Below are 72,089 nucleotides of genomic sequence, written 5' to 3' on the forward strand. Positions count from 1 at the left end.
TGAAACAGTGTAAGGGATGGTAGGACACTTGAGGATCGGTGCTGAGCATTTTATGCTGTTTAAAACTAACTAGAAAGAGCCTAGCAATGTCTAAAGGCAGAATTTAAAATTGTTTGGCAATGGGACATCCAGTATACTGCCAACACTTGGCTCCTATCTTTATTTGAAGGTGGGGCATCAGCTGTGTTTTTGAGAGTGAACCTTCAACTGGAGTGGAATTTGGGAACATTGGCCTAGATTTACTATGATTTTGCATCAAGGATGTGTCACTTCTATGGCACAGCCCAAAATCAAAATAATTTGTGGCATTTACTAAGCCACACAAAGACACTTTGCCTGGCTTTGTATGCTTTAGTAAATACAAAGTAACACAATGCAGCGCAAAGATCTGCCTTGTGTTACTTTACATCGGTAGACATTACAAGGAAGGACCATGGGTATTCTAATGCATCGATGCATGCATTTTGATGCAAGCCCAGATTTTCAAAGACTTGTAAATCTGGGATTGCCCTAAAAAGACACACCTAGCTGACTGAGCCATAACAAGAAGAAAGACCTTTATTTGTCCTTGTTACTTCTGCAGCGCACATTCAGCACACAGAGAAAGAAGAATATGCCTCTAAGAGGTTCTAAGGATTTTTTTTGTGCAGGAATATATATATATATATATATATATATATATATATATCCTCCTTCTTGAAGGAAGACAGGCACTCCTCAAGCAAATGCGTAGATAATATTTTTATTTAACCAAATACAACAGGAACGCGTTTCGGCATTGCTGCCTTTGTCAACCTGTTCAGTGCCATGTTTGTTTGCTTTACATATCGTCACATGATCACATCGACAAATGTTCACAAATCAAAAAAACTTCTATTCTTGTTAATAAACAATGACATTACATTATATATCTGGCTCTAAATATATGTTGCATGAGTACCTATTATCATTCACAATTTTTCTTTATTTTAGAAATTCTTGTTCGTAAAAACATCCAAAGACATAATGACAAGGATAGTTGTACAATTAAGCCTATTATGAATTCATACATTCTCCGGCTAATCTATGCGAATCAATTTATTTCTTCACTACGCAAGTGCTTATGGCAATCCATGGCCAAATCTATGCTTATTATGCCGTAATGGCCTCACTCTTTTTCCATTAAAGTCGCTAATTGATTGCACTCACCAGACTAAATAAAAAAGGTTAAAATATAATCATTATCTCTTACATCTCCTACATAATAATGGTCTTGTTACTATAGATATATTCTTATCATTTAAGATGTATATACATTTCTCACTGCTATTAAGCCCATTAAGTCCATTAATGTCAAGGGCTACTATATACCTCGACTCTAAAATCCTCAACTTCTTCTCTCTATCTCCTCCTCTGATATCCTTTGATATTCCATCAATCACTCTATATTTTGGATCATTGGCATTCCCACCATGTATCTCATGGATATGCCGTGCAACTACATTTCAAGATATATATATATTTCATATTTACTTTTGCAGGTATATAGTCCCCTGATCTTATGAACTGTTTTACCTCCTATCACCACTGTTTTGATGTTTTCATCATTTTTATGTGCTTTGCATTTCAAACATTTACAAAAAACATTTCTCTGATTTAACCAGGTGTTACTCTTTTCTCTCTGTCTCATGCCACTTCTCACCATTTCTCACCAATACATCTCTCATAGCATTCCCTCTATGATAAGTGTTTTGCGGGGTTTTCCTGATATCTCCTCATATAATAGGATCTCTCTACAACATATGTCAATGTTTCTGCAGTATCACTCTCACTTGTGTGTGTGTAGTGTTATAAGTGGTTATATACCTTTGATTTTGCTGTCTCCCATTGGCATACTATTCACTGCTCTTGAATGACACTAACAGAGGAGTTGGAGTGCTACATGCAATGCTTGTGGACAGGTTGTATACAAACAGTATAAAGCGTATCTGCACCAGTTCAGGCCTGGAGTTCACATGTCCAACAATGATACCAATGCAGGTCAGATGTCTGATAAGTCCTGCACTAACATCACGAAGACACACATTTCAGAGCCCAAAGCGTCACCTGTACCCCAGCATAGTGTCATGTACGAAAGGCCAAGGCACCGCCAGCCTACCATATTTTCCCTGGATTGTGTCAACAAAGTGGCGCAATGCATGCATATCACAACTTTGTCAACATTTCATGTACATGACCCCTGCCCAAGCCATTATGTTAGCAAAGGAGGTTTACCCGCCTTTAGGGGGCAATGAATATGGGGCATTTGATACCATTTGACAACTTTGCCACATCAGTCATGAATGAATCCATGCATGATCATTGCAGAGTTTAAATTCAGCCACATTTCTATCACAAGCTTGAGTACCTGAGTCATAAGTCTTGCAAAGCACCAGGGTATTGTCATGTTTTTATTACACAACTCCCCCTCATACCATGTTGTGCTGTTTTGTATAGATGGCCCACACATGGTGTTGTCAGGGGTGTGCTAAGGGTCACAGAACATGTGGGGCAGCACCAGGGGCCGAAATTATGAGAGGGTAGTGCCCCCCGTGCATCATTGTTTGACCCATTAGCAGCACAAAATTAACCTCAAGCACATTATTTGTAAATTAGCGTTGCATATGCTATGGAAAATGATGCAAAGGCAGCTCTCACTTTTCATTACTCAAGTCCCAGGTGCTGCACCACTGTTGTTCTATTGCCCCCTTTGTGTCATTGGGCAAGACCATATAAGGGAGATTGAATATGAATTGGGAAGAGACTACTGGCAGTTCCATATTCCAGTTCATGATCTGTCACAGACCGCCTCTACTGCCCCCATACCACACTCATGTGCAGAGTCTGTTCCACTGGCCTGGACAGTATGAGGTTCCAGTGTATCAGCTCCATCTCTGCCACATTACTCACTAACCTGCAACTTAAGGTGCATCCTCTGACCAGAGAGCAAGTGTGTCTGTGTTGAAAGCTATGTCTATGCTCATGTACTTCTCCCTCACTGGATTGACAATACTGTACAATGACAACAATGGCAGGTCAACCACTATTTGCAATATATACATGTCACAATGCAGTCAATGTGCAGGTAGACAAATCAACTGCACATTAGTCCACAGCCATGGCAATTCCTTAAGTGTGTCTGTCTTGTGATGGCACACACATCTAACTCTTTTCATTGCAGGATGTGTAATGCAAATTCCCAACTTCCTGCAATACCCACAACATCCCAGGATAGTAGAGTGTCTGGGAGCTATGATGATGACATAGTTGTTACCTTCATCTGTTGCAGGCAGAAATGCCATGGGTGTGACAATAGTCCTGTCATTTCTACAACCATAGCATAGCCCTCAGATGGAAAATACATGATCAAACAGTTCCATTTGGCAATGGAGGCGGCGTGCCCACAGACAGCTGCATGACAATGCCACATATGCATGTTGCAGGGTGTACCACTATAGGAGTCTCTGGCTCAGTATTGGTGTTCAAATGTGTGTCTCTAACTCACCTGAGTGTCTGTGTCATTGTATGACTGCAGTGCTGTGTCTGTTGCACTGATTTCAACTAGGATGACTAAGGGCCAGATGTATCAAAGGGTTTTACCCATTCTATGTCTATGGGAAAATGTGGTGGTACATATGGCCCTAAGTCACTCCTCTCAACAAGTTCACATTGAAATTTGTTGTCCACTCGCAGTGACTATGATTTGACACTAAGCATGGTTTACCATTCATGTCTTACAGGTGGACCAGGCCCCTAAACGATTGGTGAAGAGGCACATTTTGAAGACACAGATGTATCCAGTAAGTGTGATAATGTGTGCCCTGTGAAGTAGCCCAGGGTTTGGTGTGAGACAGTCATTTGTGTTGAATTCAATGCCAGATATGATGAGCTGTCCAATAATCAGACATCAAAGTAGGCTGGATGGTGACATTATGGCCCATTTTAAGGATCCCCAAGCACCAACAGAGGGTCATGTGAGGCTTGTGGTGCACAATGGCCAGCATTGTGTACACAAGGTGATGACAAGCCACATGTAGGGCAATATATGACTAAGAATGACAGAGTGCAAAGTTGTGAGTAAATTGGCATTGACACACTCTATCATTCTCACAACACAAAGATGCACCATATTGAACCTAATTTGGTGCAACCCTGTAATGTCATGAAGATTGAGGACTGGGCTGGCAATTGTCCCCCAGCATGGCGCTCCATCTTTTGCACTCCATGTATGTTTCACTGATGTGTAATGTAATTGGCTTGCAGGCAGGTCAAGGCCAAACGTGTGCTGCCATGGAAGTGGATGTGAAAGGAATAGTAGTGGCAGAACCAGTATTGATGGGTCTCTTCACCTGTACACATGAACGTAGATGTGGTAGACCTATGGATACCAGCTTCCTAGTTGGCAGCCCTCCTAACATATGGTCCACTCCTTGACTCCATGTATGAGTGGGCAGACCTTGATGGATGACCAGGACAGTTGAGATGATGGATCGCATGGCCATCCCCCCTTCGGCTCAGGGGGAAAGGAATGCCAAATTTGTAGGTAGATGTAATATTCACAGTGTAGGGGACAGTCATATTGATCAGACGTGCATGTGTATCTATCAGTTCTGACCCCTTATGGTTACCAACAGCATCCCATCCCCCAATGACATGTCCAAATTACTGGTGATATATGGTTGGAAATGGGCACAGATGATGAGGAAGTTTGGGCCTGATCTATGTAAAGTTAACGCCATCTTTGCATTATTAGTTTTACGCAAAAGCGGTACACACTTCCAAAATTTTGGTTAATTTTGTAGGTTTACGTTGCTTTAGCATCAGCAATATGATGCAAAGGCAGTGTTGGCATTACATTTATTAGTGTCATTGTCTTTTCTGGAATGTGAGTTGGAGTGCATGTGTCATTAGATGTTGCAGTGTAAGCTACTTATCTGTACAGACTCTACACAATGCTGACACTGATAGTTGTTTGTCTCCATTTTACAGCTGGCAACATGACCAATGATGAGCGGCGTGCTTTTCAGAAGAGGGCAGTGAGGTACCGCCACATTCTGGAAGTGGAGTCTGGGTTCATACACATGGCTTACTGCTTCTGTGCAGTGAAGGCAACAGGGGAATGGCAGGCATTCCTACAAGGGGTCCCCACATTGCCTAAAAAGGCTAAGCAGACTTCTAGCTCATCAGCAGTGCAGGGGGGCACAGCTGGCACCACACCCACAACATCGGCTGCAACTGTAACCACATCAGCGCAACAGCCCACACCACCTGCTGCCGTTGCCACACAGTTGCTGCAGGATCTTTAGAGGGATGTATCCCTCGTACTAAAACATTTGGACAGCTTGAAGGAAGATGTAGCCGCCAATACTAAGATGTTGAAATACAATTAAAAAAATACTAAAGAAGGCCTAACTTTGACTCAGATGTGATCTACCACCTCCAAGTTCTGTACTCTCCATTCTGATTTTCTAATATATTTTATTGTGGGCTTTAGGGGGTTAGTGTTAGGTTAGTGTAGGTATGTAGATTAGATAGGATAAGTGTATTTGAGTGGGGTGGGTCTTTTACTTATTATGTGTTAATTTGTGGGTGTGCGGTCATGTCAGGGTATCTATGTTTTTTATATATATATATATATATATATATATATATATATATATATATATATATATATATATATATATATATACATGTATATACATATATATATATACATACATATATATATATATATATATATATATATATATATATATATATATATATTTATTAGTTAGTATATGTGTAGCGTTAGTATATGTTGTCCTGCATTTGTCTTGTAACTTAAGAAGGGTGGGGGGGCAATGTTTAGAGTGTGGTGTTAAATGTGTAAGTTAAGTTTAGCATAAGGTAGATAGCTTTAGGTGTTGGATAAGTATAGTTAGGATAGGTTACTTTATGATAGGGTAGTTTTTTTGTAATTTGTTTTAGGTTAGTTGAAGTTTTAATAAACACTTTTGCATATGCTTGTGTCTCAGGGACTTCCCATGAGTGCACTGTGCTGATTGTGTTGGCCTAGGGATTCCGTCTTGCCTCCGAATACATCTCTTGACATGTGCATCACCCATTGACAACTGAGCAGTCACCTAGGCAGCAACAGCACATCTACTTGTCCAGGCATCTGCCATTGAGTGTATCCACCTCTCAAGGTGACTAAGTTTACTTTGTATTGGACAGGTAGGTGTGGTAGGTGTGGTATTTCAGTTGTCAGTGTTGGGGTCCTGTGTAGGAATGTTGGGAACTGTGGCACATCTGACAACAGCCTAAATGGGAACTCTATCCTGCAAAACTGACCAGTGGCAATCACTAATGAGGTTAGGTACCTTTGACTCACACTAATGTGTTCCCAGCTGACATTATTGACCTAGAAGTGTTGTACAGCCATTCCTGCCGTATATAGTGAGTGAAGCATACATGTGTTCTTCATTTGTGACATACTCAGTGAATTGCTTGTAGGGGATGAGACAAGAATAAACATTTGTCATGTTAGGGACCTTGTGTGTAGCTCTGTGCCCCCACAATCCTGCACTCTTGTACTGATATTCTGTGACCAATGACATGGATACACACATCACAATTACTAAGCTTAGTAGATGGATCACAATACACAAAGACATGCTGATTGTGTAGGAGGTGTTTATTTACAAGTCTTGTAGTGTGATATTTACAATATCCAGGTCAGTGACCTCATTTGTGAAATCCATACAATCGTGACACAAAACAAGTCCAGGCTTGAGGGACGTCATGGGACATGCTTGGGTGAAGTGTTGTTAATGGTGAGGAACAAAAATTGCCAATTTGGTAAGTGAGAGACAATGACAGTCCTTAGCAGACAGGTCAACAGTGTGTGGGTGAAGAGTGCGCATATCCAACTGTGCTAACACTGGCATGATCTCAAGCACAGGACAAAGGGGAACACTGCCTATGTGGCATGGGCTGTTGCTACCAGGAACTCTTACAAGTAAAGCTGATCTGTTCCACATCGTCATCCTCCGATGTGTGTTGTGTCTTCTCTGCCCTTGGTGGTGATGGTGGGGGTGTAGAGGGGGCCACACGCATTTTAGTGGTTGAAGATGTGGAATTCCAATTCCCAGCAGCTGCCATTTGTGGAACAACATATGGCATCACTGCAGCAAGAAGGAGCTGCTGATTTTTCAGGATAGCAGCAACATCCCGATGGTAGGCAGCCATGTCTGCCCTGAGGGAGGCCACTTTCCGGTGCATGGAGTCCAGCTTGTTCTCAATCATGCTGCTGCCAGTCTGGGAGAGCAGTTGTTGTGGCCTCTCCCTCACGGCAGCAGCTATGTCCTTCAGACACTGCTTGACTCCATGCAGTGGGAAGTGTGTGCCTTGTTTGGCTGCAGTATGTTAATTGGCCGTAACGAGGCACATGCATATTCCCTCTAGGCTGGCTGCCACAGTCTCCATCCCCACCCGGAACTGCCAAGACATTATACTGTTCTTTCCTTTGATTGCTCCTCATGTTGATGTATGTGTATGTGTGCTACATTGCACAGCACACATGGACCTAGCAGATTTCCATTTCAGTTTCTTTCTGTGATGGAAGGTGCTCCTTCCTAAACAACTATGATCTCCCCCTCAATGCAGCCATCCTTGCACTATCATGCAAGAGATGCAACATTGTGGCAGTGCTGCTAAATTGACACAGGCACAGGGGTGGACCCAGGGACGGCCAGTATGGCTATTATTTGTTGCTGTGCACATCATTTTCTACATGACAGTGCCTGATGGCAAAATAATTAATGGACATAGTCAGTTAACTAAAGTTGAACTTAGGTCAGGGCCTTGAGCTAATTTGATGGTGATTTTGCAGGTAGTCATACTGGTGCATACATGGACCCTCATTACAAGTCCGACAGTCCTATTACCACCTGACTGCCATTGTCTATATGACCACCCCAAACAGTACAGGTGGTAGTGGCACAGTGCCCCATGGACCAATGGCCTGGCACTGGCAGGTTGCCAGCAGCTAACAGACTGGCAATGCCACCTACCTTGTGACACCAGACCATTATTAGGATCAGCGCTACCCTCCAGGTATGTTTCCGCTTTTCCACCAACCTTTGCATGGCAGTGGAACCCCCATGCAAAAGTTGGTGGTGATGTGGTGTGGTGTTTTCATGGGTGCCCTGCACAGCCCATGCACCTGGCATGGACAGTGCAGGGGGCCCCATGCCCAGCCCCTTTGCTCTTTCTACTGCCTGATTTGCATGGCTAAGAGCAGCATGTCCTGTCACACCCAATGCACCCCACGATTGGCACTGACTCTATTTGATCCATCAACAATGTTGTGGTAACTGCCCCACAGAGCTATCATGAGCAGACAGATTTCTACCCGCCATTCCGTGTACTGCCAACCACAAAAGGTACACTACACTGGTAGTCTTACCAGCACCAGACTTGCCTATGCACCATCCCCATCCGTCAATGTGAAATTGTACACCATTATGTTCACAGTCATACACCATGTGTTGTATTTGTGTGGTTATTTTCCTATTCCTAAGTGTCTCACATGGTTCTGTCAGAGTAGTTGTGGACTCAGCCTGTATTTGTTGTGACCTACAGTTTGCAATGTGTAGTACATATGTTCTCTAGTGGCACAGTTATGATCAGCGTCAAAATGTGTGGCTCCACACTACACCAGTTTAGTTAGACTGGGTAGTGGCATGTTTCCTGTGATACAGGACCACCCTGCTAGTTCCCCAGAGCCTGCCCAGATAACTTTTCCCTGCACCGTGAGGGGCATCCTTTCTGCATGATGGAGTTATGGCTGCCTTATGTGGATGTGTTGTTAATGTGTGGGGTGGTGGTGCCATCGGCACATGTCTGGGTACTGTTGGGAAAGGCTGCAATGAATTGTGTGCTGTAAGATGCAGCACACGTGTTTTGGCAATGAGGCAAGGCAGTTGCAAGGTGTTACTGCAAGGGACACCACCATGACGTAACCCCAGGAATGGTATTGACTGACTTCCTAGTCTCTGATGTCTGGGTCGTGTTGGTAAGGTTTGTTTGACTATATGCAAGGGATGTTGTGATGACACAACCAGAGGCACAGTCATTAGACATGCCTTCCATCCTATGTGCTGCATATGCACATGTAGGTATGTAGCCCTGGTGATTGACATATGTCCAGGTTGTATATGTGTTGTGGTGCATGGCACTATCGGCTTGGTATGTACATGTGTTACTTACGTTTGAATGGTGCAACTTGATTCATGTGCAATGTGTCTCTCTGTGCTTCTTTGACATGCATTGAGTGTGTCCTATGTGCCTCCCCCTTCTTGCACTTTTGCATTAATTTCCCCCATGCAAGTTACCCTGCATTTTTGGTGTTCATGGTAGTCCTGGCTGTCCTGTTCTACGAGTCCAGTGACCAGCTCCTCCGGGATGACTGCTGCAACGATTTCCTCCATCTCATCCAGGTCCTCTTGTGTTGCTGGACTTCCACCTCCAGTTTACAGTGCTGCCTTTCTGTTCATTGCCATTTTCTCCTTTGCCCTTCACTTGCAATCATGGCAGCATTTTTTGCACTCAGTTACGATTCTCCTCACCTCTGACACACTGTTGACCTTGTCAACTATCTGCTGCCAGATTGCCTCTCTCCTGCCAATTGACAATTTGGAGGTGTTGAAGAATTGATGTGGGTGCTCCATCACCTCTCTCACAAGTATTTCATGCTCCTCCACACTAAAACTACACTTTCTCTTTTTCTTCTCTCTCCCATGGGACTTGTGTGTCCTCCTGGCTGGTTCCTGGTTGAATGGGGTCACCCTAGGGTCTCTCCTGTCTTTCTGGGTCCATTTTGCCTCTCCTTTGCACTGTTTGCTCCATTAGCATCTGAAGTTGACGCTAATGCAGTTAAAATGGTGCATATCCATTTTGCGACAAAGTTATGTGCCGTAAAACAGGTTAGAGTCGTTTTTTGCGGTGTTACCGTCATTTTGCCTTACGACAAGGGGCAATGGTTAACATCTAAATTTTTTACTCTAACCAGATTTTACCACTGTCTTGCATCAGCATATAACTTTGACGCCCAGACGACGCTAAATAATGGCACTAGCAAGCACTAAAAAGTATAAATCTGGGCCTTAGTTTTCATCTCAAAAGGATCACCTCTGTTGAGGTTTGCTGAGGGTCAGGATTGCACTTTTCAGCATTGTTTTAAGCATTAGGGTCACAGGTGTTCCTTCTAATAATAAATCTCCCAATGCCTCCTTAACTACCCCCATTAGTGTCTCACATTTGTTTAAGGGAACTCCAGAGTAGATCTCTCCCATATACTCTTTTGTGGCTGGTTTGCCTTGATTTACAGGGTCCCCCATGGGGCTATGAGCAATGTCTGGTGTCTGCTCTGAGATTCATCTCCCCTTCATTACCTTTATGCTTTCCCTCAAACTCCCTAAGCCATTATTCTTCTGCTCCACAATTCTGAAGAAAGAATTTAGAGAGGATGTAGGTCTTATGTGGACCACAGCCATAGTCGAGAGATAGCAAGAATTCTTATTCAATGTTTCTTTTCAGATATCTAGGAGGTAAGTTACCATAATTCCATGTTTCTTTTGACTGTGGACTAACTTATCATACAATTTGCTGGTTGTCTTGTTGCTGTCCTATTTTCATGCCTATGCCCCGCTGATTCAAATGCATATGTATGACTTTCTGTGGAAACTTAAGTGGCGGGTTTAGAATTACCTTTAAAGTCTCTTCTCTCTTGGCTGATTTTATTTATTCTGTTGCTTAATTATGTTGTGTATTAGCCCTTTGTTCATCTATTTTGTGATAAGGAGTCAGTGGTCAACCACTTCTCTGGCCCACCTTTTACCATTAGAGTAAAAGGTTATTCTGACTGCAGTGCCATTGCTTGTACCTGCCCCTCAGTCATTCAGTATGTTTTGTCTTAACTGACAAGGTAATACATTGTTCCAAGACCCCAGTCGAAACACTCTCTTGACAGCCTACCACCCATGCTGGCTCTGGCAACACCACCTTGGAGGGAATCCTGGCAAATGCTTGTCTCAGCCTGCCTGGCTCCCACTGCAGCTCTATATTAGCGACATCTGTATCTCAATCACGATCACAGTTGGAGTGAAAGTATAGCAAGCAGCGTAAGTCGAGGGAGTCTCTGCATACTTTTACCTTTGCCTTTCATGCATGTTTCAGATATCAGAAATATGGAATAACTGCATGGTAATAGGGGAATATGGGCATCTACTTAGGACCTCAAGGCTCGCACAACCTGCTAATGACCAGCCACCATGTTCCCTCTGAGAGCATTGGTGGCATGTGTGCAAACTGCTATCCACTCCCAGAGAGAGTGTTGTGATGAAATTATCAAAAAGCCAGAATGTAATGCTCAGAGTGACAATACAGCATAGATGAGTGGACTGACTTTAATTAAACAGAAGGTGGCCTTGAGCAGCACTTTAGGACTGAAGGGGAAAAAACCAAACTAGTTAGTCAGGGTTAATATTTCATATTTTTCCTCATTAATTATTGTAATTCTTACAGCATGAATATCAGATTGTAAGTGCCTTGCAAGGACCGGTATTCACTGCAACTCTGTTACACAGTAAAGAACAAAATATCTGCTTCACTGTTGTGATTTCCCAAGCAGATGTGCTCACTCACCCAGATTTCTTCTGCCTCTTGCAGGTCTCCAAGGACCTGAGCATAATACTGGAATCACTAATAATGAGTCAGCCTCAGGTTTCTGCAGACATGAGAGAGGTAGGAGACTAATGAGAATGGGGAAAATGGGAATTTTGAGAATTTCTTCAAAATTGTTCAAATTAGTACAAGCACAGGTGACAATGTGTTTTGGGGACCTGTAAAATAGGATACCTGATTGCATAGAGGAATTGATGCAGGGAGGATCCGATTCATACCAATCAAACTGATCTCTACAGCTCTAGTTTTGTGGTCCCCACTTCCATAAAAAAAACAACACTGCAATAACTACATGCATCAGGTGTAGGATGGACACCTGCAAATTATTTTAACACTCTACCCTAAATGGGGGTAGTTACATAGGCGGTCATTCTGACCCTGGCGGTCAAAGACCGCCAGGGCAGAGGACCGCGGGAGCACCGCCGACAGGCCGGCGGTGCTCCAATGGGGATTCCGACCGCGGCGGTAAATCCGCGGTCGGACCGGCACCACTGGCGGTCTCCCGCCAGTGTCCCGCCGCCCCATTGAATCCTCCAAGGCGGCGCAGCTTGCTGCGCCGCCGAGGGGATTCCGACCCCCCCTACCGCCATCCAGATCCCGGCGGTCCGACCGCCGGGAACCGGATGGCGGTAGGGGGGGTCGCGGGGCCCCTGGGGGCCCCTGCAGTGCCCATGCCACTGGCATGGGCACTGCAGGGGCCCCCGTAAGAGGGCCCCTACAAGTATTTCACTGTCTGCTGCGCAGACAGTGAAATACGCGACGGGTGCAACTGCACCCGTCGCACAGCTTTCACTCCGCCGGCTCGATTCCGAGCCGGCTTCATCGTGGAAGCCTCTTTCCCGCTGGGCTGGCGGGCGGCCTGAAGGCGGCCGCCCGCCAGCCCAGCGGGAATGTCAGAATTACCGCCGCGGTCTTTCGACCGCGGAACGGTAACCTGACGGCGGGACTTTGGCGGGCGGCCTCCGCCGCCCGCCAAGGTCAGAATGAGGGCCATAGTGTACATCAATAGATCAACAAAATAAAAAACAGAAACACCATTAACAGCTACTTCAAGCAAATGGGTATAACATATAAAACGTACATATAAAACTAGCATATAAAACAGTTTTTTGTGCGAGGTATCTTCATCTTGTCCAAGGACGCCCCATGCCTGAAACTTCTCAGGGCTTCCTTCCAATAGTTTTGATCTCTGATATCTGATATCTTTTAAGGACTGTGTAGATGTCAAGATGTTTGGTGGGATCACTCTGTAACATGACCCAAGCTATGTGCAGTCTCAAGAATGCTGTGAAATGCACATGATGTGCTATGCTTTGTGTTGTTAATTGGAGCATGTGACATCAGGCTGGACAACTGCATGTTTGAAAAGTACTAAATCATTGGATTACTGAAAAGCACAAGATTTTCAATGTTGTTGAGTTTTTTTGGTGTGCATCTTCCATGACCTTTATATTATTGCATTCTTGTATTTTACTTCCAGACACAGATGTACTGTATAGCTGCAGCAGGATGCAGTCAGACTGAAGCAAGGAAATGCTTAATTTTGTCAGGTTCAGGAGCTGTCTCAGGAGCTGTATCAGCTTCCAGAATGGTGTGCAAACAGGCAGGAGAGGACATGATATGAAATATGCCAGTGGGAGAAACCAAGGCAAAGAGACAACCTGACATTGGTTGTGGTTTAATTAAGGTAGGATGAGCAAATCAAAAATAGCTAGAAAGGTCTTATGACTCTGTATTCACATTTGATCAGATCCAGAGCATGCCACTGCAGTCATTGGAGGAGCAAGGTGAACTAGGAGCAACTGATGTGCCAGATGGAGATATGGCCTTAGAAAGAGTGAAGCAGTCTAGAAGATCATTAGGACTGCATACAAATGAGGTGTCTCATGTTGAGAACAGATATCTATGGGCACAAGGTTTAAATTCTCCTCCAAGGGGTGGGGGGGGGATTTCAGACAAAAGGCCAAGAGTCGTCTGGATCTTGTAAACAGGAGGATAATCTAACATGTTTCTCTTCGTTCTGCTCTCGCACTTTATTTTAGTACCATAAACATAAAAATAGGACGTGGTATGAGAGTCGCTTGACTATGTAGAGGACGCAGGGACTCCTACACAAACTCACCCTTATTGTAATACCAACATGAAAATGAAAGAAGGACTAGACCATACCTCCTCTTTAAACATTAATACGCTCACACGCGGCCTTTGCCGCATCCAATATGGCACCTAATCAGCACGCCGCCATTCCGACTTTTTGTTCACTATGAGGATCCAGGACTTTAGAATTCGGGTAAGGGGCAAGAGACCCACATATAATTCCAAATAAATATCTGGACAACTTTGTGTATGTTTTTAGACCTCCCAATAAATTATATTTGTTTGTTTCTGCTGTTCAATGCTAGTGGATATTTATGAAACACTGTGATTCTAGCAACAGTGTTTATATTAACAATATGATCTCTACAGTTCATGTAGTGTCAATTGACACAACTGTTTAGAATATTTAACATAGCTCCCTTTATTTTTCATGACTTATGGAAATCAAACTACATGCAATATATTCATATATATTCCTTGTACTTGTATCAGAAATGTTCTATAATATGTACTGCTAACTTAACTACCATTAAGTTGTGCTTTGTCCAGTTTATTATGTTAATATATAGTCAATTATGTCATCAGTAAATGCATTTTCACTATATTTGTGTACTCAATTTATCCGCATTTAAAATACGAATATATCCTGATGAATAACGTAATGGTATGATTTTCTTGTTGATTATGTTAATCAAGATCTGCATGATTGACAAACCAATGATGATCACCTGGATATATTAACATGACCTTGTTAACTTCCATCATGTAGTGCCAGCACCGCCCTCATCTTTTCACTGGCTTCATGGACTTACTCCATCTCATTATTGACACAGACCTTTTATCCACTCTACTAATTTGATCAACATGGAAAGCGGCCTTGATAAATTTTGCACTAATTTTCTTTCTACTACACAACCTGTTAGACTATATCATGGAATTACTTTTTTCCTGGGATCATTACTCCTTATTTCCTCTCTTCTCTTCCTTCTTTTCTCATCAATTTATTTACAACTCAGCACGTATGGGTGACATCTCTGCATGATCTTCACCTTTAACTTGTTCTAAATAATCGTGAGTGTTCACCATGTCTGATTAGTTCCTTCTTCATCACTTGCAGCCTTGAGAAAGCCCTGGGCGAACACTACACAAGGGGCGAAACATGTGTTGGCGGTCTCCTCTTGCAACTTTCAAGAATCCTTCCGAAATCGGGATCTAATAAAGGCACTTGAACTAAAAAACGTGGATCTGATCTATTATTGTCTGCTTGCTGCCTGTAATTATACAATAACTTTTACAATGATTTAAGTGGGTTCTCAACTTTAGTATTTACTGATAATAATCTGCATGGCACTTCGTGACGTCTTCCACTGCACAGATGCTCCATCTTGTTGAGTTCAATGTTTTGTGATTTTGAATTTCCTAAGCAGAACAGTTATAATGTATGAGGTTGGGGGAGGTCCAGGAATGTTTGTAGGTCATTGTAAGATTTGTAGGATAGAAATGAGGAAGAAGGACATGTACAACTCCTGAAATAGTGCATTTTTATATGGGTGGGCATTGTTCCAGTCAGTGACTCTTTTCTTCATTCATTTCAGAATGCACAAAGCCTCAAGCTCATGTTAAGGTTCATCCTGGTGCTGTTGGTTGGCCTGCATGCTGATGGTAACACATGTTTATTGTTTATTGAATTTAGAAATATTAGTTATGTTTTTGTTTTGAACAACCTGCCTGTACTGCTGAAGTTGCAAACTACATGATTTGCAGCATGGTATATGTTTTTGCAAAACTTTTCTAAATTCAAACAGTTGTGGATCCAGTGAAGTAAAAAAGGCACCTCTGAGAGCAATGCTTGGCAACCACAGCTCCCCATGGAGTTTCACCTCGATGATCAGTGTACTTCCTCATTGCTATGTTGCCAGAAGATAATCCAAAAGCAGGTGAAGCAAGGGGCAACAAGTATGCTACTTATCACCCACAGGTTTGACAAAGGTATTTCCCTGTTTAAGGCACTTATGGCCAGATTTACAATGAGCTGGTGCAGCGCTGCATAAACATTGGCAGCACCACGCTGCATCAATTCTGACATGCAGGGATGCATCGTATTTACAAGAATATGACGCACCCCTCTGTTTCCCCTAGTGCTGGTGCTAAATTTAGCTGCTAGGGCCAATGTGGGCATCCTTGCTCCAAAGTGCAAGGGTGTCTGAGTTGAAGGGAATGATTGTATATGTGCAGGAAGGTGTCCCTTCCTGCACATAAACAATCTACAATGGTGATTTGGCACTACTATGTGTGCTGCAGAATGCAGCACACATAGAAGTAGCAAATCGTCATTATTGACTGACTGTTGATGTGCAGGAAGAGACACCGTCATGCACATAAACAATCAATCATGGTGCTTTGCTCTTTTCATGTGTGCTGCAGAATGCAGCGTACATAGAAAAATCCAAAACAAGGAGAAATCAAAGTATTTCTCCTCGTTGCGCTATGCTAACGCCACCTCCGGGGTGGTGTTCGCTTTTGGAACTGCCTGTCAGAGTCACCAGATCCTCGGGGTCTCTGCACGTTCCCAACACGTCCACCACTGAACAGCTCCAAGTCTCTGATAGATAAATCACAGAGACTGAGAGAGTTCAAGAGGGGAAGAGGGGATTAGGAAGGGAACAGCTGGGAAGGAGACCTGTAGTAAGAAAAAGGTTAGAACACATGATATGAAAAATTATATCTCCTGAAATCAATACTAGACTATGATTCTAAGCCTGGTCACTCTGAAAACATGAACAATCTAAGAGTTGAGTTTAAAATGATTAAGTTTCAAGATGGCCGAATACCTGTAGGGGAATCCAAATGAATTAAATGAAAACTTTCTTATTCAAGTACTTTCCTTTACATGAGAATCAGAAAAACATTCTGACTAAATTTTAAACCAGTCATATAAATCCTGTTTTGAGAATGTATAGTAGGACCATACAATATTGCATCTAGAAACTCTGGCCTTCTGTGTACTCTTAAAATGTTTCAACACAAATTGCGCATATTGCAGATATATATATATATATAATAAACACCATAAAAGGATTATGCACCATGAATAACACAATATGGATTCAGGAAACAAATCACATAACTTGTCAACTCGAATATTACATAATAAATATCTTAGAATAGTGCCATACAATAAACAACATGAAATAAACTCGAGGAGAGAATCGTGCATCTTGCCGATTCAAGTGTCACCATGTAAAATACCAAGAAATGGTAACACGCAATGAATATCAAGGTCAAATCATCATAAATCGAATTGTGCGTCTTGCTGATTCGTAAAACACAATGTAAATGTCAAGAAATAACAGCTCACAATAAATAACAAGATCAAAGTACAATGAAACGAATCGCGCTTCTTTTGCCGATTCTTAAGCCACCATGTAAATGTCAAGAAATGATAGCGTGCAATGAACAACAAAGTTAAATTCTCATGAAACGAGTTGCGCGTCTTGTCAATTCGAACATCATGTAAATGTCAAGAAATAGTAGCGCGCAATGGACAACAATGTTTAAGCACCATAAGACGAATCGCTCGTCTTGCCGATTCTTAAGCCACCATGCCAATGTCAAGAAAGGGTAGCATGCAATGAATAACAAAGTCAAACCATTATGAAACCAATCGCGCGTCTTGCCTATTTGTAAACTACCATATAAATGTCAAGAAATGGTAGCGTGCAAGTAATCTGTTATTCATTTAAGAATTAAACTAAGAATATAAAAATTCTCAATAACGGTGTCGGGACAGTCCAACCACCGTCTTACCGTCTGGAACAATGATCACCAATGAAGGATGAAGGGCAGAAGACTGGAAAATCCAAATAGGCAGCCGGAACAGGAGCTCAGGAAGAAGCTGCTGCTCTGCACCGGGACCTCTGAATAGTGAGCACTGGGAGTTGGGATGGCTCTCTTTTATAGAGTCTTGGCCCAGCCCAGAACCACGCCCAGGCATGTTGCAGGGAAAGTCTCTGGAAGGCCCTGGAAAGGGGCCACACCCTAACACACTCTGAAAACCTGAAGCAATACATTGCAAAGGAACAATATTTGTAAGCATATTAAAAATAGGTTTTCAGGATTGAACTCTGCAATGCAAAAGGTTAAACCACAACATATCAGCACAATGCATAAATTACTTTGTTTTGAGAGTGCTGGGTTTTTGCATTTTTGTCGCCAATAGAGCGCGTACTGCTCTGGTGTTGACACTGCCTCAGATTTACGATTCCCTGTAAATCTGGGCAGCATTAAAAGCAGTGGGTGTTGTGGTGGAACACCACAGTGACACCCATTGCATGTCCCTCTGCCACCTTGCAAATATGACACAGTGCACAGCGCCACCGGAGCGTCACAAAAGTTATGCTCCAGTGGTTTTAGGGGCTTGTAAATATGCCCCTTTTGGTGCTTGTGCAAGGAACATTGGGTCTGAGTTAAGAAAAGTGGTGCTGCACCCAGTGCAGTGCCACTTTTCTTGCACCCCTCAGCACCTCCCTAATGTCGCCATTCATGCGCCGTATCTAAGATAGTAGTTACGAGAACTAGCGTCAACATTTTTGAAGCAAGTTCGGAGTTTTGCAGGATTAGCGGTAAAAATGTTGATGCTAATACTGCAAAGCCCCTTGAGGCCCATTGTAAACAATGGTGTGCCTCCTTTTAACACCTGCTCTGAGCAAGCATTAAAAGTGCTAAAAAAAAAATTGCCACCCCAAATGGGGCAATGCATGCATTGTTCCACTTCATATATTTGGTGCGGAGATTTTGGCCTCCTTGAGCAACATGAGCGTAAACAAATGACGCTAATGTGGTGCAAGAAGGTGCTAGGGGCTCTTAAATCTGCCTCATTGAGTGGTAGCTGCAAAAACATCTAAGTGCAGTCCAACAAGACCCCTCAGCAGACCCTTGTCTGAAAGGTCGCAAATTGTCTCAGGCATTGAGGTAGGATAACTTTGATCATCAATTTCAAGGGTAGGTTTCACAACTTTTGTTGATTATCAGTGTCAAGGGTAGGTTTCACAACTTTTGTTGATATCCTTAGTGTGGTAGTGAAAATGTTTGAAGGTAGTTAGGAGGAATACTATTTGTAGAGGGAGGACAAGTCATAGGATAAGGAGTAGAAGATGAAGGACAAGCAAAGGCTACTGAGCAGATTTATTTGTTTCTTAGGCGCATATTTATTAAAGATTTGCACCGTTCTTGCACCACACAATGTAACATGAGGGCGACGCAAAACCTAGATGAGATTTACCAAGCTATGCTAGGCTACCTTGTGTGGCCATGCTTGACTTGGTAAATTTGGAGAAACACAATGCACTGCAAGTCCCTTCCTTGAGTTAATCTGTTTCCATGCATCCACAAATGGATTCCGAGCATTCCCAGATTTACCAATACTGGTAGACCCAGGAATGCATCAGAATACTATGCATCCCCAGGGAAGATGTAACAAAGGGAAGTATCTTCTGCAGCACATGTTGCAAGTGGGAAAAGCCTCAGAGGATTGTTTGTGTACAGTTGGGTACCGTTACTGCACAAAAACAATCCTACTTGTAACACAGGCACCCCTGCACCATGGTGTTATGGTGCTTGCATTGGTGCTAGGTAGCTGTTTCTATGGCAGTGCAGGCAGTGTGGTACTGAAAATTCTGGACCCGTGTTATAAACATCGTCGTATCACAACGATTTTGGTATCAGCAGACCGAGAATGATTAGAATAGTATGCACAAGCATTGTATTCATATTCGGGTAACGAAATCACCCGAATATCAGAGTTTCCGTCCTGAACAATCGTGTTCCATTTAAACGACAGCCATTTTCTGATTGCCCTCACATAGGCCAATGTCTAATGCTGAAAACGAGTCTGAAGGACACGTACACCTTTGCTGACTCCTCTGTGACCTGGGCAAGCTGACTCCACTGCCTGAAGCCAAACCTGTTCGGCCAGTTTCTTTCCCAGTGGCCGAATGAGATTAGTATCAAGGCACAACACATCATAAACCTTTCATCACACACAAACCATGCCTAATCTTACACACACCTGTCCCTGTTTCTTTCTTTATGACTTGCTTTACAAGGAGGAGGTGCCTGTTTATGTTGGGGGTCCGTCGATATCTGATGAAAGTACTGAGCCTTGCCGGGTAATTGATGGAGGGCTGGACAAACTGAAATATGGGCTTGTCATCATAACCCTGCTATTTCTTTGTAGTGAAAATATGTGAATGGTCAACTGTAAAATAAGGAATGTTTGCCCAAAGCATAACATTTTGTATAAAAGAGAAGGTTAGCTTTGCAAGAGGAGCAGTCTCCTGAGAATATAAACTGTGTTGTACTTCTAGGATACCTGTTACTGGCTGTAGCCAATAAACAAGATCTTTGACTTCACCAAGAAGACTCTGTGTTTCTGTAGTCTGAAACAGGAAGGACTCGAAGTCTTAGGGTGTGTTCCCTGGCACCACTGGGTTCTGAAAAACCCAGTACTTCAGCAGGGAGCAGAAATGTGTCATGTCTTGATAGAGATGGCACATGTCTGTCCTCTCCCTTTCACACAGCACAGCAAATCTTTCCAAAATACATATGGGAAAAGGTGACAGATCTATCAGTCCAAATGGAGAATTATTCCTTTATTTTATTTTTGCACAAGTGCAAGTATGGCTGGTGCTTTGCAGCAACAGTCTTCCATGGGACCATAGAGTCTACCATATGTAGAATGTCACTTAAATGGATAGTAATGACATCTACCACTACCAAATCTAAAAACATGAGACCACACATTATTTATGCTTTTGTTTTCCACTTATTGCTGTTATTTTGTGGTTATTCATTACTTATCATCATTTATGTATAAATACAATCAGATACGTGCAATTTTTGAAAACCAAACAAATTATGTTGGTCAAATATGACTTTTTTAAGCTCACTAAGTGTGTGTTTCACACATTCTTTTAAAACATTTTCTTCAAAGTTCTTCTTACATGTGTTTGAACTAGGAATATCAAACTCTGGGTAAAGTATCCCTTCTTTCAAAATTCCACACATTGATGATATAGTTATTACCTCCCAGCATTATCTATTTCAAAATTCAAAGTCCAAAATTGATTTTGATAGTTGGTTGACATTCTTACAAGTTGACATGTTTATTAGATCTGACATCAATCTAATCCATATAAACATATACACTGTAGTGAATCCTAGTTTGTTTTAATGGGATAACAGGAGTTAGCTTAGCCTTCGGCTTGCAGACTTGTGCCCCGTCACCTAGTGACTTTTAACCTACTTAGCTGGCTCTGTCTTAGCCCATTTAATTATTTAATTCTTCTAAGATGACTGCCTTGTTTATAGTTAGGCCACTTGTTATGCTTTGCATTATCAGTGCCACCGCGCTAAGGCATCAAGATCAAGTGACAAAGACAAACAGTAGGTGTTCACACTTAGGGACTTTCCCTCTCTATACTTTCGAGGGAATTGTTTATAGTAATTGCCGCCCGAAGCATGTCTGTTATTTATTGTTTGGGAACACACCTACATCAGGGGTCCAAGTAGATCTGTATAAATACATCACACTTTAGACAGATAATGAGAGGGAATCCGACCAGAGGGCATCGCCACCATCGCTGATATCGATGATGCACGTCATCTTGACCCTGACCTAGTCTTCGTGTCCCTGTGGAGTCTGAGATAGAGACCTCATTCCAAGGTAACGAGGGATGGGCGTTCCACTCATGGACATGGCATTGGCAGATTAGGTTTAACAATCCCAGCTCCCCTTTAGGTAAGAGGTTAGGCCTATCATATTAGGGTATCAGGACATATTTCAAACCTTATGTCATTTCATGCTATTGCAAGATAATGGGGGTCTTTGTAATAATGACCCTTGTCTTTACAATTCTGTTTCTTGCACTGTTCATTATCCTAATTATTGCAGCCCATGCAACTTATCGCAGATTGCAGTTGTGTTAAATAAAAAACATTGAAACTTTACTGTATCTTTGTTATTGCCTGTGTTTGGATGAGACATGATGTATCTGTAAGAAAGGGTTAATCTCTGTTTAACCTCGACACTCCCTGAGATGCCTTACTTTTGAGTCCATGCGTAAAGGCTACCACAAATCACCTTTTACTATTTGGGTTTTCGGTGAGGTGCTGCTAGTGAGCCAGAAGGGTTGGGAAGACAGCTGCAACTTGTTGTAGGATAGGCATAGTCGCCTACAAACATAAGTACTGTCATCCTTAAACTAGCAGTCTTGTCTAGAGCAAGAGTCCAAACTACGACAACAACACAATAGGCAATGAGGAATGGTTATGGGCAGTTTAAGAACATTAGCAACTGCCAAGATTTTGCAATATATGGCACATGTCACTTTAATATTGGGCAATTTTGAGGTGCCACAGAGAGACCTGTTTGTTATACAGTATTTTATGTGACATTTCTGTGGGTGGATATACAGAGTATTTATAAGAAATGTAGTTCTGTTTATTGTGAAACTTGTGACTTTAGCAATGCAACACTTTACTTTATCTATGTCAGACTTTATGCATTTAAATTTCTATCAGTGTAGTTTGCACAGCACTAGTCACTTTACGTATCTTTTCCAGGTATGGGGTCATCTAAAGAAAGCGGCACATTGAGTGACCATTGCATGGACAGTATAGATGTGAATTTGTAATCCTGACTGGTGTTTTGCAGTCTGTAACAGCATATGTCATGTTTGCAATTGGAGACATATCGTTTTTTGTATTGAGATGCACACACAAAGTATAACATCATTCTGGATATTTGTTCTGGATATGGCAGATGAACAGTTTATACAGAATCACAATTATGTATTTCATATGTTATGAGTTCTCTGCCAGGTGAATATTAGAACTGGGTCCCAAATATTAGCTATAGGCTACACATATTCAATGCTATTAATTTAGTATGGTAATGTGTTTGATATAAGGTACTATTCCCTCTGTGTCCAGCCTGCTGCAGGGGAGGAAGGACCCCCTGTCTGTCTGTGCAGTTATCTTCATCTTCAGACCCTCACAGACCCCCTCAGACTCCAAATCTGCAACTGCCCCCCCCGAGCCCCAGGAGGAGGGGAGAGCCTGGAAATGTCTGCACAGGTTTCTGCTCAGGAACACCTTGAATGCACAAAATGATTATGAATAATGAAGGTAATACTTGAAATCTGCAAAACAGCTGTAAGAAACAATTTGTTGGACTCTTCTTGTTGCTGTGTGGGCCCGGACGCTCCCTCTGATTGGCCCTCATACCGCCTCCCATTTGCACATAAAGGCGTGCCCCTCGCGGGACGCGGAGAGACTGTTCTGGCTGCTGGGGGGACCCGGACGCTCCCTCTGATTGGCCCACATACCGCCTCCCATTTGCACATAATGGTGCGCCCCTCGCGGGACACGGAGAGACTCTTCTGGTTGCTGGGGGGACTAGGACGCTCCCTCTGATTGGCCCGAATACCTCCTCCCATTTTCACATAAAGGCGCGCCCTTCGCAGGACGTGGAGAGACTCTTCTGGTTGCTGGGGGGACCCAGCCGCTCCCTCTGATTGGCCTGCATACCGTCTCCCATTTGCACATAAAGGCGCACCCCTCGCGGGTCGCGCGCGGGCAGGCGCCCGGGCCAAGACGGGCCCATCTATGCCCGTCTTTGGACGATTGAGGCTGGGCTGGGCCTACTTTCTTTCCCCTTGCTGCCTTATTCACTACGTAAGATTTATAATATTCTAATTCGTTGGTATTGTGTAGCTGTTACTTCCCCGATTCCATGGGGAAGAGGAAAGCTGTTGATCCTTTGGATCCTTTGACTGACTGTAAGAAGCAGAAAAAGCGCTCCCTCCAACTGGCCACCAAGCCTAAAGGAAGCACCCATAAACGTTTTGAGGAGATTGATCAGTTATTTGAAGAGTTGGAGGCGATTTTAAATTGTACAGCTGGTTATAATGGAGCCCCGCCTCCAAAAAATGCTTTAGTCCACTCTGGGAGGATCCAAGTTTTATTTTTTTTTTAAAGACGAAGGATCAAGGTTTGGATCCAGCCTTGACCAATAGGGGAGTAGCTCCACTAACAACCCACTTATCTTCCTCCCCCTCTAATGGTTTATCAAATATGATTGGCGATTCATTGCACAGATGTGGGTCTCCTCAAGCGGAAACACAGGGAAGTATTCCTACTGCAGCTATTCCACTGAGCCCTGTGATCAAACTGATTCCAAATATACTCTGTAGGAATCGGTTTGAGGTCCTAGCTGAGGAGGACGAAATACTTGGGGCCCTTGACCCCCCTGCAGCCGATTTCAATAAAGAGGATGCTCCTCGCACCTTCGTTCCAATCCCTACTCCTCCCTTAGAGTACTTTCCCACTGAACCTAATATCTCCCTTATTCTCCAGAAAGTGGAAGAAGTTAGGTCCTTGGTGTTACAATTGGCAAAAACTCTGCAGGAAAGATCTGAATGTGGATGCAAATGCTATCTAAGAGAGGATGGGGCGAAGGGAGGTCATACAGTGCCTGACCCAACTTCACCCACCTGGCCTGTACAGGGGGGTTAAGCCATCGATTTCCAAAAGAATAAGACATATAGGGCTGGCACAGAAGTGAACACAATATGTCCTGTAGATAATCTTACACAGGAGCATCTAGCTAGCAAAAAGGTATCCATTGAGGGAGCCACCATGAACACCCACTCTGCCCTTAATAGCCATCCCCCAGATTTGTCAAATTACCTGTTAACCAAGAGGTCCAAAGAGATGGACAACCCCTCATTCAAGAAGGTCTGTGCCCCTTTTAGCGTCAGCATGCTATCCACTCCCAGTTCTACTCGTGTTACTCCCTCTCAGAGAATTCCTTGTGGCCCAGTTACATTGCCAAATGTTCAATGCCCCAAGCTCGGGGAAAACATTCTTTTTCTAAAACAAGTCCCGAAACTGCTACCGAGGCTTATCGAGGACCATGATTCTAGGGTCAATAAGGTTACTCACTGGCTACGTCACCAACGGAACTGCTTATCAGTCATACATTCAGATATTTGCAATGTCAAACGGTGGAGTCCCCTAGGGTCGAACCACGATGTAATTTCAATCAAGTTCTATGATAGAACTTTGGTTGAGAGTCTTATCGCGTTCAATGACCGTACCCGCCACCTTATGGAACGTAGGAAGGGATGTATCACTCTAGAGACAGTATTGGAGGAAGGAGGCCAGGCTCAAGTTCTCAGCCACTCATGCTGTAATGCTACAAGTAATCAACTTGGGTGTGGTGATCCCATCCATACTAACCCTGTATGACTGGCCACAGCCCAGGAAGCAACCCTAGGGGTTGATCCAGAGGAATCCATTTTGATGGTCTTCGATGGATCTACCACTAAAGAGTTGATTCCTGAGAAGATCAACTCTCAGGCACCATGTTCTGTCTCTGAGAGGAAAGGCTTATCAATCATGACATGGAATTTAGCCGGCCTAAGGGAAAAATTAGATGATACTGACTGGTGTTCATACATAAATACCCAAGACATATGCCTCTTCCAAGAAACATGGGCTGAGGAGAAGATCACTATAGATGGGTTCCTTTCCTTTAATTTGGTTGCCCAACCTTCTGCAAAACTGACAGGTCGAGCAAAAGGGGGTCTCTTGATGTTATTAAACAAAAATGTGCAATGTGTATACAAGATTTTAAAATTTGACTGCCCAGATTTGATGGGGTTACAAATCACGTTTCAACAGTTTTAACATAATCCTTATTAATGTTTACACACGATCCGTACCTCGAGGGGCTGAGTCTCAGATTTTAAAACAGTTACTGGATTTTTTAGACACCCTACAACCAACCTCCTATTTGATAATAGCTGGGGATGTAAACTGTACCTTTGAGCCCTCTGTGCTATTAACTGGTCTTACAGAGGAAGAAGACCAAATATGGGGGATTGCACAGCTGACTAGCGATCGTTTTTGCTCTAACTCTTGTGTAGCCACTCAACTGGCATCTCTCTGTTTGAAGCACAGTCTCAGGGCCTGCAATGGCTGCATGCCCTCTGACCTGGATATTGCACCCACTTTCAAACGAGGCTCATCCACAAGCGTAATTGACTATTTATTTGTGGATGTCAGATTGTGGCCCTTGCTGAGAGATATGAAGGTGGATGTTAGATGTGAGAGCGATCATTATCCCCTGCTACTTTCTATATCAGGGGACGTCTTTGGTAGAACTTCGAATAACCAAGTTACTATGGTCCCTACTCCCACTCTGAACAACTTGTACACGAAGGTCAGGTGGCAAAAGGTGCAGTCGAATCCTTATTTGTTACGTGAGATTTATCTGGCCTTTTTAGATAATTTGGCCCCATATCACGATTGTGATTTTAATGATATCCCACTTTTATCTATACATGAAAATATGGTAATTAGACTGCAACGTATTTTCTATAAGAAGGTTGGAGCAAGACAGCAAGGAGGCACTTCTAGTAACTCATGGTTTGATGACTCCTGCTATAGGGCTAAGACAGGATTAAAAAACGCTATCACGAAAGGGATCTTCGGGGAAATACAACTTGCCAGACGCATCTACAAGGAATCCATTACCCAAGCTAAAAAAAACCTGTGAAGAAACAATTTGGCAGGAGTTGCTGGATGCTGAACAATTCAACAACAACAAACAGTTTTGGGAATTGCTATCCTAACGAGAGAAAGAGGGTAGAACTAGTATAAGCAATCACATACAGCCAGAAAGATGGGTCAAACATTTTTCAAGTCTATATGATAATACTGACATTCCCATGACTTCCGCTATTTGGGAAGCAGGTCAAGACCCTCCCTCCACTCCGGATGTGCCTCTTGGCTAGCTCCCCTAGAAGGGGGCCTACATACTTTTAAGGGCCACATCTGTTTTTCTATTAAAGAAACTGCTGAGACCATTCGCTCGCTAAAACTTGGAAAAGCCCTGGGCCCAGATAAAATTCCGGGGGATCTCTATTCTTCTGAGCCAGCAATTTGGACTTGGTACATTAATGAACTTTCTAACAAAATCACTGAAGGGGGGCAGATCCCCATGACATGGAAGGGTGCTGAAATCATTCCCATTCATAAAAAGGGCAATGTAAACCTCCCGACAAACTATAGGCCGATTAGTTTGATCGACAATCTTCCCAAAAATGTCGCCAAGCAACTTCTAGGCAGATTAACTAATTGGGCCACAGACCATCAGATCCTCTCCCCCCTTCAAGCTGGGCTTCGTTCCAGGATCAGCACAGTGGACCAGGTCTTTAGACTGGCCGTGCTGTATTGGAAATACATAGCTCTCGCCAACACCCCTTATATAATGCTTTTGTCGATTTGAGATCAGCCTTTGACCTAGTCCTAAGGGGAAAGTTGTGGGAGGTGCTACATAAAATAGGGACTCCAGTTAACTTAATTCAACTCCTGAAGCGACTGCATGAAGATACATATGCGCAAGTGAGATGGGGTAACCTAGGCGAACTAACGGACAAACAAAATCCCCATAAATAGGGGTGTTCGCCAGGGTTGTGTGCTGGCACCATTTTTATTTTCTATTTTTATCAACGAGGTGGTACAGGTTTTAATGGCATGCCAGAACGATGCTCCCACCTTGTGCGCCCAAAAAATCCCAATTCTCCTTTTTGCAGATGACTCCCTTCATATCTCCAAATCTTCTATGGGCCTACAAACTCCTATTATTAGATTCAATTATTTTTGTTGAGACTATGGCCTTGAGTTGAACTACAATAAAACCAAGTTAATGGCACTCCGTTCTAGAGTGCGGAAGAAATGTACCATTCACTTAGAAGGAAATCTCCTGGACAAGGTCTGTTCCATCGACTATTTGGGTGTAAGGCTCACTGATAATTTGCACTGGGCAGAACAGGTCAATAAAAGCGCTGGCCGTTTGCAGCACAATGCAGCTTCTATCCTGCGTTTTTATAGGGGCACGACAGCAAAAACTGTCTCCCCGACAATTAAGATCTACATTGCAAGAGCACATGGTGCTGCTGCTTACGGTGCGGAGGTCTGGGGCTTTTCTGACTGCAATAGGTTAACCATCGGGGAGAATGGCTTTGCGAGGTCTTTATGTGCTTGTCCTCCAAGCACTCCGCTGATACCGTTGTTTTTAGATCTGGGCCTGAGATGTATAGCTGACCTAATCATTTTAAGACCGCTTTTATATTGGATAAGGCTATGGACCGTACCAGAACTGGATGTTTATAAGAACTCACTTCTAGATCTGCTAAAGTGCTCCAATTCAACCTCTATTGCCTGGGTCAAACATGTATCTAGATGGTTTAACAACCTGGGACTCGGAGATTTGTGGGAAAAACCCCATAAACTGGAGAAAGAACATTCCAAAGTGTTGAAGCGTGCGTACTGGGCCTACATATTTAACGATTATATCACTCACAGAGCTCACGGTTGTCTAACAAATCTCTTTACAGATTTTAAATGGTACCCGCAATTTGAACCATATTTAGACATTATTCCCGACATTTTAGGCAAAAGCTTATATGCCAGATTTCGCTTCGGGTCACTGCCGTTGAAGTCGTTGGTGTGTAGATGGGGTACAAAAACAGTTACTGATTTTATTATTATTTATTTATTGTAGATTCGCTTTGATGATCGAGCGATCGAATAAAGCATGTGTTAAATCAAATCAAATCAAGGTACTACAAACCTTGGGTTTGTGATTGATGCAACCTGTAGTTATATAGGATATTACTTATTGAACATTGTCAAATATTTGTATAGCTATAGGATTGGATGACATGTAAATAAAACATAGATATCTTATAATTACATTTAGGAAGGTCATGTCAAGCCTATTATTTTGTATTGCACAATCATGTTCTTAAAAGATGGAGGATTTAATTTAATGTTAAGAAAGTCAAAATTTGATCTTGAATATTCAAGCTATTTCTTATGCATTATATTTCAAAAGATTGAGTATGATTGCAGAAGATGTATTTTCAAAGTGGAGCTCATGATACCTTTGAGAGCAAAAGGATGGCAATTGGAGAAAGGAGGGTGTGTGAGAAGAGACAATGGCCAACTAGCGTATATTGGGCAGCTGTTTGTTTGTGGGGGGATTGTCCTTTGGAAGGCGTTTAGCCGAAATGCATTGACGTTCTGTATGGGGAAGCACTTTTGCAAAATGAATGAAATGGATTGATTGTGTGCTGCTTTGTTATCTTTTAAACAAATATTGTGGTGTTGCAAATGGTTGCTGTGGTGTGGCTGTCAGTAAAGGAAGGAAGCTCACCGGAACTATGAGGTTAATTGTGTTGTCACCTATGCAATACAGCTAGCAAATCGAGACTAAAGCGTGCATTTTGAATCGAGAGCTTTTACAAGTGGTGAATTAACGCACAGCACTTCACCAAGTCAAAATGGAGGCACAAATCACCTGGTGAGCCACGATCAATCGGTAAGTGATTTTACTCTGGGGGGACAGAGGTAGCCCATTGTGAGTGGACGCTTGCAATCGAGTGTCTGAGGGTTATGCAAATAAAATTACAAATCTCAGTCATATTGTGCTCAGCCTGGTTAACCTCACAACAATGAATGGTTAGAAGGTGAGAATAAGCAAGCACTTGATTTCTACAAGCTAAACCTTTCATATTTGTGGAATTTGACTTAACCCCTTGGGTACCCTAGACGTAACAGTTATGTCCTGAGCAGCACTACTCGGGTGCCCAGGACGTGACCGTTATGTCCAGATAGGGGCCCAAGTTTTTTAAAAATAAAATTAAAGGGTATTTTGTACGGCCATACCCTAACTCCAAATAAATGGGGCCAAAGTTGTTCTGCCCACCGGTGGGCAGATGGGGCAATTACTCCTGGTCCACTCCCTAGGGGGGGGCAGAAAGCATACTAGATACCAGGAAATTAAAAAATATATATACAATAGTGGGGTGGTCGCTATCAACCAGTATGGACCTGGCTATGCCCCCACCCCAACTGAAGGGGGTAACAGTCTTTCAGATCTCCCCCAGCACACTAAAACATCTTATCCCACGGCAAGCAAGAGGACATTTGATTATTTTGGGTTTTAGTTTTACATTTGGGCCATGAGAGCTTGGCTAACTCTCAAAATCGTCCCACTTAGAATGGTGAGGGCTGTACTTTTTGGACTTTGGGACGCTGCCATGTAGAAAACTCCACAAGACCTAGACACATCTGAAAACTAAACATCTCGGTGAGTCCAGGGTGGTGTGCTTTACATGCACCCACCATTTTCTTATCCACAATGCCCTGCAAACCTCCAACCCTGCTGGAAATCACACATTTTTCCTATATTTTTGTGATGTTACTTTCCGGAATCTGCAGGAATCCACAAAATTCCTACCACCCAGGGTTGTTTCATGTATAACGATAAAAACTCTGCTGCACTTGTCAGCCTAAAAATGTTTTTTTTTCAAACTGCCCTTTTGGACCTGCTTTGGTTCCCCCTCAATTTCAACATGTTTTTGGCTCTTCTCCTACACAAGTGAGGTATCTTACCTGGAGACTGAGGGGAACTTTGGGTGGTAGGAAATTTGTCCCGGTGCGGTGATCCCATACAGAAATGTGGGAAAATGTGATTTTTAGCTACATTTGAGGTTTGCTGAGGATTCTGGGTAGGAAAACATTGGGGGATCCACGCACGTCACATCTCACTGGACTCCCTCAGGTGTCTAGTTATCAGAAATTACTGGGTTTGGTAGGTTTTACTAGATGGCTGCTGAGCCCAGGACCAAAAACACAGGTGCCCCCGCAAAAACAAGTAGTTTTGAATTTGATAATTTTGATGTGTCCAGATAGTGTTTTCGGGCATTTCCTTTTGCGAGCACTAGGCCTACCCACAAAAGTGAGGTACCATTTTTATCGGGAGACTTGGGGGAACGCTGGGTGGAAGGACATTTGTGGTTGCTGTCAGATTCCAGAACATTCTGTCACCGAAATGTGAAGAAAAAGTGTTTTTTTTTTGCCCAAATGTTGAGGTTTGCAAAGGATTCCGGGTAACAGAACCTGGTGAGAGCCCCACAAGTGACCACATCTTGGATTCCCCTAGGTGTCTAGTTTTAAAAAATACACAGGTTTGCTAGGTTTCCTAGATGCTGGCTGAGCTAGAGGCCAAAATCCACAGCTAGGAACTTTGCAAAACACAGGTCTGTTTTCGTTGGGAGAATGTGATGTGTCCACGTTGTGTTTTGGGCATTTACTGTCAGGCGCTAGGCCTACCCACACAAGTGAGGTACCATTTTTATCGGGAGACGTGGGGGAACGCTGGGTGAAAGGAAAATTGTGGCTCCTCTCAGATTCCAGAGCTTTGTGTCACCGAAATATGAGGAAAAAGTGTTTTTTTGGCCAAATTGTGAGGTTTGCAAAGGATTCTGGGTACTGCTTTGTCCTGCCTTCTTGGGACTGAGCTGCTCGGACCCCGGGAGGGCAGAACCCACTCTGTGAGGTGGCAGCAGCTGTAGCTCCAGTGCAAGCCTGAAAGAGCTGGTTTGGCAGTACTGGGGGTCCATGACGGAGCCCCCCAGGGTGCATGGGATTGGCCCCCCAATACCAGATTTGGAATGGGGGGACAATTCCAGGATCTTAGACACCTCACATGGCCATATTCAGAGTTACCATTGTGAAGCTGCATACAGGTATTGACCTATATGTAATGCATGCGTGTAATGGTGTTCCCGTACTCACAAAGTCAGGGGACTTGGCCCTGGACAGTGTGGGGCCACCTTTGCTAATGCAAGGGTGCCCTCACACTTAGTAACTTTGCACCTAGTCTCCAGTAAATGAGGCGGGGGAGACCGTGGAGGCGGTGGATGATGTGTGAGTCTTCAGTAAATGAGGAGGGGGAGACAGTGTAGGCGGTGGATGATGTGTGTGCACCTGGGTGTTGGCTGTGTGAGTGCTTGTGGACTGAAGTGTGCTGCCTGTGTTTGTCTGTGCAAGTCTTGTGTGTTGTTTTGGGTGCATGCATTGGTTGGGGTTAAGGAGACTGGGACTGGGTACTAGTAGTAGGAGGGGGATAGACCAAACAGGGACACTTGCTGCCATTAGTAAAGAGGCCAGAGCTTGAAATGATCTCTGTGGGGCCGCCCGCCCACTGTGGATGCCCTCCAGGAAGGCTTTGCATTGCTGCATCTGGGATGCCAGCCCCTGGATGGCTTTCACAATGGTTGAATGCCCCATACATATCGATCTCAGGAGGCCAATAGCCTCCTCACTGAGGGCAGTAGGGCTGACTGTGGAAGAGCCTGAGGTGCCTGGGGCAAAGGAGATGACCACCCTCCTGGGTGAGTGGGCACGGGCAACTCAGTGGGGGGCAACTGGGAGGGCGGTGCTGGTACGGGGGTGGCGGTAAAACCTGTAGCTGGGGTGGTCCCAGAGGGGTCTGCCACCACCAGGGAGCTCCCTTCGGAGAATGAGTCAGAGTCAGTGGTGTCACCTCCTGTCCCCGCTGTGGTGCTCCCTTCACCCTCCGTCCCACTGGTCCCCTCGGTGTTGATGGCATCCTGGGTCCTGTGGGCTGCAGCTCTCTCACTCACCTGTGCCCCTTCACCAGATGATACTAATGCACACGTGGACAGGATGACAGAAGGAGAGAGGGGGAGAGAGCAAGGGAGCACACGGTCAATCTCAGCACCAACAGCACAGATGGCAGACAGATCACTGTCACACACTGAGACTGAGAATAGGCAGTATGGACCACATTGGCATACCATTGGCTTAGTACCACTGCAGGTAGGAGCCAAACACTGCCAGCCACACACCAACCGGTGACCGGTAAGCCCTGCCTGACATGGGACATCACCTACCTAGCTATCTAATACATGCTTTCAATCCTATTATCCTGAGATGGACCACGCTGCAATATCTGAACTGGCATAGTGGGGCATCCACTGACTAATACCCTGCACCCAAATCCCATGCCAGGCAACAGAGTTGGTTGACATACACACTGTACTTACCCTCTTGTGGCTGCTGTGATGCCCTTAAGCGCCCATCCAGCTTTGGGTAGGTCACTGCTAGTGTGTGGGCCATCAGGGGGTCAGGTTCCGACGGGCACCCCTCCCTTGTTGGAAGGCCATCCCCAGATGGACCTCCGCGGACTTCCGGGCCCAACGTCTCGGTCCTCCCCCTGTTTCCTGCAGTGGGTGCACCGCCTGCTATAAACCCCCAGGGTCAGCACGTCCTTGGCGATGGCATGCCACAATCCCTTCTTCTGATGGGCGCTGACCAGCAGAGGAAACACAGAAGGCAGGACACCAGGAACCTGATAATCCAGCCTGTCACACACATGACCCACACCACTGAACTGACGCTGCCACCATCCATTCACCCCCACCTGACACACTGCCAGCACACACACACATTTCCATGCAGTCTTGTTGCATGCAATGTACCCATGGTGGACTCACCTGTTGGTCTGGAGGCCCATACAACTGGCCATACTGGGGTAAGACCCAGTCCACAAGGCACTCCAACTCCTCTGACATGAAGGTTGGGGCACTTTCCCCTGTAGCACGAGCCATGGCAGGTTCCAGACACAGGTCACAGCAGCCCATGCAGTGGAGATGTTGTTCTGTGGAAAGTCATGAATCAAGACAAGTGGTACAAAGGAAATGGTTGTCACATCCGCGGCGGTGAACACCGTCAGCACCTGGCTAATTATAATTGGCTAAGTCAACCTACCTATAATTTCTTAGTATATTGTAGGGCATGTAGGTTTAGGGACCCCAGTTTAGGTAGTGCACCCATAGGTGCACTGCTGAGGTGCCAGGTGTCATTTTAAAGGCAGGCCTGCCTTGCTGGCTGTTTTTAAATTAAAGTTATATGCAAATCCGACTTTGGAATTAAAAGTAGTTCCAAAGTCTTAAACTACCTTATTTGTACATATAAGTCACTCTTAAGGTGTGCCCTATGTGCCCCCAAGGCTGGTCCCTATAAGCAGGGACCTTCTAAAAGTAGTTTTTATAAGCCCTGGTGAGGTAAAAACAGCCAAATTCGTTTTCCCCTCATTGTAGTGAATGGCCTTCATAGGCTACAATGGGGAGACTTTATTTTAATTTTTAAAGTCCCCTTAAGTAATGGATACCAAGAGTTTGGTATCAAAGTAATTGTTATAATAAATCCCACAACTTCCAGTTACAACATAACTTGTTCAGGTAAAGAGTTTTAAACTTTACGTGAAAAGTTGCCAACTCCAGCCCTGCATTGTTTTTGCTGCTGTGCTCTGATTGGCCAGCCTCTGGCAGCCTGGCCAGGCTGCCTTGATGAGGTGTGAAGTGGCCTGGCTTCACACAAAGAGATGTGCCTGTGGGAGGGAATTTCCCCTCAGCAGATGGTGAGGCAGGAAGGGGGAGGGCTGCCAAACTGGTCTTCAAAGGCAGAGAAGGACATTTGGAACACCCCAGCAACACCCCCACATCCTGCAACCCCAGACAACTAGGTGCCCCCTTGATTAGATTAGGAGAGGGCAGGAGAGGGGTGTGTGTATGATTTTTAGCCACACCAGTGGGTGGGCTCAGCCAGATGTAACCTCCAAAAATCAGATTCAGCCATGATAGATTTTTGAAGAATGTTGCCTCCTGGGATTGATTTTTGCCACACTTCCCAGGAAGTGGTCATCAGAGGGGGAAGTACCCTGCATCTGATTGGAGAATCAGGACCCCCCTGTTTTTCACCCAGGAGGAAGGATAAAACTGGCAGACCTTCACCCACACCTCAATTCCCTACCACATCCAACAAGGAAGAAATACAGAAGAAGAAGGCCCTGCTGGACCCCTGGCCTGCACCTGGAACCTGCACTCAGAAGGACTGCACCAGCTGCACACTTGGGCTTCACCACAAGAAGGACTTTGCCTGTCTTCAACTGGTTCAAGGGGGGACTCTCTGGCCCGTATTTATACTTTTTGACGCTAAACTGCGCTAACGCAGTTTAGCGTCAAAATAATTAGCGCCGTCTAACGCCATTCTGAAGCGCCATGCGGGCGCCGTATTTATAGAATGGCGTTAGCCGACTGGCGCTGCCTGGTGTGCGTGAAAAAAAAACACGTACACCAGGCAGCGCCGGCGTAGGGGAAAATGGCGTATGGGCGTCTCAAAATGGGGCAAGTCAGGTTGAGTCAAAAAAATCGCCTTAACCCGATTTGCGCAATTTTTTTTCGACGCCCATCCCCCATTAACATGACTCCTGTCTTAGCAAAGACAGGAGTCATGCCCCCTTGCCCAATGGCCATGCCCAGGGGACTTCTGTCCCCTGGGCATGGTCATTGGGCATAGTGGCATGTAGGGGGGCACAAATCAGGCCCCCCTATGCCACAAAAAAAAAAAATAAATAATACTTACCGGAACTTACCTTAATGTCCCTGGGGTGGGTCCCTCCATCCTTGGGTGTCCTCCTGGGGTGGGCAAGGGTGGCAGGGGGTGTCCCTGGGGGCAGGGGAGGGCACCTCTGGGCTCATTCTGAGCCCACAGGTCCCTTAACACCTGCCCTGACCCAGGCGTTAAATTCAGGCACAAATGCGGGGTTTTTTGCCCCGCCCACTCCCAGGCGTCATTTTTGCCCGGGAGTATAAATACAACGCACATGCCTGGGAGTCATTTTTTTAGACGGGAACGCCTACCTTGCATCTCATTAACGCAAGGAAGGTGTTCACGCCAAAAAATGACGCTAACTCCATGAACTTTGGCGCTAGACGCGTCTAACGCCAAAGTATAAATATGGAGTTAGTTTTGCGTCGAATTTGCGTTGAAAAAAACGACGCAAATTCGGTGCAAACGGACTATAAATATGCCCCTCTGTTTGCTACAGGTGAAAAATTGCTAACCAGAGTCCCCTGCATCAACTCCTGAAGACATCAACCAGCTGACCATTGCCCAGTGGCCAAAAAGGAGTTTGAGCCAGGTGCATTCTGGGAGTTGTAGTCCACACCCCCAAGGATCATCCCAGAGCTTCTGGACCCTTGGGGTAAGCTGTGGACCCCAAAAGAACCTTAAAGAAACATCTGGGAGAAGATCCAGAAGTTTGGAGAAGTTTGGAGAACTTTTGAAAAAAAGCTCCATAGAGGGACCGACCCGCCGCAGCAACTCTAGCCGGCTTGCCTCAACCGTGACCTGGCCTGATTTGCGGGTTTGTCCCGGTGAAGAAAATCTCCAAAAAAGAGACTAAGGGCCAGATGTAGTAAGCAGTTTGCATGGTGCAAACTGTGAAAATCGCAGTTTCCGCCATGCAAACAACCTTCTGCGATGCACATTCACAATTTGCGAGTCCGTACCGACTCGCAAATTGTGAATGCGACTTGCAAATAGGAAGGGGTGTTCCCTTCCTATTTGCGACTCGCATCGCAATTCGCAGTTACTACCAGTGTGACACTGGTGGTAACTCATTCGAAAAAGGGAAGGGGTCCCCATGGGACCCCTTCCCCTTTGTGAATGTTGCCCAAAAGTTTTTTTCAGAGCAGGCATTGGTCCAATGGACCACTGCCTACTCTGAAAAAACAAAACCAAATGGTTTCGTTATTTTTTTTATTTTGCAACTCGTTTTCCTTTCAGGAAAACGGGCTGCAAAATCAAATTTAAAAAAACTGCTTCATTTAAAAAGCAGTCACAGTCATGGAGGTCGGCTGACTTCAGCTGGCCACCATCCCTGTAAGTGCAAGGACTCGCTATGGGGTCGCAAAATGCGACCCACCTCATTAATATATATGAGGTGGGTCTTTTTTACCCCATAGCGAGTCGCAGATGGTGTCTGAGACACCGTTCTGCATCCACATTTGCGATTCGGAAATTGCGAGTCGCACAGACTCGCAATTTCCGAATCGCAAATGTGGAAGTTGCTACATCTGGCCCTAAGTCCAAAGGTAAAAAGTTGACCGGGACCTCCCAGCCAGCGTATCCGAGGAGGGCTCCAGGGACGTTAGATCAAGATCCAGGTTTGCCCCGGGCGAAGGATTTTCACCTCGAAAAAATGACTAAGTCCGAAGGTAAAAATCTTCACTGAGGGCTCCCGCGACGCGTATCAGGAGAAGAGTTCCAGGAGGTCGGATTGGACTGGCATGTTTGTCCCTCTGAAGAAAATCTTCAGAAAAGAGACTAAGTCCGAAGGTAAACTTTTGACCAAGGCCTCCCGCGAGCTTAGCCGAGCAGGTCTCCATTGCGGTCGGCCTTAAACTTTGACTTTGCCCCGGTCGAGGTGTGACCAGATGACCAGATATGCGCTTTTTGTTTCTAGGCGCTAGAAAACAATAATTATTTAAAAATTCATATCTCCGGTTCCCCTTATCCGATTTTATTTGTTTTTGTGTCATTTTAAAGATTAAAATATTATCTATTTTTCTAAATTGGTTTTGGATGTTTAAACTGTTTCCTGTGTTTTATTTAATTACTGTTTTGTGATATTTGAATGCTTCACACTCTGTCTCCTAAGTTAAGCCTTGTCGCTCGTTGCCAAGCTGCCAAGGGATGAGCTGGGTTTAATTTACTGAGACCTAACTGGACCTAAGTGGAGGTTAGTGGCCTATTGCTAAGTGTAGTTACTTACGTGCCCTTACCAATAACCCATTTTCCAACACCTTGGGTATTCACAAACACCTTCCCAGGGGTTGCAAAGTGTGGTCTGTGGTGTGCCCGAGGGCCACATTGAAGCCAGCATGGTGGTAGTGGGGCTTAATGGGGGGAGGGGCTTAGGTTGGCATAAGGGAAACAAATCATATATGTGGTTCAGTCAGTGAGCCATGGAGTTATTTTGAGGATTTAATTTCAGACTGCCCTCTAGTCTAAATTAAACCCATGTAAGAGTCATAGTTTTGACAATACTGTGTTAGGCAGTATTTGATTTATTATACCACTATCGCACCTTGGTGTCAGCATGCTATTGCTACCTTGGGAGATTCAAGTGTAAAACTCAAGTAACTTGATTATTCATTTGAAATTAAATAGAATTGCACAATGTGAAACCAGGAAACCTGGGATCAGTCCAAGCTTCCCCACTTGAACAAATTGTGTGATTCTACACAATTGTCTAATTTCACTTGGACTCCTTTTTCTTCATTGTGACATGCAAGAGCACCCTGAAATACATGTGTTCAGGATGTATGCCATACAAAAACGTGTGTTTGATTTAAGAAATGTAAATGTTGTCCATGTATAATAACATCCCAGACCACGAGGAAGGTCTATCTGAATACTGACTTGCCTCTTAGTACACTGTTGGTATTGCTGTCAGGGTTGAAGAAGATCTGAATGTTTTTACATTCATTTTTATAATCTATCAGTTTTAAAAACATAGTATAATCTGATGTACTAAGGTGAAATACCTCTGCATGTGCATTAAATACACTTTTGGGAATTTTGAAGAGGTGGTGGTGGTCATTACAACCTTGGTGGACGGTGTTAAAGCTGCGGTAATACCGCAAACAGGCCGGCGGACAAAAAATGGGAATTATGACCATGGCGGAAACCGCCAACATAGACAGCCACTTTAACACTCCGACCGCCACGGCGGTACAAACAAACAGCGCAGCGGTCACCGCCAACAGACACGCAGAAGACAATGTACCGCCCACAGTATCACAACCCGCCAATCCGCCACCTTTTCCGGGGCGGATTCACCGTGGATAAAAACACGGCGGAAACAGCTTTTGCAATGGGAAAACGCTCACCTGAACACACTCCACGAGGAAAGAGGCTACCGTGGAGCCCGAACTACAAATACTCCCTGCGCTTGTCTTCCTGCTCATCTACGATCACCAGCAACGTAGGCGCCGAAGACAACGGTGAGTACTGCACCTACGACATAGGGAAGGGGGGAGGCAAATGTCAGGGGGACACACACGCAACAACCCCACCCCCAACTCGACCCTCGCATACTACAACACACACACCAATGCAGTTCCAAACAGCACAGTAACAACCCCCAACCCCCCCGGAAGAATGCAAAGACAAAACAAAATCAGTTCAAACAATGTAATGTATCAAAATACAGTAACCTACTATATACAGATAGATATACACTTTCCAAATATATACATCACGATTAGTAGTGCAGGTATGCACATTTCAATGTCCGTGGACCACTGGGCCCAAAATGCATGGGCGAGGCCCACACTAGATACCTGTCCACAAACGGAGAGAACACTGCAGGGGCATCAGATAGAAATACAACAGGCACCTCAGGGGGAAGGGAAGGGGGGGCACCTCAGCCGGATTACAGCACCACACCAGATCCACGATGGGGCTCCATGCCCATTGATGTATCCTGGGGAGTGCAAAGCCACAGTCTCTCAAGTCTCTACAGTGGGTGGGTTGCCCACTGTACCATCCTGGGGAAAGCACAGCCACAGTCTCTCAAGTCTCTACAGTGGGTGGGTTGCCCACTGTACCATCCTGGGGAGTGCAAAGCCACAGTCTCTCAAGTCTCTACAGTGGGTGGGTTGCCCACTGTACCATCCAGGGGAGTGTAAAGCCACAGTCTCTGAAGTCTCTACAGTGGGTGGGTTGCCCACTGTACCAACCTGGGGAGTGCAAAGCCACAGTCTCTCAAGTCTCTACAGTGGGTGGGTTGCCGACTGTACCATCCTGGGGAGTGCAAAGCCACAGTCTCTCAAGTCTCTACAGTGGGTGGCTTGCCCACTGTACCACCCTGGGGAGTGCAAAGTCACAGTCTCTCAAGTGGATAACAGTCTCAACTGGTTCTGGAGGGGGATTGGTGCCCAGAGTGCTTCATCCTGTGAAGGACAGACAGAGTGGATGCAGGTCTCCACTGGTTCTGGAGGGGGACTGGTGCCCGGAGTGCATCACGCTCCCCATGACGGTCCCTGTCCCAGCTGCACATGGGCTAACGATGCTTGATTTGCCGGTGCTTTGCCCTGTTCAGCGGTCTTCACCATGGCGGTCTTTGCCCTGTTCAGCGGTCTTCACCATTGCGGTCTTTGCCCTGTTCAGCGTTCTTCACCATGTCGGTCTTTGGCCTGTTCAGCGGTGCTTTGCCATGGCGGTGCTTTGCCCTGTTCAGCGGTCTTCACCATGGCGGTCTTTGCCCTGCTCAGTGATGCTTTGCCTTGGCGGTGCTTTGCCCTGTTCAGCGGTCTTCACCATGGCGGTCTTTGCCCTGTTCAGCGGTCTTCACCATGGCGGTCTTTGCCCTGTTCAGCGGTGCTTGCCTTTGCTGTCTCTGACCTGTGCAGCGGTGTGTGGCATTACAGTCCGTCAGTGCCCAGCGGGGCTGTGGCTGCCGGGGCCCTCCAGGTCACTGACGCTGGTGGTGGTCTCCTGACCTGTGACGATACTGGTGCCCTCCAGGGCACTGACTCTGGTGGTGGTCTCCTGACCTGTGACGATACTGGTGCCCTCCAGGGTGGTCTCCTGACCTGTGACGATACTGGTACCCTCCAGGGCACTGACTCCGGCGGTGGTCTCCTGACCTGTGACGATACTGGTGCCCTCCAGGGCACTGACTCTGGCAGTGGTCTCCTGACCTGTGACGATACTGGTGCCCTCCAGGGCACTGACTCTGGCGGTGGTCTCCGGACCTGTGACGATACTGCTGGCGGTGGCGTCCCGGCCGGCGGGGAGGATGGCGGCCTTCTCCGCCGTGCTGCTCTTCCCAGACTTTGGAGACTTCTCCTGTCCCTTCAACACCTTGGGAGGAGTCACAGCAGACTCAGCACTCCCCCCGGGACCCTTGTGAGCTGTTTTTCCACCAGGAGTCTTCACCCTCTCCCGTCGGCCACTTTCCAACTTAAGGTGCTTTACAGGGGGTGGACTGGCAGTGCTTTGGCTCTGTGTCACACTGGCTGCCCTGGTGGCCGGTGCACTCCACACACCTTTAACACGCACCACTGGCACCGGACTTTTTTTGGTTGAGGTGCTACTACGGGACCTTTGAATTGGAGGGGTGGGGGTGGTGGGAAAGAGGTCAACGTCGCTGAGGAAGAGTTTCTGATGAACACTGGGATGGGTAGGTGGAGGGGGTCTGGGAGTGGAGGAAGAGGAGGTGGTTGTAGGAGGTGTCACTTTAGGTGATTTGGGTGCAGGTGCAGGTACTGGAGGCTGTCGTGAGGTGGATGGATGTTGGGTGTGTGGGTGCCCGTGTTTGTGTACTTTGGGAGGGGGCATCACAGACACACTGGGAGTGGACACAGGGGACGTGCAAATGGTAGTGGGGGTGGTGAGTGCAGGTGAGCGGGGTGTGGTGCTGGGTGTTCTGGTGCGAGTCCTAGTGCCTGTAGATGTAGTGCATGCAGGTGAGATTGTAGACGTCACTGGGAGGGAGGAGGGAGACGACGAGGAGGGGGACACAGTGGAGGCAGTGGATGTTGCTGTGTCTGTATGTGGGTGATGCTTGCGTGAGTGCCTGTGGGATGTGTGGTGCTTATGTTTGCCTGAGCTACTTTTGTGTGTTGGGGTGTGTGCATGCTTGTCTGATGGTGTGCTTGGAATAGGCTGGGGTACAGGGGATTGGGTCTGGGTGGAGGAAGTTGGAGGGGGGAGGCTAGACACAGGGACAATGGCTGCCATCAGTGCTGAGGCCAGAGATTGCAGGGTTCGATGAAGGGCAGCCTGACCAGAATGAATGCCCTCCAGGAATGCATTACCATGTTGCAACTCCCTTTTTACACCCTGGATGGCATTCACAATGGTAGACTGCCCAACAGTGAGTGACCTGAGAGGTCAATGGCCTCCTCACTGAGGGCAGCAGGGGTGACTGGGGCAGGTGCTGAGGTGCCTGGGGCGAAGGTGATGCCCACCCTCCTGGGTGATCGGGCACGGAGCGAAGGCTGAGGGGCTGCTGGGAGGGCGGTGCTGGTAGGGGGGGTGGCGGCTGTACCTGTTGAAGTGGGGGGCACAGATGGTGCCGCCACCACAATGGAGCACCCATCGGCGGACGAGTTCGTGTCGCTGTTTGGTGATCCGGTGACCGACATGAAGCTCCCCTCGCCCTCCGTCCCACTGGTGTATTCAGAGTCTGTGGTGTGGCCCTCCATGGCCATGTGGGATGCAGCTCCCTCATGCTCCGGTGCCACTGTACCTCCGCCTGATGATGCTGATGCACAAAAGAACAGGGAGAGCACAAAAAGGGGGGGGGGAACGACAGAAGAAAGACAGGTTGAGTGCATGGCTTACCGCTACCGTTGGCGGACAATACAGACACAGCAGCCCCCTGCACTACACCGTGCTCTTGGCCTCTACAGATGCAATTCCCGGGATCTGGCCTACATGGCTATGGTGGACATCTGCACACATAGATGACACAGGGGCATGTATACCTGTACTTGGCACTCTACAGAGGCGGGGTGGAGTGCCCCATGGCATGCATACGGAGGGGCCTAGCCTACCTAACTCGCCCTGGCCTAGGGGAACCCACAGCCCTCCTACCCCACCCAGACCCCTCCACTGTGCGCAAAGTCCGCAGAATGATGTTGTACTCACCCCCTTGTGTCTGCTGTGATGCCCTCAAGCGCCCATCCAGCTCAGGGTAGGCCATCGCCAGGATCCGGAACATCAGGGGGGTCATGGTGTGACGGGCACCCCTCCCATGTTGGGAGGACATCCCCAGCTGAGCCTCCGCCGTCTTCTTGCTCCAGCGGCGAATGTCCTCCCATGTTTTACGGCAGTGGGTGCCCCATCTCTGGTGGACCCCCAGGGTCCGGACGTCCTTGGCGATGGCATGCCAAATGTCCTCCTTCTGGTGGTCGCTGACCTACATGACATGTACAGGGGAAAAAGAGAAGTCATTAACAAGTGCACCGTCGAAGTGAGTGGCCCCCATCCCTATCCTTGCCATGTGGCACATGCATTCACAGTCCTTCATGGTCGCTTAACTCTGCCCCCTTGCTACTGACATCCAGCCCTCTCCACCCAGCATAGCCCATACAACGTGCTCCCTGTGTACTTACCTGTTGGTCTGGAGGACCATAGAGTAGCGTGTACTGGGGAGGACCCCGTCGACTAGCTTCTCCAACTCCTGAGCAGTGAAGGCAGGGGCCCTTTCCCCAGACGCAGCAGCCGTTGTCTCTTCCAGACCGAAGTCACAGCAGCACTTGCAGTATAGGTCCTCTCCTGTCGAAGATCAGGTATTGAGTGTTTGAACAGATAGAAAATGGCGGTCACGTCCGCGGCGGTGACGTCCGCGGCGGTGCGTATCATCACCGCCGGCGCACTTCCTCATTGGCTCCTGGGACCCATAGGGTCCAATGTTAACCAATGCAGCATTGCGCCGTGGTCTACGACCGCCTACCGCGACGGTGTGCAACGCCAGCGCAGATACCTCACAACCCATTGTCCCACTTTAGAGGTCAGGCAGCCGCCATTTCAGGGGCCCACATGGCTTCATTTACTACTGTGTCACACATACCTAGGCCTACACTCAACACACATACAGGATGAGTTTTTTATTTGGTGTCGTGTTCTGTGTAGCTGTGGGTACATACCTGGGATTTTGTTGACTCTGTGGTCGCTGTTGTCCTTCTTAGGCACCGTCAGCTGGGACTTTTGAGGAGATGGCGGAATCCTCCGGTGTACCGACCGCTGGTGGACCTGTTAACGATGGAGGAGCGACATTTGATCATCACCTACAGGTTTGAATGTGCCACAATCCAGGAACTGTGTACCCAGGCGGAGACAGACCTGATCTCTCCAATCCGCCATCCCACAGGAATACCCCCTGACGTGCAGGTGCTATCAGTGCTCCATTTCCTTGCAAGTGGATCATTTCAAACAACAGTGGCCATGGCATCAGGGATGTCCCAGCCTATGTTTTCCAACGTGCTGTCCAGAGTGTTGTCTGCCCTGCTGAAACACGTAAGGAGCTACATCGTTTTCCCCCAGGTGGAGGATTTGGCTACAGTGAAGGGTGACTTCTATGCCCTGGGACATATCCCCAACATCATAGGTGCTATTGATGGCACCCATGTAGCTCTGGTCCCCCCACGCAGGAGTGAACAGGTGTACAGGAACCGGAAGAGTTATCATTCCATGAATGTACAGATGGTATGGTTGGCAGACCAGTACATCTCCAGGTGAATGCTATGTTCCCTGGCTCAGTGCATGACGCCTAAATCCTACGGAATAGCAGCATCCCGTATGTGATGGGTAAACTCCAGAGGCACCGTGTGTGGCTATTAGGGGATTCTGGTTACCCCAACCTGTCCTGGCTATTGACCCCAGTGAGGAATCCCAGGACCAGGGCAGAGGAACTCTACAATGATGCCCATGGGTGGACTAGGAGGGTGATCAAATGCACCTTCGGCTTCCTGAAGGCCAGGTTCAGGTGCCTCCATATGACAGGTGGTTCCCTATTCTACTCACCAAGGAAGGTGTGCCAGATCATCATCGCCTGCTCCATGCTTCACAATCTTGCTTTGCGACGCCAGGTGCCTTTTCTGCAGGAGGATGGTCCAGATGACGGTGTTGTGGCAGCTGTGGAGCCTGTGGACAGTGATGAGGATGAAGCTGAGGAAGAAGACGTAGACAACAGGGAGTCAGTCATACAGCAATATTCCCAGTGACACACAGGTGAGAATTTTTTTTTTACTATCACATTCACTTTCACACTTCTACCCCTATCCTGTCTGTCAATTAGTAGCAGTTTTTTGTAACTGAGTTGTACATTTCCATTATGGTTTCACAGGTGTGGTTACCAACGTGTGTCATCTACTTGCATCCTTCATGGACTTGTGATGTGTGACATAGGTATGTTGACATTACATTTTCGAATGGATTTTGCCATTGTCATAGTTAATACACATTTTCAAAATCACAGACTGACTCCAGATTGTTTTGTGATTCAAGGGTGTTTATTGAAGTGCTAATTATTAGAGGGGGCGGCAAAATGGTGATGGGTGATGGTGGAGGAGTGTCCATGGCAGAGTCCAGTCTATTAGTCACACAGGTGCATTGCCCATATGGCATAGGAAGTGGAGCTGGGGCAGTTCCAATCTGGACAGGGTAACAAAGTGGGACAGTGGGAGGACAATCAGGGTGGTCTCATTTCCTGGCCGGGGTTTTGCCATCTTGCTCTGTCCTGTTCCTGGATCTCAGGGACCGCTTGCGGGGTGGCTCTCCGTCTGCAGGGGGTGGGGTGCTGGTGTGGTGGTCCTGTGGCGGGGCGTCCTGTCCACTAGCGCCGGCGGAGGTGGTGGGCAGTTCATCGTCCATGCTAGTGTCAGGGGCCCCTTGGAGTGCCACGGTGTCCCTCATGGTGTTTTGTATGTCCTTCAGCACCCCTACGATGGTGCCCAGGGCGGAGCTGATGGTTCTAAGCTCCTCCCTGAACCCCAAATACTGTTCGTCCTGCAGGCGCTGGGTCTCCTGAAACTTGGCCAGGACCGTCGCCATCATCTCCTGAGAGTGGTGGTATGCTCCCATGATGGAGGAGAGGGCCTCGTGGAGAGTGGGTTCCCTTGGCCTGTCCGCCCCCTGTCGCACAGCAGCCCTCCCAGTTCCCCTGTGTTCCTGTACCTCCGTCCCCTGGACCGTGTGCTCACTACCACTGCCCCCAGGTCCCTGTTGTTGTTGGGGTGGTGGGTTAGCCTGGGTTCCCTGTAGTGGTGGACACACCGCTGATTGACGTGTCCTGGGTACGGAGGTATGGGCCCGCTGGGTGGGTGCTGTGCTGGTGTTACCAGAGGGTGGAAGGTCAGTGTTGGGCTGTGCCTGTGCAAGGGGAACCAACTGTCCCGTGGCCCACGATGGTCCGGGCTGGTCATCTGGATCCAGTTGGCCAGAGCTGCTGTCATCACTGTGGGCCTCTTCTGTGGGTGGGGTAGAGATGTCTGGACCCTTCTGTCTGGTGACGTTGGGTAGTGGTCCTGCAGGGGTATAAAAGCATGATTATTGCATGTGTGTGTGTCATGGTGTGCAATGGGTGGGTGAGCGTGTACCCCAGTGCTAGCATTCCAGTGTGGGGGCTTGTGTGATGATGGTTGGGGGGGGTGTTAAGGGTATGTGCTTTGGGCATGCTTTAGTGAGGGGTGACCATGCTTTGTTTTGTCATGCAGGGCTTGGTGTTGGGACGTGTGGTTTGTGTTATGAGTACATTAGTGAGGATTTGGCGTGATAGGGGAGGGGGTGAGATAGGGGGTGTGTTATAGCATGCAGGTAGGGTGGGGGATATGATAGTTAAGATTTGACTTTCTAGTGTCCATTCCTCCACCGACTCCTCCGAGGCCCTCAGGATGCATGATGGTCAAGACCTGCTCCTCCCATGTTGTTAGTTGTGGGGGAGGAGGTGGGGGTCCGCCGCCAGTCCGCTGAATCGCGATGTTGTGCCTGGATATCACGGAACGCACCTTCCCCCGTAGGTCGTTCCACCTCTTCCGGATGTCCTCCCGATTTCTTGGATGCTGTCCCACAGCATTGACCCTGTCGACGATTCTTCGCCATAGCTCCATCTTCCTGGCTATGGAGGTGTGCTGCACCTGTGCTCCAAATAGCTGTGGCTCTACCCGTAGGATTTCCTCCACCATAACCCTGAGCTCCTCCTCGGAAAACCTGGGGTGTCTTTGGCGTGACATGGGGTGGTGTAGGTGATGTGTGGGGTGGTGTATGTGTTGATGAGTGTGGTGATGTGTGGTGGTGTGGGGCGTTTTGAGCGTGGATGTTGTATGGGTGATGGTGTTGTGTGCCTCTGTGTGGTGGGGTTGTCTATTGCTGTTGTCTCTCTCTGGCCTTCTTTCAGATTAATTGGTCGTAGGGGTTTGTGGGTGATGTGGGTGTGTGTTTTATATTGAATTGGGTGTGTGGGAGTGGTGTTTGTATGTGTATCAGGTGTGTGTATTTCGAATTGTCCAATGTGGCGGTGTTTTGGAGAAGTGTGTGTATTTTGAGTGCGGCGGTGTGTACCGCCAATGGAATACCACGGTTGAAAGACAGCCACATGGATTCGTGGGTCGTAGTAGCATGGGCGTGTTTCTGTTGGCGTGACAGTGGAGGTTTTGTTTTTGCCAGTTTATCACTGACCTTTGGAGTGGCGGAGTTGTGTGGGTGTCTGAATTTCGGCGGATTCCGAGATGTGTGTCATAATAGCTGTGGCGGAATTCCGCGGCCGCGGCGGTGTGTTGGCGCTCTTCTGCACGGCGGTAAGTGGCTTTTACTGCCAATGTTGTAATGACCCCCTTTATCATATTTTTACATGTCTGATGCAAAAAATGTTTACATTATTAGCGTGTTCTTAAAGTTAAGTGTTACAGGACACCTTATTTGCTTCTTCTCTATTGCTTCAGAATGATTCTTTTCCTTTTCTTCAAAATGATTCCTTTACTTCTGAATGTTACTGCTCACTCAAGTAAACAGCAGCCGAGTGCAGTCGCAGCCCGGCCACGTTCCACGTATCAGGTGTTGGAGTAATGTATTTTAATGTGGTGGTCAGCATCACTGCATTAAATTGTACTATCATGCATTTTCAGTACCTGTTGTCCACCTGCACATGATCCTGGTGAGCTAAGGGAGTAGTGACCGCAACCGCCGTGTACAGCAACGTGGCACCCGAGAGACTGTGCTCATTGTCGGGGCAGGGTTGAGGCAGAGCCATGGACCGGTTGCACAGGGAGCCGGCTCCAAGTCCTACGCAGCCGTGCGACAGGGCCGCTCTGATTTGAACAGGACTGAGCATGATGCGTGCTGTGCAGTGAGCTGATTCTGCAGCCCAGGAGCTCAGTCTCGGCCTTTAAATTGTTCTGAGTGATGATCTTGTGGATGGCTCTTCCAACCATAAGTATGCTGAGTTCCATCGCACTGCACGCTCCACCCACACCTGCCACGCTGACTGCAGTACAGCTTCACCCTGCCACTGACTGTGTACAGCATTTTTACTGTCAGTCACCGCTAGTGCTGTGCTCTGCTTGGTTGTATTTTCTGTTGAACTTACATGTGCAGACCAACATCTTAAAATTAATAATTCTATCAGCTGAGCTCAGTTGCAGCCTGACTCACCACTGCCTGCCAAAAAAACAATTCTGATAACTGTCAGCGTTTGTTTGAAAGTGGTGCTGAACAAATAATTTGTGCTTGTGGTGGAGTGCAGCAGTGCTGGTGCAGCACAGGATGATTTTTGGTGTGTGTGGCCCTTTCTCTTGGACCCCAGAACCCTCTCACCAGAGACATCTCACATTTTTCAGCCCAACGGTATTAATAAATCAGGTTGTTGACACTGGGATGGGTCAACAACTTTCAAGCAAACCTGTCTTCACCTCTGAGAATGTACAGTGGGTCTGGGCTGGTACAGTGGCACACTTAAAAGTGCAAGGCGGCACACATCTGCCAATAGGACTGAAATCTTTCCAAGAGAATATACTGGCCATTTGTTGATGTTTTAGTACTCTGCAATGGCCCAACTGTGATACTAAACAGGAGTGTAAACAAAATCACATGTATTCCTCTGTAACATGACTTTTCATTCTTTGTTTACTTTAATCATTAGTTATGGATCATTACACAGTTCCATAACACATATGAAAGTGCTTTCTATTTACAGTTGCCATTTGAAGTATGTACAGCTAAAGGCTCAAAATACCGACTTTGGGTGATTTTGTCAATTTTTGCACTAGCCAGGATATTAAAATACTGGTGGTGCCGGGTCAAAACTGACTGGTGGCACCCGTATTTGCCAGTGACTGCATTACACGGATGGACAGTGTTAATAAGCAGCTGCCACCAGAGAGTCCAAGTGCAGCGATAGAGCTCAGCTGCAGTGAGTGTGCAGCAACCGGGCAAGAAAGTGTGAAGACAGGCCTTAGTCAGCACCAGCCCACTGTAAAACAGCAGGTAGCTTCCCTACAGCAGCACCGCCACAGTGAGCTCACTTGCCCCCTGACAGAACGCAGGCCAAAGACACTCTCTAGCTCATCCTGGCACTGCAGAGAAGAAGATTTTCTTTAACTCTTTCATCTTCAGTTAACTTCATAAAACAATCTAAAATATTACCTGAAAGATGCATTTTTGTGTTCTTTGTAGAGCTGCTTGCTGCTCAAATAAGTTTAATTTCTGATACTGATGTCTGTCCTTGTACTCCATTGTTGGTTTTTATTTGTGTAAATGTGTCACTCGAAGTGTCACACATTTAGTCATTGAATGTCACTCATAAGTACACTGACACCATTGAAATGTCATCCATAAGCTGCCTGAAAACTTGACAGCTGTGCAGCCATTCTGCCGGGGGCCACATGTGAAGGACAGGATGCTGCAAGTGGTCCCCGGGCTATACTTTGAGTATCACTACTGTGGACACTTTTAGTAGCAGTTAATCCTGTACTCCTTGTATTATGTGCTTGTAATGACAATCCAATATGCAGATAGTGGTGAGACCTACACACAAAAACTTCTATTTGTTTATCTTTGAAGATCTTCTTATCATGCAGACAGTTTCCTTGGTTTGTGTTGAACCTGACAACCTTAGGGTGGTCTTCCCCAAATTGTTGCCTGACTCCCTCCACTTTCTAATCTTGTTTTTGCTTGTTAAGGACTCTGTGCACTTCACCACAGCAAACTTGTGATTAAGTGTTTGGGCTCTCTCCCCTAAATCATGATAACATTGGCCTAACCCCAATTGGCATATGTAATCTACTTATATGTCCCTAGTAAAATGCACTACCTGTGCCAAAGGGCCTATAAATTAAATGATACCTGTGGGCCTGCAGCACTGATTGTGCCACCAATTTAAGAAACCCTCAAAACACATCTCAGGCCTGCCTTTGCAGAGCCTGCATGTACAATTTTGAAATGACATGTTGACCTGGCAAGATAACCCTCTTGCCAGGCCTAAAACTTCAGTTTTAGTGCATTTAAATCACCAGCAAGTTATGCCCTATTAGGCCCCCTGGGGAGGGTGCATTGTGTGCAATGCATTTAAAAGGCAGGACATGTGTTTTTAAGTTTTACAGGTCTTGGTAGTGAAGAACTCCAAAAGTAATTTTTCACTACAACAGGGCCTATCTCTCCCACAGGATAACAATGGGATTACCTTATTACATCTTATAAGTGTAATTCTCAATTTGGAAGAGATAGGTTGGTCAAGTTTTGTGTCTCTGAACTCACAATTTAAAATCACAACTTATGGCGAAGTTGGATTTTAAATTGCAGATCTAAAAATGGCACTTTTAGAAAGTTGGCATTTTCCTAATTTAGCTATTTGGTGTCTACTGTCAGAAGGTCTAACCCTTTATGTCAGCTAGCAGCACCTCACCAAAACTGAAAAGTAAAGGTGATCTGTGGCAAACTGATGCATGACACTCTGTGACCTCTCAGGTCGTGGTCACACACATCTTACCCCTTCCTCTCAGTTACACAAGTTTGATACAAGCAAACAAAAAAAGAAGCAGGATTTGGTCTAGTACACTTATTGAAGCGACTGCATTGTATGTAAAGAGGAATGAAATGTGATTATTAGGAAAATAAAACATAACACTATTATCATTGTGACCAGGTAAGTGAAACTGATAAAAAAAAGTCCCAACATTCTGTCACACTAGTGAATTTAAAATCCCCACCAGCACCACTAAAAATCTACATGAGAGTAATAACAATGTCAGCCCTAATTTGCCCGTACTAGTCTCTAGGAAGAAGTCTCACCATCATACCTGAATAATCAGCAGGGGGTGCCTCTTGGTCCACTGGCAGTACTTCAAAGTAGATGTAGCAATTAAGCCAAGTTCAGCAGAGCTGCAATGACATGATATATCATGAGATGGCCAGCTGGAATGTCCCCTCTAACTTAGTTTGTGGCAGCATGTTGTCTTATAACAAAATGTGCTGTTGTTTTGAGAATTGCCCTGAAGTGATAATGCGCCTTTTCTGTGTAGGGTGGACTTCATACTCTTGGACAGGCAATACTCGGTAAATAAGCATATGCAGCCTTGTACAGCCTTGCGCTGAGCACAAGATGAAATGATGTGAGAAATAAATAATCCATTTTGCATAGAACAGCAACTGAGAAAAATAATAAAAACAATTCCACTAAAATGAAGCCATAATAAAATATTAAAAAAGAATACATGAAATACACTAAGTAAAAGGGCACAGGCCGCAGACCCAGAGCTAAACTGAGTGTGTTCAAGCAAAGTGCTTGAAAAACATAACACCCTCTCCATTGTCGGTGCAAGAGTGCAGAGATCTATTCTAAGCACTCTATGTTAAAATCATTAATCTTACAATAACTCTAAAATATACACAAAAGAGATAAAATGAGCATGTTGACAAGCAGGACAAACCAAAGTCAGGCCATTTATAATGGTCCATTTAGAATTTGAACAAAATATAAATGCACATTAAGACCAAATGTTATAGATCAGAAGTAGTCTTGATCCAGTAAAAAATACCCAAAATCACCAATAGTGATGGAATATAGGAATGATCCCACTCCAGCAGGTGACAAATTACCAAGCTTGTTAAATGAGAAAAGTAAGAAATGTAAGGGAGCACACATGTTACGGTGCCTCAGCCATAGGTCCAACTGAGGGGACAGCATCCTGTGCAGTGGCAGGTTTCATAGCACTGGGAGCCACTAGATTCATGAAAGACAGTTCATAGGAAGCATCCTGTAGCAATCACAATCTCAATAGGCACATCTGGCAATGAACCCTCAGCGAGAACACAATTATGCTTGCATCCAGAAAAGGTACGCACTGCATAGCAAGTCACACTTCCGGTGCATGTTTGGGCACCACAAGCATCGAAAGATGGGCTGCACACAACTGAGGACAACTGAGGACCCATCTGAATGGCAGTGACCTGTTCGACCCCAGTTCCTCCAGGAGTGGTGCTCCAAATTACTGAATCATGTGGTCACAACACAGTTGGGTTGGTGGAAGCGCTATCATTCCTCTTTGTTGTGATCGAACAGCCATTGTAAATGAAAATCAAAAACAGCTAAATACTGCCAAATAATGCCAAAGTGATTGGGAATCCCCCCAAGCACTCAAGAGTAATGAGGGTGTGGCTGAATGTATAACTACAAAGACAGTTTGAAAGGTGCTAACAAACTCAGAACCAACAGACTTAAAAAGTGTACAAACTCAGCAGTGTTAGATGCATAAAAAATTAGACAGATCAATTCACTGAAATGTTTTGGTATTTAAAAAGGACTGCATATCTGCGGAAGACTTCACTACTTGGAGATCATAGGTTTCACGGGAAGATGCAAGCACCACGTGTTTTTTAAACAAAAGAGCCTTCAGTCGGCTCAGCCTGTCAAAATGTGCACTAGAAGTAGCAATATGAGGCCATATCTGCTACTTTTATCTCTTGCCTGGGGGAAAAAATCACATTTCTGCAACTGGTTTCAATTTTGGAGGCCGAAACCATGTAGGCGATTCCAGCCTGCATAACACAAGACCCTTCTTTGTTCAGCATCTCATAACTCCCATTTGACAGCACCTGCAATGCTGGGTGAATCAAAGAGACAGGAACACCCTTCAGATAACAAGCTAAATTCGCTACTGAAGCATTACAAGCTCCATGCAAGGACAGCTCTTTGCATATCATCGAATGGCTCACAGAAGTCTCACATTCGCTGGCACTAAGAAATACCTATTTAATGCCATTGAAACATTTGTATGTAAACGGTAGCTTCCACACCTTATGAATGTAACTATCTCCTAGCCGCTCAAATCTGCCTACTGGAAAATGTTTCAAGCATGATGTAAACTGAATGTGGAAATGGGCAGATTAATTACTCCATGTATGAACCAGACTGCTGGTGGAATTTCTGCCACAGTAAAAGGCAACTTTTCTAACTTTTTTGAAGTTGCGCATAACATATCACCTCTTTCTTAGGCCTTATCTGTTGTCTACGTGTCAAATTAAATGCGGCAAATAACTCCTTGGAGTTAGCGTGTTGCCATGGCACGCAGACACTTTTAAGAACTTGTAACTTCCAACCCAAATGCATAATGGACCTAAGTTGACTCTGTCCATTATGTAAAAATGACATCTCGTTTGGAATAATGTCAATTGCAGATGATACAAGGTCATTTAGTGTGTAAATGTGGCTGGACAATGTGTTCATACCATAATCAACAGTGGCTAGAGCTTTCTGCAAATGTTCCTGATCTATTTGTCTTAACTGGTCAGCTGCATCCTTTTGGGAAAGATTTAAAATGTCTTTATATATTGCATATAAGAAATTATTTGTGCTGGTTTCCTAGGACATAATAAGATATCTTGTAAGTCCACATCTTCTGACGGGGGACTAAGGTGTTCTTTAAAGGCTGTTAGGGTGGAAGATTTTAACCATTGTTGACATAGTTTGCCCATGCTGTATGTGGTGACAATACTAGAGTGTTATGTGGTGATGTAATGGGGGTCAGGTCGGCCTGCTCTAAAACCCCATGTGCAGGTTACAAAACATGCATGACAACCATTTGTGTCCACTGGCCACAATAACCACCCGTTGGTACCTGAAAGTGTTGAATTAAGGTTCCATTCTGCATCCACCCATTGAGCTTTTCTTCTGTGACATTTAAAATCTTTTGCCGTTCTTTGAATTTAACTGGTGAGAGAATACTACGTGCATTCAATTCTTTAATTTTTGCCAAGCCTAAGAAACTCCTTTGTTGTACAGTTTAATTTGAGAAATATAATTTGTAATGGAATAAGTTATGCTTTAAATAAAGCTTCCCTACCCTGTATTTGCCAATCTCTAGTTCCCCACACACTTTTTTTAAGTCAATCAGCATCAACCAGTATTCATAGCCTTCCATAGACAGCTGAGAAACAAATGAATCAGAATAAATTAACCAGGTATCAATCAATAAAATGTTCTGTAATTTTGAAGGTGGCAATTTAAAACAATAAGCATCTTCAACATCATGCCCATTGAAATATATTTTTGAACTCCCCACTGGTGGTGTAGGACAATGTGCCCATTGTGTGTAATTATAAACAGTTCTCAGGGCTTTGTGCAGAACATAATGTCTGTGATGATGGTAGCAAAACATTTTCCCATAATTGGCTGTTGTCTTCACTTTCAAATATAGTGTAATAGACAAGCTCAGAAAGCACAGAATCCACTATTTTTACATCCCAACCATCAGACCCACTCCTGATTTATAATATCATTCATGGATACTTTGAATGCATATGGCATTTGAATCATTTCTGTAGGGCCAAGGACACTGAATGGTACTTTATCCCAAACAATCCTATCAGGTATTGGAACAGCTGAAATGTTCACTAGAGACAGGTCTCCTCACACCCTATGTGAGGATAGGTAAGGTTTCAAAACCTCATCCACCAGTTCAACAGCAGAGCGTTCTGGAAGATAATGACCATATATCAGCAAGAATAGGAAGATCACAAAACCAATCCAGAGCAGAAAAGCAAACAAAGACAAAAGTATTCTCAGGTAATCCTATGGGCATATCAAAAAGTTGTATTTAAGCCAGTGGAAAAGCTTACGTGCTCTTGATATAGGTGCTGCAAAGGACACTGAAGAATTTGAAAATTAGTCATTGATGTTGACAAAATAAACAGAAGTAGGTTGTGCAAATTCTGGAGCCGGTACAGGTGAAGGAAAACTGGCAGATGTATCCATGGGTGGTTCGTAGTAAATGATTCTATCTGGTTGAGTTGAATTTGAATAAAATAAATCAGCATTTTGGACATTTCTTGTCATTGATGTGGTGATAGGAACCAAAGAAAGTTCATTTTCCTACATTCCCAAGCTTGGGGAAATACCTTCATCATTGTTTAGTTGTTGTAGAGGCACATCCTGATTGGCAGAAAGAGGGGTACAGGAACTCCCCAGGAGTCCTCGTGGTCTACTGTACAGGACTGGCCACATGGTGTAGCTTGACCTTGTCAATTAAAATTAAGCGGTTTTCTTTAGAATGAGGCACCAGTGGTAAAATGACAGTTTTGGTACAGTGTATTCCCAGGATTGGAACCAGTGCTCCATATGCTGGTCCAAATTCCTTTTTTACAGCAATTTTGTCTTGCACTAGATCCCCATCTTTAGGAACCCCTCCAATGAAAGTTGTTGGTGAAACCCTCATTCCCACGGTGGCAGCGTGTACAGATGAGTTTTCAACATGGAACTCATGTAACTCCTGCAAGACCGTATCACGTTCATTTACGCTAAAATGTGTTTCTGCCTCCACCGCGTCGGAGCCATCAAGATCTGGAGCATACATAGGTGTCCCGAACAGGACTTTGCATGAGGTACGTCCCTCCAAAGACCTTCTTGGCAGATTATTTAGGGCTCTCTAGACTACATGCAGCTGGTACAGCCAACTACTACCTGTACGTAATACTCTTGCTGTAAAGGATTGCTTTCAGTGTCCTTTTTTCAGCTCCAAATTGCGTTTCCCTCGGGATGATGGGGAGATGAGAAATGCAGTTGAACACCCAACATCGCAATTGTGTCCGTGAATGCCCTGAAGGCAAAGGCAAAACCCGAGTCTAAGTGGAATACTGCAACAGCATATGTCCAGATGAAGACTTGCAAATCTTTAATAACAGTCCAAGCATCAGCCAATAGTTGTGGTCATACCCATAGTAATCTGGAACATGAACCAACAGCAACAAAGATGTATTTGTATGCACCATCAGATTGTAAGCGACCACAATGGTCCCACTATACACACTGAAGTGGTTTGTTGGAAAACAAGAGAGGTGTCTGAGGTGGGCATCTGATGGTGGACCCTTTAATTTGCTGACGTATTCCACAACAAATGACATGCTGTTTGGTCTGTTTGTAAAGACCTGGCCACCAATAGTGTTTTTGCAATAATAAGATAGTAGCCAACATACCACCATGGGCATAAGCAACTCCCTCATGCGCTGCTTTGATGAGATCTAGTCTCTGGTCTTGGTTTTGGATCACATGATCACCCAGCCCTGGAATTGCTGCAATTGTAATTTTTGGGTCACTTAAGTGGTAAGACTATTAGGCAAGATATGCCTTTCGTAAGGGCTTGCCGTCAGCCAAAGCTTTCACAGCAGCCAGTGTTTCATCATCCATTCTCTTGTGAGAGTCAGTAATCGCAGCAACAGAAGCTGTGGTTACTCCAGATTTGGCTGCCACATCGACCAAAGTGTATCCTACAATGTGTACTCTAATATGTTGGTGACCAAATGTATGAACTACATGGGCCTTTGGTAGCTTGTCTTTAAGATCTGCTACTTTCCCTCCGAAAAATTGTGTTTGATGGTGTTCCCTTTTCAATCTCTGAACCCATTTTGACACCAACAGTGCATGTATTCATTCAAAGACTGTACACAGTAGCACAAATCATACACAATCAATGTAGGAAGTCCAGGATCTGTGTGTTCCAGTGCCAAAATTAGAGCCTTAATCTTGGCAAGTTGAACAGTGCAATTCACTAGGGTCTGCGAGTAGCTATTTTGAGGGAGGAATTTACCACCCCTCATTACCCCACTCACAACTGAAAAAGTGGAAGAGTATTGATGTTTGGTACCTACAGCTGACTGAGCAGAGCTTTCAGTTTAAATGATGATTTGGGATTGCTGAAGAGGCAAAAATTGTTTGTAGGCATTGGGTACTCAAGTTCATAAGGAAGGAATTCTTGTGTTTGGAGTTTTGGATCAAAACCATAATCAACATCAAAATCAACCAACAAAGGCATTGTCCATTGTATCCAACATGGATGTAATGCTTTTATGTTTGGAATGATTGCTTTTGTAACAGCCTCAAGGGCTAGTATTGGGGTAAGGACAATAATGGATTTCCATGGGCAAGTGAACTCTCTTTTATGACAGCCATCTGAACAGCAGTCAGACTTTTTTCAGTGGGAGCAAAATACTGTTCAGCTTTGGAGTACAAATGTGATTTGTATGGCGTCACCCTCATTGAATGTTACCTGGGGGAAACCGATGGCACCAAGAATTACCCTGATGACCAAATTTGTTTTGCTGTCACATGTGTGTAAGTGTTTAGCTTCAAGCATGTCATGTTGCAATGCTCTAAGAATAAATATATGTTCAGGTGTCCAAGGTTTACTTGAAAAATCTGGACATAAGTCATACAGTGGTTTTAATGCATTGTGCACAATCTGGAATGTAAGTTCTGAAAAAGTTGAAAAAGCCCAACAATGTGTGTACTTTTTGATGTATTAGGATGTTGTAACTGCACATTTTTCTAGAAAGTGGGGTACAAAACTATTTCCGTTATCTGATAACTCATACCCCAAAAATAGGACACTAAGAAAAGCAATTTTGGTTTTCTTGAAATTTAGGGTCACATGTACAAAATTCAGGTTTTGCACCTGGCAAATTGCGAGTCAGAGCGACTCGCAATTTGCGAGTCGCAAAACCTGATGTACAACAGTGTCAATGGCACTGTTTGCGATTCCTAATGGGGTCGCAAATGACCTACCTCATGAATATTCATGGGGTAGATCGCCGTTTGCGACCCAATTGGGAATGTGGGAATGGCTGCCCTCAAAGGGATGGTGGCCTGCCGGAGACAGTGACTGCTTTTTGATAAAGTAGTTTTTTTTTTTTTTTTTTTAATGCAGCCCGTTTTCCCTAAAGGAAAACGAGATGCATTTCAAAATCAAAAATGAAAAGTTTTCTTTTCATTTTTTCAGAGCAGGCACATCCCCTTTGTGAATGGGTTAGCACCAGTTTGAAACTGGTGCTAACTGCAATTGTTTTGCGACCCCATTCGTAGTCACAAAGCAATCATACATGCCATCTGGATTCGGTATAAGGAAGGGACGCCCTTGACACGCCCCTTCCTAATACCGAATCACAAAACTCAAACTGCGATTCAGTAACAAGTTACTGAATCGCAGTTTGGGCTTTGTACATCCCCAATAGCATTTTTCAAGTTGCAAACGGGCTGATTCTCTGTTTGCGACTTGAAAACTGCTTCATACATCTGGCCTTTAATTTGTAGCCCAGCTTGGCAAGTCCCACAACTATGTCGTCCACTTGTTTTAGGTGTGTACTAAGGTCGTTGTCTGTGAGGTAGATATCAGCTACATTATCATCTACATAGTAAGCCTCTGGGTCAATATCATGTAATATTGATAATGTCGTAGTTGGACTCTTGCTCCAAGCAAGACTGCTAGTTTAAGGATGACAGTACTTATGCTTGTGGGTGACTAAGTCAATCCTACAACAAATCGCAACTGTCGTCCCAACCCTCCCAGCTTACAAGCAGCAGCTCACCAAAAACCCAAAAAGTTAAAGGTGATTTGCAGCAGCCTTTACACATGGACTCAAGAGTGTGACATCTCAGGGAGTGTTGTGGTTCAATGGAGATTACCCCTGTCTCACATAAACACCATGTCTTAACCAAACACATGCAATGAAGAAGATGCAGTAAAGTTTCAAAAGGTTTTATTTAGCAAAACTGCAATCAGCGATATGTTGCATGGGCTTGGGAGAAGAGCCCCCCCCACCCTTGTTACCTTGGAATGAAGTCTGTAGCTCAGACTCTGTAGGGACAAGAAGACTGGGTCAGCATCAAGGCAACGTGCAGCATCAACAGCAGCAATGGCATCTGGTCGGAATCCCTCTGACTATCTGTTTAAGTGTGGAGTATTTATACAGATCTGCTTGGACTCCTGGCATAGGTCTGTTCCCAAAAATAGATAACAAGACAGTCTTGGGATGCTAAATTATAAACAATTCGAAAGGGTGAAGAGGTAAAGTACCTAATGTGAACACCTACAGTTTATTTATATTTGTCGCTTGATATTGACGCCTTTGCACAGTGGCACTTATAACGCAAACTAAAACATGGGCCTAACTAAAAAAAAGTCAGCCATCTTAAATGATTTAATTAAATAAATGCCCTAAAACAGAGCTAGGAGTTAAGTAGAGTAAAAGTCACTAGGTGACAGGGGCATGAGTCTGCAAGCCGAAGGCTAAGCTAACCTCTGTATCCCATTAAAACAAACTAGGATTCACTACAATGACAATCCTGGACTGTTCGTATACCCTTGAGAAAGTCAGAAACATTTTCTTTGAGAGCCAAAGCACTCAAATCCAGACTTTCAGGTGCTAGATTTTGGCAGAAACAAATATTGCAAATGTCCAAGGTTTTTTGTATTTTTATGTACTAAATTGTTAATAAGCAATATGTGCATTTTGTATTGCAGATCTGTGTGTATGACTGTTAAGATGTCTGTAATCTAAGACTATTCTATAAGCATGGTACAGCTTAGCTATGGGAAACAAAGGGTTTTTCATTGGTGATATGCAGGGTTCAAATACTCCCTGGTACTCCAGTTATGAGAGTATTTTTCTCAGGGTTTTTTTAGGCTCATGTGTAATGGGTTATTGTGATTGGAACTGTGGTGTGGATCTTATTGTATTACTTGGTAGGGGGAATCTTTATCCCACCCTACATAGTTGCAGTATAGTGCTGGGTCCTGCGCCACTGCCCAACCTATGGCGTAGGCTTCTTCGAATGAATCTGGAACAAGGACTGAGAAGGTAAAATTACCTCTTCCCCTTGTGGGAGATTACGGACAAGTTCAGGTGGGCAATCTTTTTCGCCAAGAGGATGGCGTAACTAAGCATTGATCTTCCCCAAAATATAACTTTAATAGTGCACTCTATGTCTCCCTAAATTTGAATGTTTACTTTATAAACCCTGTTGAATGGGGAGATGCTTCGTCTGCAGTTTCAACTTCAAGAAAGTTGTCAGTTGCTGTTACATCCAAAAGATCTTGAAGATTCTGGTGAACTATTGTGACCTCTGCCATATTGTCTAGCAGAGTCACTGCTCACATCCTGTTATTTAGCAAAGTTCTCAAATTTGTGGCATTCTTTTCCGAGCTGCAACCTCTTTATTTTTGAATTGGGGTTTGAATTTGGGTGTCAGTTTTGGAAGTTTCTCTTCCTTTTTAAAAAAAAAAAACTTTGGATGACCGCTGTGAATCTTTTCTTAGTTTGACATACTCATTTCAATGTTCTGACTGCACTCCTCTCTCACTGAATTTGTGGGGTGAGTCCTGGAAGGAACAAGATTATCTCAGTATTTTGGTATCTATTGGGAATTTTTAAAGTTTCTCTTTTTTTAAGTTTACAGAGTTTCTCAGAGGTCTCCAGACGTGGAGATTCTCCTTTTTCTTTTATGATCTTTACTAGGCTTTTGTTTATCCCAGCATTTTTTAGAATCCTCTGGTGCTTGTTTGGTAAAATCCTTATTAGATTTACCTTTTAAATGTGGTTTACTTGGTCTGGCTCCCAGACTATCCCTACCTATACTAGCATAGCTTTTGGTGATATCTTAGGCAGCTCCGGGGAAATGGAGTATAATTGTGAATTAAGTACATACCCAAGTCAAGGGCAGGAGCAGCCCTATATTCATCTTGAATCTATTTTAATACTTCAAGAAGATTCACAAGTGTCGGTGTACTGTGAGCGGTAGTGTACAGTGCTGTAAAAACTGCACCCCAAGTGGCACAGTTGTCCACTGAGGGAACCATCCCAAAGGACAAGCACATTGTGAGAATTCTGTTTATCTTGGTGTCCCGTATGTGGAAACACTGCTTCCAGTGCATTTATTTTATGTTCAAGCCAAAAGAGAATTTCTTCATGTTTGGTGGGTACCTTACCCATTATGGAATGCACAGTTGCAGGATTTATTGCTCCTGTAGCCAAATGTGGTTGCGCTAGAGCAGCCCTCACTGGGGTGGTGTTTAAGGTCCGCATTACAAATTGTAATAAGTGTTTATAGATTTCCACTAAATGACTACGCCTGCTACTTGTAAGTTTCCTATATTAGAGTCTGGTGTATTGAGATGTAAGACCTTAATTATTTAAAGGACGTAACCTATCATTCTGTGGAACCTGTAGTAGGGCACCATCAAGCCAATTATGGTGTTCTTGAAAAAATAGTGGTATTTCTAAATATGCATATGGTCTGTATTGTGTTGCTGTATTTGCTACAGAATTGTAATAAAAGGTGTGTTTGTTACCATCTGCTGCTGGAAAAGTGACCCAAGAATAGAAAGTTTCATTTCTGTATGCTTCATAAGCCCCAACCACAAATGTGACTTCCCCACCCTCAGCGATGAGACCATAATTAATACATTTTGTGTGAGAGGTTGCCTCATGTTTGCTGCAATTGCTACCCTTTGAGGGTCTGCCATAATTTAAAAAATGGTCAGTTCAGAGATAGAAACACCAATTCGGGGAATCCTTTTTTAAGGTTCAAGCTTGAACAACCTAAAGCCCAAAATAGGTACTACTATTCCCCAATACCACAGATGTCTCCCCATTAGGTAATTAGGGTGCCTTTAGCATGTAAAGAGATATTTGGGAGATCTGTAAAGTTAGTGTTTAACCAACATTGGTGGCGCCATGTCATGGGACTATTGTCGTGGGAACAAGACTACTGCTTTTCAGCAGCAGCACCACTGCATGTGGGGGACTGAGTCTATCCCATACCATCTGGCAGCTGTCAGCCTAAACCTTTCAGCTTGTTAGCAGCACCTTACCAAAAGTAAAAGTGATCCCAGTCATGAAACTCTCTGACTTCTCAGGGAAGTTGTGGTGAAACAAATGTCACCCCTTTCGCTCAGTTACACGTTGCAAACATGCAAAGACATGCAGAAGTAGGATTTGGTTTAATAAATGTATTCACTCAATCAATCAGATATTTGTAAAGTGCGTTACTCACCCGCTAGGGTCTCAAGGCACTGAGAGGGGGAGGGAAAAACTGCTACTGCTCGAATAACCAGGTCTTGAGGTGTTTTCTGAAGGTCACGAGGTCCTGGGTCTCTCGAAGGTAGGCGGGGAGGGTGTTCCAGGTCTTGGCGGTGAGGTGGGAGAAGGATCTGCCTCCGGTTGTAGTTCGATGGATGCGAGGGACGGCGGCGAGCGCAAGGTTGGCGGAGCGGAGTTGGCGGGTGGAAGGTGAGTTGCTCGTTGAGGTAGGCCGGGCCTGTGTTGTGAAGGGCTCTGTGAGCGTGGAGGAGGAGTTTGAAGGTGATGCTCTTGGCGACAGGGAGCCAGTGCCGGTCTCTGAGATGGGTTGAGATGTGGTCGTGGCGAGGGATGTTGAGGATGTGGCGTGCGGAGGAGTTCTGTATCCATTGTAGTTTCTTCTGGAGCTTGGCTGTGGTCCCTGCGTAGAGCGTGTTGCCGTAGTCCAGTCTGCTGCTGACGAGAGCGTGGGTGACCATCCTTCTTGTTTTAGTGGGGATCCATCTGAAGATCTTGTGAAGCATGTGGAGGGTGTTAAAGCAGGAAGATGAGACGGCGTTGGCTTGCTGGGACATGACATGGTGAGGGATGAGTCTAGGATGAAGCCTAGATTGCGTGCGTGGGTGGTGGGTGTTGGTGCGGTTCCTAGGGTAGCTGGCCAACAGAAGTCTCCCATGCGAGCGGTTGGAGCCGAGGATGAGGATCTCTGTCTTGTCCGAGTTAAGTTTGAGGTGGCTCTTCTCCATCCAGGTGGCGATGGCGTGTAGTCCGTTGTGGAGGTTGGGTTTGGCGGTGGTAGGGTCCTTGGTGAGTGAGAGGATCATCTGGGTATCTTCGGCGTAGGGGACGATGTTGAGGTTGTGGGATCGGACGACATTGGCGAGCGGTGCCATGTAGATGTTAAAATAAGTAGAGCTGAGAGAAGATCCTTGGGGAATGCCGCAGATGTTTTGGTGGCCCCCGACAGGAAAGGAGGAAGGCGGACTCTCTGCGTTCAACTGGAGAGGAAGGACGTGATCCAGTCAAGAGCTTTGTGGTGGGTCCCTGCGTCCTAGAGGCGAGTGCAGAGGGTGTGGTGGCAGATGGTATCAAAAGCATCCGAGAGGTCCAAGAGGATGAGGACCGTGGTTTTGCCCTTGTCGAACATGGTCCTGATGTCGTCAGTTGCGGCGATGAGGGCAGTCTCGGTGCTGTGGTTCCTACAGAATCCTGATTGGAAGATGTCCAGCGTGTTGTGTCTTACAGGAAGTGGGTCAGTTGGGCGTTGACGATCTTCTCGATGACCTTTGCCAGGAAGGGGAGGAGGGAGATGGGTCTGTAATTCTTGAGGGGTCTACTTTGGGTTTCTTCAGAAGGGCGTTGACTTTGGCGTCCTTCCAGCTCTCTGGGAAGGTGGCGGTCTCAAAGGAGCTATACAGAGTTGGGGGGCGATGATGCGGTTTGCTTTGTTGAAGACATGGTGGGGACAGGGGTCGGAGGGAGAGCCGGATTGGATGGAGCTCATGGTTTTGATGGTGTCCTCATCGTTGGTGTGGGTCCAGGAGAGCAAGAGGTTGGTGTGGCTGGAAGCATCAGGGTTGGTGGTGATGGGGGTGAAGAGTTGAAGCTGTTGTGGATTTCTGTGATCTTGCAATGGAAAAAGGTGGCAAGGGATTGGCAGAGATCTTGAGAAGGAGGGGGCTCGATGGAGCATGACCTGGGGTTGGTGAGTTCTTTGACGATGCAGAAGAGCTCTTTGCAGTCGTAGACATTGTTGTTGATGCGGTCTTTGTAGAACGATCTTTTGGTGGTCCGGGTGAGCTGGTGGTATTTGCAGGTGGCTATCTTGAGGGTGGTGTGGTTGCTCTCAGTTGGTTTGTGGCACCACTTCTTCTTGAATTTACTTCATTCTCGATTGGAGATCTGAAGGTCAGCAGTGAACCATATGGCCTTGGCGCTGGTGCGGTTGTTTGGGGATTTTCTGAGCGGAACCAGGGTGTTGGCGCAGTCATCTAGCCATTGTCTGAGGTTGAGGGCGGCTGTGTTGGGGTCGGTGGTGCTAGGTGGCTGGTCCCGGGCGAGTGTGGAGATAGCAAGATCTTGTTCCAGCTGCGGTGGGGGATCTGTTGTGGGCAGTGGTGAGCGGTGGGTTTCTGGAAGGTGAAATGGACGCAGCGGTGATCGGTCCAGTGAAGTTCGGTGGTGTCGCTGAAGGAGCCGTGGCTGCTGGCAGAGAAGACAGGGTCTAGCATGTGGCCGGCAGAGTGGGTGAGCGTCGTGACCTGTTGTTTGAGGCCGAGGTTGGCGAGGTTGGCGATCAGGGCGGTGGAGTTGCTGTTGTTGGCGTTCTCAAGGTGAAAATTCAAGTTGCGAAGGAGAATGTAGTCTGTGGAGGTAAGGGCCTGGGTGCTGATCATGTCGTTGATGGAGTCACTGAATCTGGAAATGTAAGTGTTTGACGGTGTCAAGAGTATCATTGGTGTTAGTTGAGATTCTGATGGTGTTCTTGTGGACCATGGCGATCCCTCCTCCTGGTTTGTTGGTGTGGTCTCTGCAGGTGATCTTGTAATCTTCGGGGATGGCTATGGCGATGTCTGGGTCCAAGGAGGGGTTCATCCAGGTTTTCGGTGAGAAAGGTGACGTCCGGGGATGATGAGGTGAGAAGGTCCCAGAGTTCGATGGCGTGCTTGTGGACGGAGCGGGTGTTGAGGAGGATGCAGCTGAGGTGGTTGTGTGTGGTTCTGGTGTGGTGTTTGGTGACTTGGGGACAGGCGAAGTTGCAAAACCGACAGGAAAAGGGTCCGTGGGTGTGCCTCGGGGTGGCTTGGACGCAGGCTGTGGAGCGGCCTGGGTTGAGGGCATGGAGTTTGTTGGCACTGAAGCTGCGACGGGTGGTGTGGGGGGAGCACAGGCCAGGGGGTCTGGCCCTGGGTGCGATCCAGGCGCAGACGGGAGCAGACGGGCTTGCCTCTGGCACCCCCCTGGTGCACAGCAGCCTCCATTGAGAAGGGGAGGTGGGAGGGAAGAGCAGCTGGGAGGCGTAAGGGGGGAGGGAATGAGAGTGGCTGGGGGTATGAGGGAAGCGGGGCCACAGGGACGCAGCGGCAGGAAGGAGCAGGTGGGAAATGCTCGAGAAAGTCAGCGATAAAGGCACAACAGAGAAAAAAGGCACAATAGAACAGAAATGGCACAACCAGAGAACAAATGGCACAGATGGCACGCAGAAAATAACAGAGACAGATATAGTACAAAACACACAATACTCACAGTAGCGAGGGCAGGGTGAAGGGCACGGGCACAGCTAGGTGGAGCTGCACGGCGTGTGGAGCGAGCTCCTGGCTTTAAAGCAGGTCGAGGGTCACTCAGAGCGCCGCGCAGTGGCTGGCTTTAAGAAGGGGAGGTGGGAGGGAGGAGCAGCTGGGAGGTGGAAGGGGCGAGCGAATGGGAGCGGCTGGGGGCGCAAGGGGGGCAGGGCCATAGTGACGCAGAAAGGAGCGGCTGAAAGCCAAAAACAGGCGGGAAACGCGCAAGAAAGGCAGCAATAAAGGCACAACAGAGAAACAAGGCACAAAAGCACAGAAATGGCACAACCAGAGAACAAATTGCACAGATGGCACGCAGAAAAAAAACAGAGACAGATATTGCACAAAGCACACAATACTCACAGAACCCACTGGAGGGCCTCGAACTCGTGCAGTAGCGAGAGTGGGGTGAAGGGCATGGGCACAGCTAGGTGGAGCTGTGCAGCGTGTGGAGCGACCTCCTAGTCTTAAAGCAGGTCAGGGGTCACACTTATTGAAGCAACTGCGTCCTATGTTAAGAGGCATGAATTGCAACTATTAGGAAAATGAAACACAACACTATTATCATTGTGACCAGGAAAGTGAAACAGATAAAAAGTCCCAACATTCTGTAACACTAGTGAATCTAAAATCCCTACCTCCGTTACTAAAAATCTACAGGAGAATGATAGCAGTATTATCCCTAATCTGCCTGTGCTAGTCTCTAGGAGGAAGTCCCACCCCCATTACCTGAATAACCAGCAGAGTGTGCCTGTTAGGCTGCTGGTAGTCCTTCCAAGTGGATGGAGTGACGAGGCCATGTTTAGCAGAGCTGCAATGACATGGTACAGCATAAGATGGCTGGCTGGAATGTCCCTTCTAACTTAGTTTGTGGCAGTGTGTTGTTTTATCGCAAAACATGCTGTTGTACTGAGAACTGCCCTGATGTGATAACATGTTTTTTCTGTGTAGGCTATACATCATATTCATGGAGAGGAAATACTCAAAAAATTATATTGTACAGCCTTGTTCAGCCGTGAGCTGAGCACAAGAAGAAATGTTGTGCAAAAGAACTAATAACAAATTTTGCATGGAACAGCAGCTGATAAAAATAATAAAATCATATCTGCTAAAATGAAGCCATGATAAAATAATAAAAAGTAATACATGAAATGCACAAGGTAAAAGGACACAGGCCGCAGGCCCAGATCTAAAGTAAGTATGCTCAAGCAAGTGCTAAAATAACCCCACAACACTACTGCCTGTCTCCAATACACATCTGGTGTGGGATGACAGCTGGACTTGTATATTTCCTCTAAATAGCCACATACAAAAGGAGCTTAGGTGTGACTGATAGGCCATCCAAACCTGATAGGCCATTCTGAGAAGGATGGAATGGAGGGGCTGACACTTACACCAGCAAAGGCAGTGTCCTGCCACACACAAAATATGCATACTCCCCTGTAGTGAGTCTGGAACTAAGTAAGGAAGGGAGGGTCTCTGTACACTTCATAGACCCTTTTTTGTAGTCTCCCCCTCATCAAGGCACAACTGGGTAAAAGTACTGGACCTCGGACACCACCAACTCAGTACACTTCTAGACCTGCCAGGAAGGAAGACTGCTCTGTTTCCACAAAGACTGCCACTCTGCTGAGCTGCTATTTTGCTGGACCCCTGCTTTGCTGAGCTGACATGCTGCACTCCTGCCTAGTAGTGAGAAGGACTGGGCTTAAATCTCTCCATCCCAAAGTCAAAGTGACTCCAAGGGCTTGCTGCCTTGCCTCCTGTTTTCTGAAGTCTCAGTGACACAAAAGACTTCCATCACTCCTGCTACAGCTCTTAAACCTTTCTTTAACCAGACCCTGATCCCCAGGAGGTGCCCCTCCAGTGACTGGCTCTTAAAAGTGTTATTTAGACATCAGAAATGAAGCTTTTGGATTATTTGTGACCATGGAAGGACACGCTCCTATCTGAATCATGCTGCTTGCATGAAGAATCAGAATGAGCCACTGCAAATGTGTCTTTTCAGACAGCCAGCATTACTGCTCATGGCCACAAGGCTACAGTCTGCCCGTCCACAATGCCTGGCCAACTCCTGGTGCCCGCTGACCACCGCCAGCGATGCTCTTCTTGCACCGAGCAAACTTCTTTCCCAGGACTGGAACTCTTGGCTCAATTCCGAGAAGGTAAAAGTTCAGCGGGACTTATCTGGAACTGTATCCAACCCATGCTCCATCTCAGTTGACCTAAACTTTTGGAAATACCCCTCTTTAGCGCGACCAGCCCCATTTGACGCTTTGTGTTTTTAAGCACTATATTGCCATTTAATCTTTAAAAAGTGACATCTCGTCATCTAATTATTGGATTTTTCTATGTTTGGTTTGTTTTACTCATAAAATTTAGTTCAATTTTTCTAAACAAGTGTGGTGTCTTTCTGTGGAGTGTTTTCACTTTTTTACTGTTTGAAGTGTTGCACAAATACTTTACACATTGCCTCTTAAGTCAAGTCTGACTGCTCTGTGTCAAGCTACCAGAGGCTAAGCACAGGATAAATTTTAATGGGTATCTGACTTATCTTGACTAGGATAGAGGTTCCTGCTTGGACAGGGTGCATACTTCTACCAACCAGAAACCCAATTTCTAAACCTTTGCCTCTCCTTTTCAGGCTTGGTTTGTCAGCACAGCTATCTAGCGGCCGATTTGTCAGGGTTTGTCTGATAAATACACACACAGTGAGCTTAAGAGGAGGAAACCTCTCTCACCACATGCTTGTGGCTCCTTAGTGGAGCATTAACCTCCTAAAATGAGCTTCCATTGTAATGCATGGGGGACTATGATCCATCAGCAAAGTACAGTACATTATCTCACTTTTCCTTACACTCATTTAACTACTGCCTACTTGAATTTTTATCAAAAAATCACTTTGTTTCTGTTTTTTCATGCAGGAGGATTTTTTTGCATTGATCAGCACGTTAGTATGAACTTTCTACTAACATGACTGAAAAAAAAGAATTTGAAAGAAATGCCAAGTGGACCATCAACTTTAACGGGACCACTCAAACCTCCCTAAAACCAGTAATCTAATAAAAGAGGAATGCTCAGCAGGATCCATATTGCCACTCAATCCAGAGATAGCATTCCAGGAAGAGCCGGCAGGAAGTCAGTGACTCTTTACACTAATGATTTTTGAAACTCGCTTAGGAAACACAGCAATTTATAGGCAAACCCTAACAAGAACATCATAACTCTGTTCCATCCACTCTACAGATTATTAGGAAATTAGTACATCCTCAAATGTGGCAATATAATAATGCTGCTGAACCAGATCCCAGACCTAGTAGGGGTAAGCACAGCTGATATAGAATACATCAAATTTAGAGACACACACCATGGGTCATGGGGAGACTCCATAAAGTTCAACCGGAGTACAACGGACTTGGAAGACAAGCTGCAACGCGAAAGTAACTACTTACTAGCTTGGGGAATAATTGTAGCAAAATATCAGAAAACAGGGTACCCATTTTCGCTTAGATGCAGAGGGTGGCAGCAAGTCAGGGGAATCACATTCCCGGCTACAGCCATTGTCAGTTTAAAAAAATGCTCCAGGTGCAAGCCCACAGAGTCAGGTAAAAGACACAGCTCCAGATCCACCACACCAAACCGTGAGCTAACCCTGGTTCAGGTCAGCCTCCACAGAGTGAGATTGGATTGCTAGTGCCTTAAACAACCCACAAATAGCTGTGACCAGCTGCAACACAAGGAAATATCTCTGATTGTGAAACTCAAACTTAAACTTTAAGACTGCTCCTGGAATATTCATGGCTTAGCTAACAAACTTGAAGATCCAGATCTGGTCTACTACCTCCAAAACTTCTTGGTGGTCGCCGTACTGGAGACTTGGGCCCAAGAACCAGTTTCTATCCCAGGTTTTTCACACCATTTAATCCTGGCAACTAAAGTGTCAAAATTTGGATGCAGCAAAGGAGGCCTAGCAATTTATCTGTTCACAACTTTTAAAATCAGCATAAAGGAGCAACAAATAGAATCAACCAACATACAAATACCGCACCTGGGGCTCTAAACAGGGTGAACAGCAACCACAAACTGTCTAGTGGTTTTAGTAAACCTTTATGCACTTCCAAATGGCAAAGAACACATAGAGAAGCTGGAAAAACTATGCAACAGCTTCCTCAGGCTGGGAGGCTCCAAGCTGCATTCTCAGACCATAGTAACCAGCGATTTCAACACTTACGTATTGGGATCCTCACCAACAAACAAGATCATCGAGACACAAAAGTGCCAATGGGTTATTCCACCTCAGGCGGACATAGAGGTGGGAAGAAGGGACCAAAGGGGCCATATCTTGTTAGGCAATTTGGAACATCTTGGACCACAGGCCCAAAATTGCCATTTTCAAGATGACATCCCACCAGCAATGACTTCACTCTACAAGTGGCAACTCTTCGATTGAAAACACTTTTAGAACCTTCCTCTTCTACAGCAAGTGCAAACCTTTAACTCCTTGGGTGCCTTGGACGAAATGGTTACGTCCTCGGTAGCACTGCCCGGGTGCTGAGGACGTAACCGTTACATCCTGCATACGGCCCTCGGGGGAAGCGTTAGGGCTCCCCTGCGGGCCTCCCACCCCTCTCCCATGGGCAGAGATGGCAGGGAAGTCGCTTCCCCTTGCACCCCACCACCCCATCACCATCTAATGACGTCAGTGCACAATCGCACACTTACTTCATTAGAGGTCGCCACACGTGCTGGAAGCCATTTGCTTCCAGCGCATCCAGGAGGAAAGAGGTAAGTTTTTCCTCTGGCCAGGATGGGATTCCTCTAAAAGAGGCATCATGGGAAAGGAAAACATTTTCCTTTCCCTCTAAGTCTCTTTCAGAATTTCTGCGATCGGGCAGCAAGAATGTCCACGAGACACCAGGGATTTTGTTTGTGTTTATTTTTTGTGTGTTTTATATGTGAGGGAGCGGCCCCTTTGGCAAGGGTCGCTCCGCTCAGGGGGCCAACATGTTTTCCACTATTTCTGCCCCCCTGGGGGTCAGATCAGCTGATTATTTTTAGGCCGATCTGCCCCCAAGGGGGCCACAAGCAACAGCGATGTCAGAGATGTTTTGCTCTTTATTGTTTTTTTGTGTGGGGGGGTGGCCCTTTTGACATGGGTCGTCCCACAAAGGGGGCAAAGCACTCTGAAGCAGTTCTGACCCAGGGGCAGAAACCACTTAGCACCAGGGATCTTGTGTGTGTGTGTTATGTGTGGGGGGAAGCCATGGGGCAAGGGTCACTCCCCAAGGTGGGCTAATATTATTTACGCCATTTCTGCACCTGTTGGGAGCAGATCGGCCTAGTTGTTTTTAGGCCCATCTGCCCCCAAGGGGTGCAGAAACCACCCAACACCAGGGAAAATTTCTAAATGTTTGGTGGCGGGGTTTTTGTCAACTGGCGAAGTATTTGCATTTATGAATTTGTGATTATAACAGTTTATTTCTCCTTTTTGTTTTACTTCAAAGCTTTTGCTTCCTTTGCTGTGGCTCCTTGTGGTTTTGGCAGTGGTTGACTTGCAGTTTGCGTAGTTGCATGTTTTAGGTAAGAAAAAACTATTTACTCTTAAAGAGTATTGTCGCCATGCATGAATGACATGTTTGTAGGTGGTGTACTAAATGCAGGATTGTGTGTGAAATTGCCCTTAGATTTGTGCACAATGATATTTGTGTTATTTTTTGTCTAATTTCCTTTTCTTTTTTTCTTTTTAGTGGGATATCATTGGTGATTGCAGAGTAGTTTCTGGTGAGTTGAGCTTTTTTAAGCAAGTGAGTGGTATAGATTTTGAGTACATAACTCTTTGTGAAAAAGCCACACTTTGTTTATTACTTATTTTAGACAGTGCTAAGTGTTGTTGGCACATTTGTCAAGTTAAAGTTCTTAGAAAGGATCATGGCTAGCTGCAGAGCGACCGCTCAGCAGGTTGTTGGTATGCTTTTTGAGTCATCTTCTGATCATAATTATGAGACTGACTCTGCATCTGAGGCAGAGGCGGAAGAGGGAGATTCTGGCAGTGAATTTTCTGTCTGAGAGGAATCTTCTGATGAGGAAGCCACTCTCAGTGCAGATGAAGTGCCTGATTTAGAGGAGGACACTGATGTGCCTGTAGTGCAGCAGCCTGCGGCTGAAAGGTTTCCCATTGGAAGACTTGAACTCTGGGTTGCCCCAAACATGGAGCAGCCACAGTTGCCTGCCTTTACTGGTCTCCCAGAGTGAAGAGCGAATACAGAAAACCTTTTACCTGTCAATTTCTTTGAGTTGTTTATGGACAATGTTTTTTTTGGAAGAGATTGTTGAGCAGACTAATTTGTATGCATAGCAGTATTTGAGAGACAGCGCTGCCAGACTTAGGCCACAGTATAGAGCTACCCAGTGGATTCCCACAATTCTGGAAAAGATGAAAAAGTTCTTGGGTTTGACTTTTTTGATGGGGTTGATAAGGAAGCCATTACTGCCTTCTTATTGGTCTACTAATCCCTTGATGGCAACGGCTATATTTCCTGCAACCATGACTCGTAATCAGTGTTTGCTTCTTCTTTGGATGTTGCATTTTGTTGACAAAGCTTTAGCCTTGCCACGAGATCACCCTGATTATGACCGTGTTTTTACAATTAGGCCACTCCTTGATCACCTTGTAGATTGGTTTTCAGAGGTTTATGTTCCAGGCAAAGAAATAAGTGTGGATGAGTCTTTGGACCTTTTGAAGGGACATTTGGTTTTTGGACTGTACGTTCCTAGCAAGAGGGCACGGTATCGAATTAAATTGTATATGCTGTCTGAAAGTAGTACAGGATATGTTTATAATTTCAGGGTCTACACTGGCAGGGGTTCCACTTTTGGAGTTAGTGAGAAAATTGTGTGGGAACTTGGTAGACGACTGTTTACCAAAGGTCACCATTTGTATGTAGATAACTTCTACACTGGAGTGCAGTTGTGTAAGGAATTGTTCAAAGTGACACTGTCACTTGTGGCACAATCCACTCTATCCAGAAAGGCTATTGAAGGGCGCATGTCTGTAAAAAACTTGAGAAAGGTCAGTGCAGTGCTTTGCGCAATGATGAGCTGCTAGCTCTGATATTTGCAGACAGGAGGGATAACTACATGCTAACTACCATCCATGATGAGAGTACTTCACCTGTGGCTGTTTGGGGTCACGCTGCTGAAGTGTGCAAACCTGTGTGCATTTTAGACTACAATAAGCACATTGGTGGTGTTGATAGATTAGATGAGAGGTTGGAATCTTACACTGCTGTTTGTAAGGCTTACATGTGGTACAAAAAGTTGGCAGCC

This window comes from Pleurodeles waltl, chromosome 12 (assembly GCF_031143425.1).
Source record: "Pleurodeles waltl isolate 20211129_DDA chromosome 12, aPleWal1.hap1.20221129, whole genome shotgun sequence".
Lineage (NCBI taxonomy): Eukaryota > Metazoa > Chordata > Amphibia > Caudata > Salamandridae > Pleurodeles > Pleurodeles waltl.